Raw genomic sequence first — 72,089 nt, forward strand, 5'->3', positions numbered from 1 at the left:
GTTGGCTATAGCTCCAGTGTTATCACAAAGCAGGACTAGAGGCCTTTCCATTCTAGGAACTACACCGAGACTGGTGAAGAACTTCCTAAGCCAGACAACCTCTTTAGCTGCTTCAGCCGCAGCTATGTATTCTGCCTCCATGGTAGAATCCGAAATCGCAGTTTGTTTAGCACTTCTCCAAACCACTGCTCCACCCCCAAGAGTAAACACCATCCCAGATGTAGATTTCCTGTCTTCAAGACATCCCTGGAAATCTGAGTCTGTATAGCCTAAGGGATTTAAAGCACCACCCTTGTAGACTAATACATAATCTCTTGTACTCTTTAAGTATTTCAAAATATACTTAACAGCATTCCAATGTACCCTTCCTGGATTTGACTGATACCTGCTCACGATTCCAACTGCATAGCAGATGTCAGGTCTAGTGCATAGCATAGCATAGCATACATTAGACTTCCAACTGCAGAAGCATAAGGAATTTTTGCCATGTCTTCTATCTCTTGAGGATCAGTAGGACACTGTTCCTTAGATAGACGGATACCATGTCTAGAGGGCATGTTTGCCCCTTTGGTATTGGTCATGGAAAATCTCTCTAGAACTTTGTCAATGTAAGCTGTTTGAGAGAGAGCAAGGGATCTGTTCTTCCGGTTTCTGACAATCTGAATACCAAGAACATAGGTTGCCTCACCCAAGTCTTTCATGTCGAATTGAGTGTCAAGCCATTCCTTGATGTGAGTCATTTTCTTGACATTGTTTCCAATGATCAAAATGTCATCAACATAAAGGACCAGGAATACTACTACTTGGTTTTCCTTGAGTTGGTAAACACAAGGTTCATCTTCATTCTGATGAAAGCCGTAGGTCTTGATGATCTCATCAAACCTTTTGTTCCATGAGCGAGAAGCTTGCTTAAGCCCATATATGGACCTATTTAATTTGCAAACTTTATTCTCCTGCCCAGGAAGAACATAACCTTCTGGTTGCTCCATATAGATGGTTTCTTCAAGAAGCCCATTAAGAAAGGCTGTCTTGACATCCATTTGCCAAATTTCATAATCTAAAGCGGCAGCTATGGAGAGAAGAATTCGGATGGATTTGAGCATGGCAACAGGACTAAAAGTTTCCTCATAGTCCACACCTTCTCTTTGGGTATAACCCTTGGCGACCAGTCTAGCTTTGAAAGTTTCGACTTCGCCTCCAGCACCTCTTTTCTTCTTGTAGACCCATTTACATCCAATTGGACGAAAATCTTCAGGTGGTTCTACATATTCCCAGACTTTGTTCTTTTTCATGGAATCCATTTCTGAATCCATACCGGCTGACCATCGCTTCCGTTGCGGACTTGCCATTGCCTGTTTATAGGTCAATGGGTCGTCATCAATACCGTCACCAACGACCATATTGATTTCACCATCCAAGCCATAACGAGATGGTTTTGTAGAAACCGTCCCACTACGACGAGGAACGGTGACCTTCTGAACAGGAGCTTTAGTAGTAGTTTTCTCAGTTGCTACAACTGAGGGAGTGGGATGTTCCTCTTCTTGAGTAGAAGAAGATGGTACATTTGAAGGAACAGTATCTATGAGCATTTCCTCTAATACAATTTCACTTTTCGGTTTGTTGTCTTTCATATAGTTATCTTCAAGGAAAGTTGCATTTGTAGAAACAAATACTTTGTTATCCTTGTAACTATAGAATAGTCCACCCCTAGTCTCTTTAGAATTTCCGACAAACATGAAAACCTCAGTTCGCGATTCCAGTTTGCCTTCTTTCTTTCTTAAGACGTGAGCAGGGCACCCCCAAATCCTATAATGGCACAAACTAGGTGTGCGACCATTCCATAGTTCGACGGGTGTCTTAGGGACTGCTTTAGATGGAACAACATTTAAAATGTCGTTTGCCATTTGAATAGCATATCCCCAGAAGGACGTAGACAGAGTTGAGTAACTCAGCATAGACCTAACCATTTCTAAGAGAGTGCGATTTCTTCTTTCTGCAACTCCATTCTGCTGTGGAGTGCTTGGGGCAGTATATTGGGATTCAATTCCAAGTTCAATTAAATGATCTTTGAACTGCATATCCATATATTCTCCACCCCTATCAGTTTGCAAGATCTTTAATGTTTTACCTAATTGGTTTTGAGCAAAAGCATGAAATTCCTGAAACTTTTCAAACGTTTCAGATTTCTTTTGCATTAGGTAAAGAAAACTATATCTAGAGAAATCGTCAATGAAAGTGACGAAATACTCATAACCTCCTCTGGCTTTTACATTCAGCGGTCCGCAAACATCTGAATGTACTAGCCCTAGGGGTTCTTTGGCACGCTCTCCCTTTGCAGAGAAAGAACGTTTGGTCATTTTTCCTTCTAGGCAAGACTCGCAGACTGGCAGTTCTCCTAAGACGACATTTTTCAATGGACCGTCTTTGGTTAGCCTATTGAGTCTATCAAAGCCTATATGACCTAAACGTAAATGCCATAGATAAGTTTGATCATCATTATCAATCTCTTTTCTCTTAAGGCTTCTAGGTTTATCTACATTGAAAAGTTCAGTATTTAGTGAGATTTGAGTATCAGGTCTTAAAACATAAAGCCCTCGTTCCATGTTTGCAACACATATATGAAATCCATTACGAGAAATTGAACAATTTGAACTCGAAAAATTCAATATATAAAATTGTGTCTGTAAACATGAAACACTAATCAAGTTTCTACTAAAATTAGGAATATATAAAACATTCTCTAAAAGTAAAAACTTCTTAGAATTAAACTTGATTCGGGTTGTTCCTCTTGCTTTAACTGATACCAACTCGCCATTTCCAACTTTAAGCTTTAACTCATCTGGGTGAAGATTCTCCCAAGTTTCAAGCAGCTGTAATGAAGAACATACATGGTTAGTAGATCCAAAATCAACAATCCAGGAGGATTTATCGTTCTCTAAAACACATGATTCAAATACAAAAGCATCACCTTCGTTTGAATTGTCTAGAAGCCTGGGACATTGTTCTTCTTTATGTCCCTTTCCATTACAATTCGCACATAGAACATGATGTTTGATAATTGTACTTGAAGAAGCAGCTTTGTTAGAGCCTTCATGCTTAATCTTCTTCCTCTGATTAAAGCTTGCAATGCTAGGAGGTCTCATTGCAATCAGATCCCGCTCATGGGCCCTCAACTCAGACTCGAGTTTGTCCATGTCGGAGGAGTTAGGATTGTTCAATAAATAATATAGAACAAAACTGTTATACTCCTGAGGAAGATTATAAAGTATGAGTTTTACCCATTGTTCCTTTGATAAATCAATTCCTAGTAGATTTGCCTTTTGGAATTTCAGATTCATCAACAATAGGTGCGAGTTAATGCAACTACCAGGATGCATTTTCACACTATTGAGTTCTTTTGCAAAGATACTAACTAGGAGTAGATCAGGATGAGGGTTATTCATATTGGCACTACAACATATCAATAAACAGAAGTAAGGTTTTGGTTCTATAAATTCATACACAGGTTCAGAAAACAAATAATCACTTATGTTATAAAAATACTAAATCTAACATAGTTTATTTTCCAAGGTTTCCAACGAACTGATACAGTGTCTCGTTTAGGCGAGAGTCAAAGCATCATCCATTGAATAGAGTTGTCAATTCATCTAAAATGTCAAACATTCTAGCAACCTTTTATTCGATCAAGATTGGAATTCAGCGTTGTCCCGTTTAGGCGAGAGTCAAGGCAATTCTATCTTATGAGCTTCTACCATTGTTTTGCATTCTTATAAGTCTTACATAGTCGCCACCATTAGGGTGGTCATGAACCATATAAATAAACCTATAAGAATACTTATCTTTCGAGATTAAACGGCGCTAACTTGCTAATGAACGTTCCTCCATTAGGGAGGATTACTCACTAAAACAATAGCTATGTAAAACCAACAATGGAGATCGAATTTCCTTTGATTAAAGCTCATTATTTAAACATGTATTTTGTTTAATCATTTATATTCCATATCTCAATAATGAAATATTACAAATTAAAGTAAAAACTTTAATTAAATTTCAAAAATGGAATAATTTTGAAAAATATCTTATTTAAGTTGTTTAGAAAATCTAAATACCCAACTTAAAATATTCTTCAAACAATGACTTAATTAAATATTACCAATTAAGTAGTAACCACTTAATTTAGAAGATATTCCATTTTAAGTTCCCATATTTGGAAAATATCAACTTAAAAAATATCTAAAGAATCTTAATAACCAATTTTCAAAATTCCTCAACTTAATTTATAATAGGAAACTCAAAAAAATATTCAAATCTAAGTTGATTTGTTAGATTTAACTAAATCTCAACTTAAATAGGAACATTTAATGAAATTATAAAATTAAGATTCAGAAAGAATTTATATGGTTATAATTCCATATTTAATTAAAAACAAGAAAAATACATATAGCTTTCCAGAATATAACTATTCAAACTATGTTTTTCTTAAATTAATTTCAAGGAAGAATGAAATTAATTATGTTGCTAATCAATTTTTTATTAGGTCAAACTAATATAATTAACCTAGCACAGTTATCCAAATCAGGCAAATGGGCCTTCACAATTGGGGTTGTTCATGTGAGGGGGGCTGGGTCCAGTATGTCGCACCCACTTCTAAGGCTCCCAACTCTCACACAAGGCCCAAAAGAGAGGAATTTAACCTTAAAATGAATAACTGTTATTAATTGAATAGGCTCACAACTAAATGAGCCTAAATAAAATCTATCAGTTATGATATTTTATTTAGCAACAACCACCTATATGTATCTATAATAGAAGTTAAACATATAGGCTCACACAGGCACACACATTTGGATGGATCCTATCATGTTGCTAGGTCATACACAGATGAAAGAAGTTTGTAAAAATTACCTGTTACAAATTATTTACTTGATCTATCGTCAATTGAACCTTTGGTTAAAACTAGATCATCAGATCTATCATCAAGTTAACCAAGGCAATTTAGATCAAGCAATAATAGGTTTTAGAAAACTTACAAACAATCTAAAACACATACTCCTGCAACAAGGTTAGATTTGGATAGTTGGATGTAGGATTTATTTAATTTTAATCATTTATTTCGAAAATAAAAATAAAATTAAACCTACCATTTTGAAAAATTAGGTTTTGGGTAACCTAAATGTCATTTCAAAATAAATTGCTAACTTTCCTTTTAAATTTCATGTTATTTAATAAATTAAATAATAAAATAGAAAATGGTAAATACATACCCTTTTCTTGTTTTACAATTTAATTTAATTAAAAAATAACAAAATTTAAAAGTTAACAAAAATACCTTATTTCCTCTTTTAAAATTATCATGATTATTATGATTTTATTTTAATTAAGGTCAAGTTACCAAAAAAAATTAATATCTGACCTTAAAAAAAAATAAAATAATCAAATTTTAAAGGAAATAAGAAAAAGGTAAGCAAAACTTGATTTTTCCTATTTTCAAAATCAAATTACACTAATATCTAAAATTAATTTTAAAAAATAAAATTAATTTATTTCTGATAATTAGATTTGAAATTTGAAAAACAAAAATCAACATACAAAACTACACAAAAAATCGGAATTTAATTCCATGAAATAGCATGAAAAATCGAAAAAATTGAAAAATTGGATGAACTGTACGGATGGCATGCAGTGCATGGCCATCCGCGCGCGGATCCAGGGTGCTTGACCGAGAGATCATGGCGCAGGAAGGCTGCAAGCAGCCATTCCGCGCGCGTGATGAGTTGCTCGTCACCCGATTTTTCAAATTTTCAAAAATTCATAACTAATTCAAATTAAATCGAAATCGAGTTCTGTAAAAAGGTAAATTGCTTAGAATTTTCCAAACTATCCAACAAAAATAATTACAGAATAAGAACAGTAACCATTTTTTCCAGAATTCACAAACAACAATCAAACATCAATATGACACTCAAAGCAACATGATACCATCCAAAAAAAAAAAGCAAATCGTTTTAAGTCCAAATTTCTTGCAAGCAAATCAATTACCATGGCTCTGGTGCCAGTTGTTGGATGTTATTTTACCAGGAACTTAGATCTACTCACAAGTATGTTGATTTAACAACCTAAATATGAACTTCTAAAACGATACGAAATTAAACACATAAGAGTATCAGAAATCTTACAGTGATTGCAGCGGAATATATGTCTCCTCCCACTCAGATCTCTAACCCTTGATTCCTTTCTGTAGCAGAGTATAATCAAGATCTGAGCCCGATAGTCCTTCTTTGTTGTCTCTGAAATCTACACAGCCTTCCTCACTATGATTGAGGTATTACTTGATGTGTGTGGGCACTACTCTAGCACTCATACATTTCGAAACAGTGAAGGAAGAGAGAGAGAGAGAGGGTGGCGGCTCAGAGAGAATTTTTTGAGAGAAAATTCTTTCAGAATAATGCTGTGAAAAGCTTTTTCAGTTGTGTGCAACTCTGATGCCTTTGCCTTCTATTTATAGAAGACCACCAAGGGCTATGATTGACATTTGGAATTGAAAAAATCAAAGGGAAAAGGAAGCTAAGTGGCCGGCCTAGGCAATGTGGAAACAAGGCTTGCCACTTTTCCAACTTTCCTTTTCCTACACTGATAGTTTCCTGTTTTGTGAAAAACTGCCAATTCCATTGTTCAACCATATTAATGACAAATCTAATTATTTAATAATTAAAAATAATTATCAAATAATATATTATCATTTATTTTATTAATAATGAAACTAATTAAAGTTTCCTAATTAATAAATATGCCTTTCAAAATCTCTATTTACTGTTTTTCCCTTAGTAAGTGCTAAATTCTCAAATAGACAAGTCCATCTTGAGAATTTTTAATTGATTAATTAAAATCAATTAAATGAGTCTTACAAGTAATATCATCTCAACTAGTGAGGGGACCATGGGTCTATATATCCGAGCTTCCAATAAGCAGATCTAGAATTTACCACTTAAATTCACTGACTTATTAATTCTTCGTTGAATCCACACATAGAACTCAGAATTGCACTCTCAGTATATAGAATGCTCTATATGTTCCACCATATAGACACATTATTATTTATCCATTGTTATAATCCTAATGTGATCAATGATCCTCTATATGGATGATTTACACTGTAAAGGGACTTAAATTACCGTAACACCCTACAATGTATTTTATCCTTAAAACACTTAACCCTGTATAAATGATATTTCAACTAAGTGAAATGAGTACTCAATCATTTATCTCGTTTGGTTAAGCTCGAAGGAAATCACCCTTTGCTTACTATTCGCCAGATAGAAGCTATAGATTCCATATTTATGTTAGCGCTCCCACTCAATCGCACTACCGTGTTCCCAAAATGTATGTATTGCCCAGACTAAAGATTTAGGCTTAACTAACAAATCAAAGAACACGAATAACACTCTTGAAATTAAGCCTAACCATATCAGGATTTAGATCATGTGATCTAGGATCAACTTATGATATTGAATTTGAATAGATGCTTACGGTAAGTTTCAAAATCTAATTCAAAGTTCAATATCGGTCCATTCCAATGCATACTCCATGCATCCAACCTGAGCTTTACTTTAACCTATGTTCTGGAAAGAACATAACATTTCTCCAAATGTAAGTAAACTCTGTTGTAGATTGTCATATCAGTGAAAACCCAGTGTTCTGATAAATCTAGGAATACTTTATTCACATAGTCATGTTTATTTTCCACTGTGTTGACAACACAATAAACATGTTCAAGTATGTGAAAGGGGTTTGGATGAATTTATAAATCAAATAGACAAGCAATTGATTAAGTGAACCAAAACATACACAAGTGAATGAAAAATTACTTCTGTTACTTTATTGATATTCAATAATCTGGATTACATTGAAACAGAGTTTTATTTAGGGCATAAAACCCAACAAGCGCACCGTCTTGGCGTCTTCTTCCGTGGATGTGATGGGTTGATACATCAGCCGGGGCCTTTGAGCTGGGAGTTGAGTAACCTCCCAAACCTCATTGTGTTTCACGGCCCCCGCGTACCGTTTTAGCTCCTTGAGAGTTGTTCCTCCAATATGGGGACCTCCGGAGATCATGGCCACCCTCCCGTTAGGTCTGGGCGCGCGGCAGACTGGGGATGTGCTGGGCATCGCCCGCGGGAGCAACTGGAGTCAACGCTCCTGCTATACCCCCGGTGTTCCCTGGGGCACACCCCCTGTCGCCTGACCCGGATTGAGGTGAGGCAGCCTATTCTTGATCCACTCATAGAGGTGGCCCAATCGGATCAGGTTTTCAATCTCGTCTTTGAGATTCTTGCATTCATTGGTGCTATGACAAATGTCGTTGTGGTACTCACATCTTTTGCTCGGATCTCTCCGGGAGCTATCTTTGTACGACGGGTGCGGTCTCCGGTAGTGCGTATTTTGCCTAGTAGCAAAGTACACACGCTCTTGGGAGTCCGTCAATTTCGTGTACTGGGTGTACTGGGGAATGTACCCCCTTTTCTGGCGCTTCTCCCCCGTCCGGGTGCTGCCTTTGGAGGATCTTTTACTCCTCGAACCCTGGGAAGGGCCTGCCAGGCTAGCGGTCGGAGCGGAGTGCGAAGGAGCTTGTCCATTCATCCCGGAGGGGTTGCCAAAATGGGATGATGCTGGCGCTAAGGCTTGGCCCTGACTATACCCGGGGGTGGCAGAGAACTGTATGACGCTTATCGGTGGAGCCGCGGTCGGGGCAGTACCCGAGGGCGGTATTCCGGGCATGTACCCTGCTATCCCGGTGGGATAGTATCCTCCATAGGCCACTATTTGGGCTTCTTCGAGGTTGATATATTTTTGGACTCTCTTCTGGAAGTCCTGAAGGCTAGCAGCCCCCTCTTGTTGTAGTTCATTCCAGAAGGGTGTCCCTGTACGGATGCCTGCTTGGAGAACCGCAAGCTGTTGTCCGTCATCAACTTTCTTAGTTTTTGAGGCCTCCTCTCGGAACCTCTTTATATAGTTTTTTAAGGTCTCGGTGGGCAGTTGCTTGATGTTAGTCAAGGCACTGACCTCCAGGTTGACCTTTCTTGCGGCGACAAACTGTCTCCGGAAATTGGTCTGTAACTTGTTCCAACAGCCCACAGATCCTGGTTCTAGTTTCTTGAACCATTCCTCCGCGGACCCACTTAGAGTAAGTGGGAAGCACAGACATTTTGCGTCATTACTGACTCTCATGACCGTCATGACACGGTTGAACCGTGACAAGTGGTCGCTTGGGTCAGAGTTCCCGGTATAAGCTGCCATTTTGGGCATCTTAAAGTTCTTGGGGAGCTCCGCCTCCAGGATGTGCTTAGCACATGGCTCCCGGTCCTCGCAATCTGAGTCGGAGTCATCCCCTTTTTGCCTTCGGGAGACTCGGGCAATGTCTTTTCAAAGTATGGCGAGTTCTGCCATAATTCCTTCATTCAACGTACCCGTGGAGACCGCGGGCCCGTATCTTTTTTGGTCAAGGTGATCTCGGAGGTCACCTTGGTTCCCATTGATCTAATTTCTCAGATCAACGGGAGGACATCTCTGTCCTCTTCTTCCTCTACCTCTGGGCTCTTGGTGCACGGAAACGCTTTTTCGGTCCTCTCGATCCTGAGGGCCAAGACTCCCTTTTCGGAGCTTGCCCCTCTGCGGACCTTTCCCTTTAGGGAAATCTGAGCGGACCTTTCGCGGATCCTGCGCCTTTTTCTTTCGCCCTGGAGTAGAGGTAGGGTTTTTCGTTTGGTTCCCTTCAGCAGGATACCTTATGGGGCTAGGCTCCCTAGACTTCTGCTGTTGGGTACTAGGCGAGGATTCCTCTGGTTCCTTGCCAAGTCCAGCAGCCACTGCCTTGGGATGCACGTGAATGCCAGCCGCCTCCATGGCCTTTTGCATGGCCAGCATCACTTCTTGCATTTTTTGGTTTTGTGCTTTCTGGGCTTCGATCTCGGCTTCGTGATCGATAGCCTTCTGTCTGAGAAGCACCAACTCTGAGTAGCTACCTTCGTCGTAGGCACACTCATCGAGGTTTCCCTCGTAGTCATCATCGGGAATTCCTTCTTCTTTCTCAGAACCCTCAGCTGCTCTTGAGGCTACAGCTTCCTCATTTGGATCTTGAGCATCTTCTAGTGGGCGAGGCTTACGAGTACTTCTAGTCTCCACCATTTTTGTGAAGTCAAGTGTTCGTTTGCAGTAGCTTTCTTCAGCTCTCAATGAAAGCACCAAAATGTTGACCGAGTTTTTCGGCAACTGATAAAATATTATAAGTTTATAGAGCTGTAAGAAAATTAGAGAAGGATTTTTACGTGGTTGGGGCGTTAATGAGCCTTAGTCCACGAGTCTTTGTTATTTATGGATGTATTTAATACAGAGAATGTATTTGGTGAGTGTTTCACCCTTATAAATACAGAGAATGTTCTTGGTGAGTATTTACTCTTCTTGCTCTTATGCAGCCCAAGATCCTCGACCCCATTTAATGAGGTTTGAGGGGGTATTTATAGTGTTTTTGGTGGGGTGATCCCCAGAACTACTGTACAAATGTATCTGTAAGTATCCATAAAGTTGGACATTCCCAATGAATATACCATGAGTAATGCATGGTCAAATCCCTAAGTGTTGTAGGGCTTTTATGTGGAATGTCCTTATTGTCTTTTGACTGATGTGACTCTTCACAGTGTAGTCGTCGCTATACTTAAATGATCATTACTTTGTAGCTGCTGGTTGGAGGTTGTGCCGTCAGACTTTATTGCGTGTAGCAGTCCCAACACGCTTCCTCCCATGCGGCATTAAATGCGACTTGATTGCTCAGGAGAAACCTGACACCCCGCGGAGATGCCTTGGCGTTACTCGAGCTTTCGGGAGCATATGGGGTTCCATATGCCTTCTCCGGGAGACATGTCCCGGACGCTGCTTTATGGCATAAAGACTTAGCAAATATTTTGGATTATAAGTTGCTTGATCCACGCGTCCCTGTCTGGTTGGTCCACGTATATTGGGTAAAATCAGGGGCAACAGTTATAATTCTATATTTAATTAAATACAAGAAAATACATATACTTTAGCTTAGAATAAAAAATTCTTTAAACTATATTTTTCTTAAATTAATTTCAAAATAAATGAAATTAATTATGTTGCTAATCAATTTTATTAGGTTAAACTAGTTTAATTAACCTAGTACAGTTATTCAAATCAGGCAAATGGGCCTTCACAATTGGGGTGGTTCATGTGAGGGGGTGCTGGGTTCAGTATGTCGTACCCACTACTATGGCTCCCAACTCTCACACAAGGCCCAAAAGAGAGGAATTTAACATTAAATTGAACAACTGTTATTAATTGAATAAGCCCAAAAAACTAAATGGGCCTAAATAAAATCTATCAAGAACTATGATATTTTATTTAGCAACATTAACATATATGCATCTATAATGAAATTAAACACATAGGCTCACACAGGCACACTTTGGATGGGTCCTATCATGTTGCTAGGTCATACACAGATGAAAGAAGATTGTAAATATACCTGTTACAAATTATTTACTTGACCAAGGGAGCCATCAGATCATTAGATCTGGCAAAAAGTAACCATGGCTATTTGCAATCAAGTAATAATAGGTTTTGAAAACTTACAAACAAGCTAAACCACATACTCCTGCAACAAGGTTAGCTGGATAGTTGGATGTAGGATTTATTTAATTTTAAATTAAATAATTAATTTCAAAAATAATTACTTAAATAAAAATAATAATTTTCGATATTTTTTAAAAAAAAATTGAAAAAATTCGAAATTTAAAAAAAAAAATTAAAATTAAAATTAAACCTACAATTTTAAAAAATTAGGTTTCAACCAACCTAAATATCATTTCAAAATTTGCTAACTACTTTTAAAAAATTTAAATGTTATTTTATAAATAATAATTAAATAAAAAATTAAAAAAGGATAAATGAATATCTTTTTCAGATTTTAAATGTAATTTAAATAAATAAAATAACAAAATTTAAAAGTTAGCAAAATATCTTACATCTTTTTAAAATTATATGATTATAGTTATCTTATTTTAAATTTAAATAAGGTCAAATTATTTTAAAAAAAAAATAATTTAAAATATTTAAAATCTGCCCTTAAATTTAAAAATAAGATAAGCTATAATCAAATTTAAAAATAAGATAGATTATTAAGCAAAAAAGATAGATACTTACTATTTTTAAATTCAAATTACACTAATATCTTGAATTAAATTTAAAAAATATTAAATTAATTCATAATGATAATTAGAATTGAACTAGGAATAGTAATAGTATAAATACATAACTACACAAAAAATCGGAAGTTAATTCCATGAAAAAACATGAAAAATCGAAGAAAAACGAAAAAAATGCGAGTTGTACGGACAGTTTTCGCACGCTCATGAGAATTTCAGCACAACTCCGTTTTTTTTCGAATCTTCAAAAAATTATAACTAATTCAAATTAAATCGAAATTAAGTTCAGTAAAAAATTAACTTGCTCAATTTTTTCCATACTATCCAATAAAAATAATTCCAGAAACAGATATTCAATTATTTTTAACGAAAATTCACAAACATCAATCAATCATCAAATAACACTCAATACAACATGATACCATCCAAAACATCAAACAATCGTTTTAAAGTCCAAATTTCTTGCAAGTAAATCAATTACCATGGCTCTGAGGCCAGTTGTTAGAATTTATTTTACCAGGATCTTAGATCTACTCACAAGTATGTTGATTAACACCCTAAATATGAACTTTCTAAAACGATGAAATAAACACATATAAAGTTTAGGAAACCTTACATTGGGTGCAGCGGAATAATATGACTCCTTCCGTTCAGATATCTAACCCTTGATTCCTTTCTGTAGTAGAGCATTATCAATATCTGAACTTGGATCTCTTTCTCTGAATCTTTGATGTTGAAACTCCTTCTTGTTGAAAGTCTTTCTTCACGATCTTCCTCACTATGATTGAGGTATCACTTGCTGTGTGTGGGCACTACTCATACACTAAGAATTTCGAAATCTCAATGAGGAAGAGAGAGAGAGAGTGGGTTCGGCCAAAGATAGGAAGAGAGAAGGCTCAGTTTTTTCTGAATGAAAAAGTAGAAAATTTAAGTGTAATTTTCCTGAAGCCTTCACTATCTATTTATAGCATTCCACTAGGGTTAGGTTTGAATTATTTGGCATTAAAATAATAAAAATATCAATTTAAAAATTTAAATCAAGTGGTCGGCCATGTACAGTAATGGGCCTTACTTGGATTTTACAGTTTTCTCAATTCTGCATCTGATTTTCTCAAAAACGCCAATTTTCAAATTCAACCATTTAAATGTCAATTCTAACTATTTAATAACTATAAATTATTATTAAATAATATTGTCATTTATCATATTTATTAATTGAACCATACAAAGTATCATAATTAACAAATATGCCCCTATTAACTCTTTCTTTACAATTTCGCCCTTACTTAGTAAAAAATTCACAAATAGACATAGTCTAAATTGAGAATTATAATTGATTAATCAAAACCAATTACATGAGTCTTACAAGCAATATTATCTCAACTAGTGCGGGGACCATGGGTCTATATAACCGAGCTTCCAATAAGTAGATCAAGAATTTATTACTAAAATTCACTAACTTATTAATTCTTCGTTGAAACCACGCATAGAACTTAGAATTGCACTCTCAGTATAATAGAATGCTCTATATGTTCTACCATATAGACGCATCATTAGTTATCCATTGTTATAATCCTAATTTGATCAATGATCCTCTATATGAATGATCTACACTGTAAAGGGATTAGATTACCGTTACACCCTACAATGTATTTTATCCTTAAAACACTTGACCCCGTATAACTGATATTTCAGCTTATGTGAAATGAGTACTCCACCATTTATGTTCGTTTGGTCAAGCTCGAAGGAGATCATCCTTTGCTTACTATTCGCCAGATAGAAGCTATAGATTCCATGTTTATGCTAGCGCTCCCACTCAATTGCACTACCGTGTTCCCAAAATGTACGTATCACTCTGACCTAAAAGTAGGCTCAACTAACAAATTAAAGAACACAAATAGCCTTTCAAGATTGAGCCTAATCATAACAGGATTAAGATCATTTGATCTAGGATCAACTAGGCGATATTGACTTGAATAGATATTACGGTAAGTTTAATAAATCTAAGTCAAAGTTCAATATCGGTCCCTTCCGATGCATACTCCATGCATCCAACCTGAGCTTTACTTTAACCAATGCTCTGGAAAGAACATAGCACTTCTCCAAATGCAAGTCAACTCTGTTGTAGATTATCATATTAGTAAAACCCTATGTCTGATAAATCTAGGAAACTTTATTCACATAGTCATGTTTACTTTCCAATGTGTTGAGGGCACAATAAACAGGATCAAGTATGTGAAAAGAGTTTCAGATGAATTTATACATTATGTACATATAATCATGAAATAAATCATGTAAACCATGCAACATTAAATGTTATTTCTGATCTATATTAATAAGTAAATCTGATTATATTGAAATGAGTTTTATTTAGGGCATAAAACCCAACAAACTCCCACTTGCACTGATATAAAACAAAAAGTGCTTTTCAAATAATCTCAACACCTCGATATACAAATCAAGTGTAGTAGTAGTAAACTCCTCGTAATAGGATCTGAAAAGTTGAATTAAACGCAACCTTTTCTCCACCATTAATCTTCCTTTAATCACAAAATCATTAATAATGTGAAATTCCTCTCTATATGTCTACTCTCTTGGGATACTAGATTTTATACATACCTTTGGCAACTACTTTTGGTTAATCAGGAAATTAACACTAGTAGTTTAGGCAATTTGGAATGGTGCCAAAAATGTATAGAACTTTCCTTAGACTGAATAAGTACCTTTCCTGTAACTTTAACATTCAGTTAAGAAAACCTTACATTGATGCTGCGAAATTAATGTCTCCTTCCGCTCAGATCTCTAACCCTCGTATCCTTTCTGTAGCGGAGTATAATCAAGATCTGAGCCCGAATGTCCTTCTTCTTCAAGTTTGATCCTTCACAGTCTTCCAATCTATGATTGAGTTACTGCTTGCTGTGTGTGGGCACTTACTCTGTCACTAGGGTCGAAATTGATGAAGGCAAAAGAGAAGAGAGGGTTTCGGCCAGTATAGAAAGTGGGGAAGGCTCAGTTTTTCTGAAGAGAGAAATTTCTGTCAGAAAAGGATATTAGAAACTTGTGATTTGACTGAGTCATCACTTTCTATTTATAGGCAACTACTAGGTTTAGGTTAGGAATTATTTGGCATTAAAATAATGAAAAAATCAATTTGAAACTCCACAATAAGTGGTCGGCCAAGGTGTAGTAGTGGGCCCCACTTGATTTTGCAGTTTTATCAAATTTTATTTCTATTTTCTCAAAAACGCTAATTTTCTAATTCTAACATTTTAAATGCCAAAACTAATTATTTAATAACTAAAATAGATTATTAAATAATATTGTCATTTAATTTAATTATTAATTAGACATATAAAGTCCATTAATAAATAAATAAACCTAGAAACTCTTTTCCTTACAATTTCACCCCTGCTTAGTGAAAATTCGTAAAATTAGACATAGTCTAACTTTAGAATTATAATTGATCAATCACGAATCAATTAATGAGTCTTACAAGCAGAATGTTCTCAACTAGAATGGGGACCATGGATCTATATGCTGAGCTTCCAATAAGTGAACCAAATTTACCAAGTAAATTCCTACTTATTAATTCTTCGTTGAATCCACTCTTAGAACTTAGAATTGCATTCTCAGACTTATATAGAGCATATTATATGTTTCACGATATCAATATGCTATCTCATTTAACCATTGTTATAATCTTATTGTGATTTAAAGATCCTCTATATAGATGATCTACATCGAGATGAGATTTCTTTACCGTTCTCACCCCTCAATGTATTTTGCCCCTTAAAACACTTAGCTACCTGTAAATGGTGTTTAGTGATCTAATAATTAGTCAGTTAAACAAGAGCTCATCCATTTACTTCTATTTGCTAAGCTCGAAGGGAATCATCACTTGACTTCTATACACCAGTAGAAGCTATAGATTCCATATTTATGTTCAGCACTACCACTCAATCACACTACTACAAAACAAGCCTTTAGAGTCGCTTTTTTTAGCATAATAATTAATAACCGACGCCATAGGGTTAAAAAATTTTAGAAGGGAATTTGACGCCACTTTTGGCGTCGGTTATTTCCAAATAACCGACGCCAAAAGGGTTTATAACCCTAGCTCATCACTTCGTCTTCCTCATTCGACCAGCCAGCCCAGAAATCCCCAAATCAGAGAAACCCCAAACCCTCTCCGCCAACCACCACGAAAAATCACCCCCATTTCACCATTTTTTCACCATTTTAGCTCATTTTTGTTTCTAAATCTTCTATTTTTCATACTTAAAACTATATACCTGAAAAGATCACATTTTTCCTCATTTTTTTGGGTAAACCGAAGGTAGAGGTAGTGGTGTGGTGGTTATACCTCCGGCCACCGTTTTTAGAGGAGAAAACATTGTATCTCAACGTCTATTAAGGTATAAATCTAATTTCTACTTATTTTAGTAATTTACATTGCTTTATTTTTTATTTTATAAATTTTTTAGGGTTTTTCTATATTATTAAATATGTATTATGTTGTATTGAATATGTATTGTGTGTATATATATTGTGAATGATAAATGTATTGTGTGTATATATATTGTGAATGAAAAATGTGATATAGGAGAGTATATATGTATGTATTTTGTGTTGTATTGAATATGTATTGTGTGTATATATATTGTGAATGAGAAATGTGATATAGGAGAGTATTTTATATATTGTATATGTATATATTGAGTATTTTAAAGTTTAAACTAATAGTTTTGTTAATTAAATATTGTGATGAGAATGAGATAGGAGAGTATTAAAATAAAAGTTTAGAAATTAATTTCTATAAAATTAGTTTAGAAACAAAAATTTAGAAATTAACTATATTTTGTATTAATTTTTTTTTCTATTTTCAATTTTATTCATGTGTTTTTATTTTTTTAAGTAACTAGTAAATAGTTAGTTACAACTATTTAGCAAGTTACTAATTTTCATTCATATTCATGTATTTTTATTACTAACTAGTTACTCATAATTCATATAAGTAGTAAGTAGCTAAATAAAAAAAATTGGTAATTTTGTAGTATTTTTTTACGTTGTAGGTTGTGAGGTCAATTTGCAAGGATCCGACTTATTTGGTGTTGATCGGTTTCAAGGTAGCTCGAGGTATACATTTACTAACTTTTATTATAATAATTATGAATGCTTAGTAGAGTTTGAATATCTTAAATATTCATCCGTAGTGAAGTAGATTCTGTGAATACATATACTTAAATTCGGATGGGTGGTAAACTTTTATATTGCTAAATGTTGTTGTGATTATTTTATATTGTTTTGAATTGTGTTTTGTTGTTATTAATAGGTTTGAATTTTTTTGGAAATGTTCAATTATAACCGTTATGCTGCCGAAATTTCGGTAGAATTAGGATAATATTTGATTTTTTTTCTATTAAACTTGGTTGTTAGGATTTTATCGGAAGTCACTTTATCGGAAGTCAAGTACATAATTTTTAGTATAAGGTATGCTTTCTTTAACTTACTTTTATAAGAATGTTTTTTTTATATATATATATATTTAGATAATTCTTAAATACTTAGAGTAATTTTAGAATAATATTGATGTAATACATATGATAGATATAGTAGGCTAAAAAAAAAGATATACAAAAAATGGTCTAATGAGATTTGAACTTGTGACCAAAAAGATAAATTGATAAGTCTTTACCAATATACCAAAACACAATCTTTATATAAATTAACTACAATGATTTTATTTAAATATTAGAAGAGATATAAAAGAATTTTATTTAACATTGATTCTAATACTTAATATTAGAATTTTATTAGTTTATTTAAGTAAAATAGCAAAATAAAACACAAAAAGTTAGGTGAAAGAGGCGCATAACATGATTTTAGTATACAAAAGATCGTTTTTTGGACAAAATAGTTGGCCAAACCGCCATAGGCTGTTTGGGATGCGTAGAACGCGAAAAAATACCCAAGTTAAAAAAAAATCGTCTCAAATGGATAATCGGATCAAAAGTTATTAATATTCAAAGTTTTCAAAAAAATTCATGCAAAGTTTAGCCCTTTCTCTAATTTTTTCTATTTATTTTGGTCCTTAAATTATTGTTTTATTTTATTGGTCTTGAAAAATTTAAATATATAAAAATATTAAATTACATAAAAATTAAAAAATATTACACATTTTTTTTTTTAATATACTAATTATTATACAAAATATAACTTAAAAAAATTATAAAAAATATACTAATATACTACAAAAATACAAACACATAATGTCAAATATAAAATATTAATAAAAAGATAGCTAATATACAAACACTTAGATTAATGTAAATATGTATTTATTTAACTTTTCAATTTATTTTTTATTTATGCTTATTGTATATAATTTATACTTAATTTAATTATATTAATAATAAAATAATATATATATATAAATTATGCTAAAAGACGAAATTGTAAAGCTAGTAAATACTAAGACCCTATGGCGTCGGTTTTTTCGTAAGAACCGACGCCAAAGGGTCCCTATGGCGTCGGTTTTTCCATAATAATCGACGCCATAGGGACCCTTTGGAGTCGGTTGTTTTAAACCCTATAGCGTCACCTGGAACAGCGTCGGTAGCGAATTTTGCCAAAACCGACGCCAAAACCCCTTAAAAACCGCCTCTAAAGCCCAATTTTGTAGTAGTGTCATACTATCATGTTCCCAAAATATACGTATCACCCTGACCTAAAAGTAGGCTTAACTAATAAATCAAAGAACATGAATAGTACTCCTAATTTGAGCCTAAGAATATCAGGATTTAATTTCTTTTAATCTTAAGATCAACTATTGATATTGACTTGGAAAGATATATATAACAGTAAGTTTGTAATATCTTAACTTAGTTGCAATATCGGTCCAGTCCAATGTATACTCCATACATTCGAAACTAGTATACTTTACTAATGTCCTGGAAAGAACATAACACTTACTCCAAGTGTAAGTATACATCATCGCTGATTATCACATTAGTGTAAATCCTATAACACTGATGAAACAGGGACCAAGTCTTTTGATTCATATGATCACAATCACATTCCACTGTGTTGACGATACTATAATTGTGAATAAACATATGATCTGGATTTAATTGATTTTGTGTGTGTGAATGTAATAAACATATTAAACCATTAGCATGTAAAATTCATGCAAACATCAATCACTTCAAATTTCTTATATTGATAACTAATCAGATTGTAAAGAGTTTTATTTAGGGCATAAAACCCAACAAACTCCCACTTGCACTAACAGAAAAAAAAACTGTGCAAATAAGTCAATCTGATGTCTTGATCTTCAGATCAAGTATAGTATATTTGAATCCACCCAAACTTCTGGAAACTAGTTCATAAATACTCTTATGAAACATCCTTTACTATATGCTTTACTTATCAAGGGATACCGAATCTTTACTGTTTTAAAAAGTACATCTGAATTAACAGAAGACATATCTCTCATATTTTAAAATATGTAATTGAGATAATACAGTGCAGACTTTTCTTCAGCAATATAACTTTCTGGTATTTTCGAATTTACAAAGTTATAATTCTTCTCTGGTAGAGCTTGAATTATTATACAATAATTCCTCCACCCCCAAAGTAAACACCATCTCATGAAATCTCGAAATGAGTTGGTGAGATACCAGGACAACTGATACACAGTTCCTTAATATCTAACATATAGATCACTTTCATAAATCTTTCTTGAATATCTTCTAATGTTCCTATTTGATTACATCTCAGATAGCTCCCACTCAATAGCAGATGTCTGGTTAAATAATACTTTTAACCTCTGATAGTTTGGAGAGTTACCTAGTTGTGACTTTTGTATTAGTCTGAAGCTTTAAGTTAAGACTAAGTCATCAACATAGCAGACTAGTACTTGAAGTGAAAAATACATGCCAGAGATAAAGTAATCAAAATTAAGATACCATAAAATTTTATGAGGATTAAGAATTCTAGGTTCAAATCATTCGAATAGACTGAACTAGAGTTCTTTATCTTATTCTCATAATTCTGATAAGCTATACCTATCCATGTGAATGGTTAGATTTGCTTTTCAGTAGTGTTCTTAAGTATCTATCACAAGTATCAACCTGATGAAGATGGGTATAGAACTTTAAAATTCTCCCACTCAATTAAGGTAGTGTGAAACTTTTCCAAAGAACTTTCATAGGTATCAAACTTTTACTTACAACAGTAAAATCGAAATGGAACATACAATCAAGATCAAGAATTTATATTGATAATAGCTAACTCATTATATTACTTCCATGTTTAAAGAAAATATGTGTCACATAGGGAATTGTGGAATAGACTCCACCCCTAAGTATATACATATAGCATACTATTGGATAACCTCCACCCCTAAGTATATAGAGATTATGATCCACCCCTAAAGGTTGTAAAGATCATTATTCTCTAAGTGTGATAGAGTTTATGTGGAGTTGAATACTATCCAGAGTTCATTAGATATAAAAGATCGTTGAACTGCATAGTTTTCTTAACTTTTCTCCACCCCTATCAGATCAATAGATCCTTTTATTAAACAAATTCTTAATAATTGTAGTAGAATGAACAATTATTAATAAACATAGAAATAGTTTCTAGTGTTTATTTAATATAACTCTATGAAGAGTTGTAAATATTATAGAATTTGCATCAATAATAAAAACACTTACACATACAAACATATAAATATAATGTGGTAATAATTGATGAAGATAAATAAATGAAGCTCATTCTCATAAATTGCAATGGTTGAATTTTGAAAATTAAAAGCTTTATGAATAATAATAATAATAAAAAAAAAAATGTATTGCAACAATATGAGAAAAACAGGGATAAATATCCCTAACTACAATTTGAAATCCAAATTGTCTTTAAACTAAAACAATTAATTCAAAAATAAATTGAAGAGCTTCATCTTCATCTGGACGATTTCACCCTTCGTCCAGCTTTCTGATCCAACTCATCTGAGTTCAAGTAGCTTGGCCTATACGAAGAAGAAAACAAATAAACAAAGTTAGTCCAGAATCATAAATCCAATTGGATAATAATTCACTAAAACTCTTAAAGTTTATAGATAAAAATACCTTGTTTCTTTGCAAGAAGTTTAGGACACTGGGGTTTCCAATGACCTTTTTCATTGCAGTAGAAACACTTTCCTTTAAGTGTAGCATCACCAGAAGGAGCAGCCTTTTTAATCTTCATGGCTTTTGTTCGCTTCTTGGTGTTCTTCCACTTCTTCTTCGATTTGGGCTTCGAAGCAAAGGCAACATTTGCTTCAGGTTTGTTCGTCCCATTACCATTCCCAGGATTGTGAGGTTTACTCCCTTTCTTCTTGGGTCCTCCAATCAAATTTTCATACGTTGGAAGGTCATTGACTAATTCATGAAAGTCAATTTCCTTCTTATTCATGACATAATTTGATGTGTATGGTAGAAATGCTGGAGTCAGGCTATTCAAGATAAGACTTACTTGAGTAGCACTGTCCATTTCAGCACCACGATCCTGGGCTTCTTAGAAATAACTTGACATTAGGAGAACATGGTCACGCACGTTTTGATGAGGTTCCATCCGTGCATTAATGTACTTCTTAGTCGCGTCAAAGCGTGACTGAAGTGATGCCTTACCGAATAGCTCATTTAACTTTGTCATAACTTCAGCAGCCTTCTCGGTTTTAGAAAACCGAGTTTTGAGGGTGTCAACCATGCTAGAAAGCATAAAGTATAGAGCTTTGTCATTTGCTTTCTGCCAACACTCATACTTTTCTTTCACAGCTTTGGAAGCATTGTCCCCAAGCACTTCAGGTGACGGCTCAGTTAAAACAAACAAGGCACTTTCTCCTATGAGAGCAATATTAATGTTCTCATTCCATTTATTAAAGTTAGATCCATTCAGCTTGTTTTTCAGTCAACAGTGATAATATGAGATTCATTTTGATAATACAGGATACTACAAAAATAATAGAAATCAACAAATAGAAATTAATAATGGTTTAACACAAAATCAATTCAGAAATTATAAGCACATAGCAAGTAGGAATGATATGAGAAAATACATAAAAAATTCAATCCTAAATAATTTCCAAGGTTTTCAAAAAACTGATATCAGTGTCCCATTTAGGCGAGAGTCAAAGCTACCATCCATTGAATAGAGTTGTCAGCTCATCTAAAATGTTAAACATTCTAGCAACCTTTTATTCGATCAAGATTGGAATCCAGCGTTGTCTCGTTTAGGCGAGAGTCAAGGCTATTCTATCTTATGAGCTTCTACCATTGTTTCGCAATTTGCAAGTCAAATATGGTCGCCACCATTAGGGTGATCTATACCATATAAAACACTTACAAACTACTTATCTTTTGAGATTAAACGGTGCGAAATTGCTAATGAACGTTCCTCCATTAGGGAGGATTACTCACTAAAACAAACGCGATGTAAAACCCACAATGGAGATCGAATATCTTAATAATAATAAAGCTCATTCTTTAAAATGTATTTTCTTTATTATTCTAATAAATAAATTCTCATTAAATTCGAAATTTAGAATTGAAATTCAAAAATAAGAATTTAATATAATATTTATAAAATTATACTTAGATGGTGATTGAAATAAAATTAATTATTTCCATCTTAGTAATAATCTTAAATATAAATATTAAGGAAATTAATTTAAGTTGAATTAAATTAGATTAATTAGCAACTTAAAAATTTCCTCGAGAATATATTTATTGAGTTCGAAAATTTAAAGTATAAAAACTATACAATTTTCGGAAAAATAATGAAAATTAGAAAAGAAATACTTCAAGCAAAAATATCACCTATCTAGATTTTCTTTTTAATAGTTAATTCAATTTCTAATAATATATATATTTTAAATTCATTTATTTTAAATTAATCAATTAAATAAAAAAATCATTGATTTGAGTTGGTCCAAGAATTAATTAAAATAAATAATTAATTTACAACTCAATCTATTTTTCAAGATAAAAAAAAATCAAAAAATATTGCATAATTAAAATGCAAATTTCGAAATTTATTAATAAAATAAAGAAAAATATATATTTTGAAAATTATTTAAATTTAAGTTGAAAAATTAAATTTCAACCTAAAAATAATTTTCTATTTAATTAAGTGTCATGAAAAATAAATATTTAAGTATCATGATGAAAATCAACTTAGATATTTAAATTTTTCAATTTAATTAAATGTATTAAATTTAAGAAATAAATAATTAAGTGTAGAGAATGCTTAATTATTAATTTCTAGTTTAATACTAGAAAAAAATATACTTAAATAAAATTGTACCAAAATTAATTATTTAAATAATTAATTTCACAATGTATAAAATTTTCCTATTTAAATATTAGAAATAATAAGTAGTCTAGAAATAACTATCTAGAAAATATATCTTATTTGACTAAGTATCTTTTCAACAAAAATTTGAAAAATATCTAATTTAAGTTGTATAGAAAAAATCTAAAACTTAAATAATTTCAAATTTAGATTTAATTAAATATCAAAAATTAAGTTATAACTACTTAATTTGAAAATATTCCATTTTAAGTTAATATTCGAAAAGATATTAACTTAAAAAATATCTTAAGAATCTTTAATAACTAATGCCTAGGATTCCTCAACTTAGTTTAAAATTTAAATAAAATATTCAAATTTAAGTTAGATAAGAAAAATCAGCTGATATAACTGATTTATAACTTAAACAGAAATATTTAATTAAATAAGCTCCAGAAAGAATCTAGTTAGTTAAAATTCTATATTTAATTAAATACAAGAAAAATACAAATAGTTTGTCTAGAAATAATATCTAAACTAAAAGTGTTTTTCTTAAAATTAACTTTAAAATATTAAAATAAAAATAAATTTCATATATTTTAAAAGTTAATTATGTTGCCAATTCAATTTTATTAGGTCAAACTAATATAATTAACCTAGTACAGTTACTTAAATCAAGCAAATGGGCCTTCACAATTGGGGTAGTTCATGTGAGGGGGTGCTGGGTTCAGTATGTCCTACCCACTTCTATGGCTCCCAACTCTCACACAAGGCCCAAAAGAGAGGAATTTAACCTTAAAATAAATAACTGTTATTAATTGAATATGTCCAATAAATAAATGGACCTTAAATAAAATCTATCATAAGGTGATATTTTATTTAGCAACAACCTATATGCATCTATATAATAAAATAAACACATAGGCTCACACAGGTACACACTTGGATGGATCCTATCATGTTGCTAGGTCATACACAGATGAAAGAAGATTGTAAAATTTACCTGTTACAAATTATTAACTTGACCATGGGAGCCATGAGTTAAAATCAGATCATTGGATCTGTCAACAAGTTAACCATGGCTATTTGCAATCAAGTAATAATAGGTTTTGAAAACTTACACACAAGCTAAAACCATATACTCCTGCAACAAGGTTAGCTGGATAGTTGGAAGTAGGATTTATTTAATTTTAAATAAATAAATTTCAAAAAATAAATGAAATTTAATTTTCGAAATTTTTTTTTTAAAAAAAATTTATTTATTTTTCAAAAATAAAAAAAAAATATTATTAATTTAAATTTCGAAATTATTAAAAAAAATATTTAAAATTAAACCTACAATTTTGAAAAATTAGGTTTCAACTAACCTAAATATCATTTCAAAATTTGCTAAAATATCATTTCAAAATTTGCTAACTACTTTTAAAAATGTTATTTTATAAATAAAAATTAAATAAAAATTAGAAAAGATAAATAAAATATCTTTTTCAGATTTTAAATTTAATTTAAATAAATAAAATAACAAAATTTAAAAGTTAGCAAAATATCTTACATCTATTTAAAATTACATGATTATAGTTATCTTATTTTAAATTTAAATAAGGTCAAAATATTTAAAAAAAAAATAATTTAAAAAATTTAATATCTGACCTTAAATTTAAAAATAAGATAAGATATAATCAAATTTAAAAATAAGATAAACAATTAAGCAAAAAGATAGATATTTACTAATTTCAAATTCAAATTACACTAATATCATAAGTAAATTTTAAAAAAAAAAATTAAATTAATTCATTATGATAATTAGAGTTGAATTAGGAATAGTAAATCTATAAATACAAAACTACACAAAAAATCGGAAGTTAATTCCATGAAAAAGCATAAAAAAACGAAGAAAAACGAAAATTTTGGGAGCTGTACGGACAATATGCCAAGCATACTATCCGCGCGCGCGTCCCTCGGTGACAGCCGAGAAACCTCGGCAGAACAGGGGAGGTTGCAGCCTCTTGCGCGCGCGTAGTGAGGCTTCAGACATGAGATCCGCGCGCGCATGAAGGGTTCAGACAGCAAGCTTGTCTGAATCCGCGCGCGCATGAGTGTGCACAGCCCCCTTATCTTTTTTCGAATCTTAAAAAAATCATAACTAATTCAAATTAAATCGAAATTGAATTCTGTAAAAAAGTAACTTACTTAATTTTTTCCATACTATCCAATAAAAATAATTCCATAAACAAAATTTCAATTATTTTTCACGAAAATTCACAAACATCAATCAATCATCAAATAACACTCAATACAACACGATACCATCCAAATAACAAACAATCGTTTTAAAGTCCAAATTTCTTACAAGCAAATCAATAACCATGGCTCTGATACCAGTTGTTGGATATTATTTTACCAGGATCTTAGATCTCTTCACAAGTATGTTGATTAACACCCTAAATATGAACTTTCTAAAACGATGAAATAAACACATATAAAGTTTAGGAAACCTTACATTGGGTGCAGCGGAATATAATGACTCCTTCCGTTCAGATATCTAGCCCTTGATTCCTTTCTGTAGCAGAGCATTATCAATATCTGAACCTGGATCTCTTTGTTAATTATGATACTTTGTATGGTTCAATTAATAAATATGATAAATGACAATATTATTTAATAATTATTTATAGTTATTAAATAGTTAGAATTGGCATCTAAATGGTTGAATTAGAAAATTGGCATTTTTGAGAAAATCAGATGCAGAAAAGATAAAACTGCAAAATTGCAAAAAGTGAGGCCCAAATCCACTTGTATAGGGCCGACCACTTTTGTAGGGAATTTAAACTGATATTTTCATTATTTTAATGCCAAATAATTCAAACCTAACCCTAGTGGAATGCTATAAATAGATAGTGAAGGCTTCAAGAAATTTACACTTAAATTTCACACTTTTCTTTTGACTTTTCATTCAGAAAAAACTGAGCCTCTCTCTCTCTCCTTATCTTTAGCCGCCACCTTGCTCTCTTCCTTCCCTCTTCAATTTCAAAATTCTTAGTGTGAGAGTAGTGCCCACACACAGCAAGTGATACCTCAATCATAGTGAGGAAGATCGTGAAGAAAGACTTTCAACAAGAAGGAGTTTCAGCACTAAAGAATCAGAGAAAGAGATCCAGGTTCAGATATTGATAATGCTCTGCTACAGAAAGGAATCAAGGGCTAGATATCTGAACGGAAGGAGTCATATTATTCCGCTGCACCCAATGTAAGGTTTACTAAACTTTATATGTGTTTATTTCATCGTTTTAGAAAGTTCATATTTAGGGTATTAATCAACATACTTGTGAGTAGATCTAAGATCCTGGTAAAATAATTTCCAATAGTTCCTTCTTTGTTCGGAAGGCCTTTCTTGCCTTATCCAAGAAGCAGAGAGGGCTGATAGGATTCACGGGCTCAAGTTTGGAAAAGAGGGTATCAAATTATCCCATCTCTTCTTCGCAGATGACAGTTTCATATTTCTTGATGCAACGCCTTCGGAGGGCATAAATTTGAAAGCTATCTTAGATGAGTATTCCATGCTCTCGGGTCAGAAAATTAACTTCACTAAGTCAGAATTATGTGTTGGCAGCAAGATTAAAAAGGGAAATGGCGAGCATCTTGCGGCTGAGATTGGAGTCAAACTAGTGGAATGCCACACAAAGTACTTGGGGATGCCAGCTTCAATTGGAAAAAGAAAAAAGGAAGTATTTGAGGACATTCGTTCTAAGATTAGAGCCAAACTGCAAGGATGGAAAGCCAGTCTATTCTCTCAAGCGGGAAGGGAAATACTTCTCAAAGCAATAATCCAAGCGACCCCTTCTTATATCATGAGCTGTTTCCGTCTTCCTAAGGAATTAATAAAAGATATTCATGCAATGATGTCCAGGTTTTGGTGGGGCTCCTCGGATTCAAAACATAAAATCCATTGGGGGAAATGGCACAAATTATGCAAGCCTAAGGAGAAAGGAGGCATGGGATTCAAAAACTTGGAAAAATTTAACCAATCCTTATTGGCGAAACAAGGTTGGAAAATTTTACATAATCCTCGTTCTATGCTGGCTCGGGTGTTAAAGGCTTGCTACTTCACCAACTCTAGCTTTTTGGAGGCTAAAATAGGAGGATTTGGATCATTTGTTTGGAGAAGCATATTATGGGGTAGGAAAATCATAGAAAAAGGAATAAGATGGAGGGTTCTTTCAGGAAAAGACATTCGTATAAATGAAGACAAATGGCTTCCCCGTCCTTTAACTTTTACATTGCGTACTCCGGCAAAGGTACCTAAAGGAACCACGGTGGATACACTAAAGGAGGTGAATGGAGATTGGAATCAGGATCTAATTAAAGAGTGTTTCCACCATGATGATATTCCTATTATACTAGGAATGGCTCCTTGTAATAGAAACCTCAATGATGACTTTGTGTGGCACTTCACTCCGGATGGCTTGTATACTGTAAGTAGTGGCTACAAGATAGCTGATGCAAACAACTTCATTGCAGGCCCCTATTCAGAAGCAACAACAAAAAACTGGTGGACTGGAATTTAGAAGATCGAGGCCCCTCCTAAAATCCAAAATTTCACTTGGCGGCTGTGCAATGGCTGGCTCCCTGTGAACACTGTCTTGAAGCATCAGGGAATGAACATTAATTCCAGTTGCTGCTGGTGTGGGAAAGAGGAAGAAACCATTAAACATTACTTATGGTTTTGTCCCTCTTCTAAAAACATTTGAAAGAATTACTCAATATGGAGGATAATAAAATAGAGCAAAGGTACCATTATTGATATTCTCATTCATATTAAACAGCAGGTTTCTAAGGAGGAATTTGTTTTTTTCATTATTATGTCTTGGCTATTGTGGAACCGAAGGAATAAGAAACGACTTAACCACCATGTCCTTTCGAACGAGTCTTGGACAAAATGGGCTCAAATGGAAATAGACTACATGATGCACAATGATCTGTCTATAGACAGATGCAAGATCACCCCTTCAACTAAGCATATTGGTTGGGAACCTCCCCTTTGGAGAGCTTTTGCATTAATTGTGATGCAAGTGTGCTTTGTACTGAGGCAAGAATCGGTCTGGGAGTGGTTTTAAGGACTCATACTGGTGAGGTTGTTGCTGCAAAAACTCAGTATCAATCAGGTGCTTTTTCGGTGGAGTTGGCTGAAGCATTAGCTCTTCGAATGGGAATTTCGCTTGCTGTTCAAGTTGTAGCAATCCCTTTCATCATTCAACCAGACTGTCTTCGGGTGGTTAAGTACCTCAAGGGAGATTTCAAAGCAAAATCTGATTGGGGGCGCTGCTGGAAGAAGTTCGTGAATCTCCAGATTTCATACACTGCTTGGCCGTGACTCACATCAGCAGACAATGCAACTTGGTTGCCCATTTTTTTTGGCCAAATTGGCTAACTCTTCTAATTGTAATAAGTTGTGGTTGGGGAATTACCCTTCTTGTGCGTCTGCCTATATTTTGGCGGACTTGCCAAAACTTTTGTAGTTGTTTTTTGATTGAATATATATCTTTCAAAAAAAAAAAAAAAAACTCCAAATTTATATCACAATAAATACATTACTTTTATATTTACTTTTAATTATTTTTAATATTTTATTATTAAATTTAGTTATTACATTAAATTATAAATCTTTTACATTTAATTTTATTGTCTTATATAATAAAATTAATTGTAAAATTATCATTATTATTTTTTTTTATATTTTTGATAAAAAGATTGATTCAACACTAAATTTTATAATTGTATATTAGAACTCAAGTTAATGATTAATTCAAATATATCATAAAATTATTTTTTTTATTAAATATTACACATTTGTTACATCACCCTTTGGTAAGGGGTAAAGATTTGAGCATATATCAATTATTTTTTTTTTTTAAGAGAATGATATAACTTCTCTTAATTATTATGAATTTCATTAATTTATTATATTGAGTTTTAGAAAGTGATATTAGAAAATAATTTAATTGCTACAAGAAGATAACAAAAAACCGATAGAAATGGGTATTCAGAAATAAATTTCCATTGTGTAATTACTCATGTAGAAATCCGCACGAAGGAAAATCGAAAACCGAGGAAGGGCATAAATGTAATTGCAGACCAACCACGGAGTGCATTTACAATTGGCGGTACACAAAACAAAACAAAAATAAAAGAGAGCGAAACCATTTTAACATTTCACAGTTTGGCGCCAAAGTTATCAAATTAATAAACAAACATGTTCATTGTTAAGGTAGAAAAGAGAGATTGCGGGAAAAAAGGCTTCATTTTGAGGAAATCAAAATTCCCGCCTATTCAATCCCCCACTCCCCACCCTATACAAAACCCTTCTCTTCTCTTTCTCTCCACTCTCAAATTCTTCACTCTTCTTCTTCTTCCAGAGAGATAGAGCGAGAGAGACACTCAAACTACAAACAATGGCCGTGAAAGCACCCACCCCAGATGCGATTTCAACTATACTCGCCAATCCTTCGCCCGACACCTCCTCAGAGATGCCGGACATCGTTGTCCAAGTCCTCGATCTCAATGCCAAGGGTAACCGATACATGTGAGTTTCACCGTTTCTTATTTTAATTCCATTTCTTTTAATTTACAGATGGGTCTTCATAATTAGTACAGGCTATGGATCTTTTTCTTATTTGGGTTTTCTTTTTATTGTAAGTAATTATCTGGGTTACCTTTTGGTTGGTCCGCTCAAATGGGTTTTGTTTGGAATTTCTTGCTAACAAACCAAAACTAATAGATTACGTCTGACTTGGATCCATTCTTGTAGGTTTACTGCCAGTGATGGAAAAAAGAAGCTGAAAGGAATTCTACCATCACATATTACTCCTCAGGTTATCTCAGGAGACATTCAGAATCTGGGTCTTATTCGTATCCTTGATTATTCTCTCAATGACATTCCAAGCAAATCAGAAAAGTAAGCAAATTCCAGATCCCTTTTTGAAAGTTCTTAATTTGGTGTTTTGTTCTTGTTTTAATCTGGGCTGTGTGAGTTTTTCACCTCAGGTATGTAATTGTTACCAAGTGTGAGACAGTTTCTCCTCCACTTGAAGTAGAGATCAAGGAAGAGATCAAGAGTGAAGGAGTTGGCATTCTCTTGAAACCTAAACAAGAGGATGAGATCAAGAGTGAGGTGAAAAGAGCGGATGCTGGTGTTTTCTTGAAGCCTAAGCAGGAAATCATTTCTAAATCAGCTGCTCAAATCGTTCATGAGCAGCATGGAAAGTGAGTTTTTTTTTTTTCCCTTCTTTCCCCCGAGTACTTCACCATGTCACATTTTCTTTTGGTTTAAAACGTGTGATGCTATGTGGAAAATCTTGTTGTGGCGTGTGCTTATGATTTTTATTTTATTGTATATTTCAGTATGGCTCCAGCTGGACGGATGGCCATGACACGCAGAGTTCATCCCCTTGTTTCTTTGAATCCTTATCAAGGCAGTTGGACAATTAAGGTCCGGGTTACAAACAAGGGTAACATGCGTACATATAAAAATGCTAGAGGTGAAGGGTGTGTGTTTAATGTGGAGTTGACAGATGAAGAAGTAAGCAATCTTTTTTGTTTTGCTATATGCCCAAAATTGTGTAACTGGTCCAGTGCTTGATTTTGAATCTTATGCTAAATTTTGCAGGGAACCCAAATTCAAGCAACTATGTTTAATGAAGCTGCAAGGAAGTTTTATGATAAGTTTGAATTAGGGAAGGTTTATTATATTTCAAAGGGAACTCTTAAAGTTGCTAACAAGCAGTTTAAGACAGTGCAAAATGATTATGAGATGACTTTGAATGAGAATTCTGAAGTGGAGGAAGTAAGCAGTGAAGCAGCATTTGTTCCTGAAACAAAATTTAACTTTGTCCCCATTGACATGTTGGGTCCTTATGTTAGCGGGAAGGAGCTTGTTGGTAAGAATCCCTTCTTGACGTTGCTTTTGAATTCATGATTTCCATTAATGATTTATCTAACATGTTACTGCTGTTGCATGTTCAGATGTTGTAGGTGTTGTTCAAAGTGTGTCTCCAACAATGAGCATCAGAAGAAAGAGTAACAACGAAACTATTCCAAAGCGTGATATAACAATTGCTGATGAGAGGTAACCCTCAATACTCCTTCCTGACTGTCTATTATTGTTGCTAACAATATATTTAATTCTATTTCTGCCAAGATGCCTTACACTGCTTAATTGAATGCAGTAAAAAGACAGTTGTTGTTTCATTGTGGAATGAGCTTGCAACAACTGTGGGCCAGCAATTGTTGGATATTGCTGATCAATCTCCTGTGGTTGCTATTAAGTCTCTCAAAGTTGGAGATTTTCAAGGTACTTTTAGGTTTCACGATTGAAGACTTTCCATTTTGGCAGTCATTCAGTAATTAATGCAGGTTAGAGGTGCCTGTGCTTAGTGTCATTTGACTTCTCTTGCAGGTTTGTCTCTGTCAACATTAAGCAGAAGCATGCTAATGGTAAATCCAGATATACCAGAAGCCAAGAATTTGAAATCATGGTAGGTTACTGTTGCGTAAGTTATTGTTATATCTTTATGGCTTCTTGTATTTACTGATTAATATCCTTGATTTGTTTTCAGGTTTGATTCTGAAGGTAAAGAGGCCTCATTGGCGTCTGTTGGCAGTGGTATGAGCCCTTCAGCTAGGAATGGAGCAAGATCTATGTACAGTGACAGAGTCTCGCTGTCTCATATAACTGAAAACCCATCATTAGGCGATGACAAGGTATTATACAGTTATCATTTATTCTTTACTGCAAAACATATAATTATTTAGCTTAGGACTTGGTTAATGTTATTAAATAATGACATGGATTTGTCTCTTTGTAGCCTGTTTATTTCAGCATCAGAGCATATATTAGCTTCATCAAACCTGATCAGACAATGTGGTATCGTGCTTGCAAAACCTGTAACAAGAAAGTCACAGAAGCTATTGGTTCTGGTTACTGGTGTGAAGGATGCCAGAAGAATGATGAAGAGTGCTGCTTAAGGCATGCCTACTCATACCTGTCCTTATAGCGATATGTCAGTACAGCTTTATTGTGGTTCCTTTGACTTGCTAACAGTTATTTTTCCTTTACAGATATATTTTGGTGATAAAAGCTTCAGATGCAAGTGGTGAAGCTTATGTTTCTGCATTCAATGATGAAGCAGAAAGAATCATCGGTTGTTCAGCAGACGAGCTTAATACACTGAAACAAGAGGTATATCGTGTTCTGAAAATTTCTACTTAGTTTATAAGCCTTAATATGAAAAAGTGAGCTGATTTAATATTTCAATCTTACCATTTTAGGTGGGAGAGGACAACATGTTTGAACAAAAATTAAAACAAGCTACCTGGGTTCCTCATCTTTTCCGGGTCAGTGTTTCTCAAAACGAGTACAACAATGAGAAGAGGCAAAGGTTAACAGTCAGGGCCATAGCTCCAGTTGATTATGCTGCTGAATCAAAATTTTTGTTAGAGGAGATATCAAAGATGAGAGCTTGATGATAATGTTAATTTGGTTATCTAATGAAGACACCGGTCTTTAGGCTTTAGCTTATATACTTTCCCCGTAAGATTATGGCTCCATTTTGCACATTTAGGGGAAGTCTATTTTATCATAGGATTTTGTTGTGTACCTTTGCACAGTTTCTGTCTAATATTCAGATCAAAACAAATGGTTAGCGGGTTTGGATTCTAGTTATGTAAAAATTAATTGATTTTCTTATATTATCTATCTTTGGTAAAGATATTGCACATGAAATGATAATTTTGTTTCACCTTAGAAAATAAAGGTAGTAAAGAGATAATAATTTCTATGCGACAAATCTACTGATTTACAAATCACTTCAAGATATTACATAACATATCCGTATTTGGGAAGATATTAAAAATAGCTAACGCAATTCCGAACTATAAACTATCCTCTCTTGGAGATAATTATTTACTTATTTTTATTCAATCACAATATTAATTTTTTTATAAAAACTTGTGCTTCATTAGTTTTGTGGCGAGTACAAAGCCAACAACTTACATGGAAGGTAGATGACTATTCTAAGTTAATTCATTATCTAGTTCTAAACCTAGCTTAGCAACTTTGTGAGCCAACTCATTTGACTCCCTACCAACATGACTAATAGTTAAGTTAGGATTGAACGATAACAAGTTCTTAACACAAATTAATATATCATCAAGTGGACTACTATTTCAGCTACAAGATTTAAGTTTATCCACAATAGTTTTACAATCTTTTTTAATAACATCTATGGGAAGAAGATGAACATTTGAGCCCATGGCATAAAGAATTGCCTTTGCTTCAGCCACTGTAGGAGGAACACTTCCAACAAAGGGTCTTGAGAATCCTACTTTAACCTGGTTCAACTCATCCAAAACAATCCTAATGCTATGTTTCCTGCTTTGGAGATCAATTGCTGCATCAGTAAAAACTTGAAAAATTATCCTTAGAAGAGCATGTTAAGGGCCTGGTATGCACAGGAGTAGAAACACTTGACTGTTTGTTATGTTGTTGTGCATCCAAATACTTGAAGAAAAAGCTAACACACCAGTCAAAAACCTCATCAGCAAGCATGTCACTATGTCTATAAAAAACATTGTTTCTCTGATTCCATATAGCCCACAAAAAGCAGTATAAAATACAAACATAATCATTGTCAAGAACATCTGTAATACTCATTAAAAACATATTAATATCAAGGTGTTTATAATTATAGTAGTAAGTCACAAACCTTGAAGATTTCCAAGCTTTCCTCGATCTAGAGCATTCCAACAAAGCATGCTGAATAGTTTCAGGGCAAAGCTTGTAAAGGGGACAAATGGGAGAGTCAATAACATGTTTCTGAAAAAGGGAAGAGGCAACAAGAATATCATTTGATACAACTCTCCAGACAAAGTGTTTTATTTTTGGGGGAACTTAAGAATTCCAAATCTTACTCCAAAATATTTTAGAATCATTAAAAGATGAAGAAGAGGGGATATCTTATTTAGAGAGAGCCAAATGATAGGAAGACTTAACACTAAAAAGACTAGAACTCTCCCTAGACGAAATAAGATCATCTTTTCCATGGTGTCCAGTAACAGGTACCTCAAGGATATCATTAACAAGAGCATCATCAAAATGTCTCTTAAGTTTAGGCAGATCCCAAGATCCAGAATCATCTATGAAATAAGAAAGCATACATGAATCAGGAGAACCATTATCCTTATACAGCAGAAATTTATTATTAGGTATCCAATAATCCTCAAAAGTCCTAATCTATTCCCCATCCCCATTCTTCCAAATGATACCAGAAGCCATCAGATCTCTTCCCCAAAGAATACTTCTCCAAGAGTAGGAAGGGTTATGATCAAGAGTAGCCTCAAAAATAGAGGAATTGGGAAAGTAGCTAGCTTTAAGAACCAGACCGAGCAAAGAGTTAGGGTTTTAGCAAGCATGGCTTGGTAAATTGAATTAAAGAAAGAAAACCAAGTTCTCCCAAAAATTTGGACTGACAAAAAAATTTCTAAGATTTCCAACAAATTTTTTTAGAATCCCTAGAAGAACCCCACCAGAATCTGGCCATCGCAGCCTCAATTCCTCTGCACAGCTTGACAGACAACCTAAAACAAGCCATCACATATGCAGGTATAGCTTGTATGACAGCCTTGAGAAGAATCTTCTTACCAGCCTTGGAAAATCACTTAGCAGACCACTTCGTGAGAATAGAGAGAACTTTATCTTTAAGAAAAGAAAATGAGTGATATTTAGATCTAGAAAGACATTGAGGGAAACCTAAGTATTTACTAATGAAAGTTCTGTCTTCAAGCATGTACTTGGTTATTATACTTTCTTTCTTTCTAATAAACAGAATATCTGCTTTTTGATCCAACTATGACGACAACCTTTAGTAATTTTATCAATAAATATGTTTGATCACCTTTGCTTTGTAGAGGTCCTCATCATACATGGTGTGTTATTACTTATTAATAACAAATGGCATGTCTTTTTTCTTATGGCGATTTTGTCTCATTTAGGTTTTTATGGTTAAGATCATAGGGCAGTTAAAGTTGATCTCGATTTTAGTAATAACTGGTGTCAAGCGTTTTATGTTGCATTTGGAAAATTATGGTGTAATTGAAAGTAATTACACAATTTGATAGTTTATTTGACTATGTAAGAGAAATTTGTAGCCAAACCTCTTTAAGTTTCAATTAAATTTCAATGTTAAATGCCAACTAAGATGCCAAGTGGGATTGCTATTGTGTACATTTATTTTTTAATTGCTTCCTTATAAGTTATTTTAGAATACAGTTTAATTATTATTTTTTTTTTTTTTAGTGTAACAGTTTAATTATTTTTATTTATTGAATAACAAAATAATTTTTAGTAAACCATGAAATGTGGTTGGTATATTTAATTTTTTAGTAAAGTTTGTTTTTATTTTTTATTTTTAATGTAACTCATAGATACTATTGGGTTTCCTTACAAGTTATTTTATGAACTACTAAAATTATTATATAAAATAAGATTATTTAGAATATATATTGTAAAATCTAATGGTAGATAAGAAAATACTTTTTAATAACTTATAAGGTTTTTTTTTCTTTGAAAAGTAAACCTATAAAGTTGATTGATATATTAAATTTTGTTTAAGTTCAAAAATTAATTACTTGCTTTACTAAATATAAAAGAAATTAAAATGTTACTTTTACTTCTTGTCATTCTTTTGTGATGGCTAAAAACATATGCTTCTCACATATTAACTTGGTCACTTCAAAGTGTAGATCATAATTGTACAACTCTTGATACCAAATAATTACTAATTAAGCCAAAAATATTTCTTAAAAGGTTAAAAAATAAAGGGAAATTTGCGGCAAAAGTCCCTAAAAAGTTCACGTTGATACAGATTAGTCCCCAAGGTCCAAAAATAGCGGCAATAGTCCTCAAGGTCACACTTTTTATTTGTCCGTTGGTCTCCAAGTTAACAGAACCGTTAAACCCAATTCAAATGCCACGTGTCAAAATATTATTGGTGGATATTATTATTTTAATTTAAAAAATAAAAATAAAAATTAATAAATAATTTTAAAAAAATTTCTTTTTTTTTTCTTTTTTTTTTCTTTTTCTTTTTCTTTCTTTTCTTCTCTTCTTCTTCAACCCAACCTAATCAGCCACAAAGTGTGACCAGAGCACCACCACAACCCACAACCCCAACCACAACCACATCCCGACTGCTAACTCCGGCCAGCCCTAACCCCACTCCAGCCCCGACCCCAGGATCCCAACCACAACCCCCGACCACATAGATCTCGATGCACAAACCAAAAAGAGGGATTTGAAGGAGATTGTAGGTAGTTTTTGGTCTGTAGCTTCGATTTTCAGCAACCATTTTCCTCCACCGCACACTTCCCTATTTCACTTGGCCCCACTTTCATTATTTTTATTATTATTATTATTATTAAAAATAAATAAAAATAAAATCAGAGAACCATTGGAGTTTGGGTTCCATTCATTCCATTCCATTCCATTGGCTTTCTTCTTCGATTCCACTGAGTTTGAGTTATCAAAACTCCAATCAACATGGCTTCTTCCCCTCCCACTGATCCAACCACCGGAGCTTCGTCTTGACAAAAATGGACGCACGCCGCAGACTCGCCGTTATCTCAGCGCACATTTGTTCAACCGGGTCGAGTTTTCATCAGCCCCGACTCCAACCCGTTTCTGTTTCGGGCTCCGGCTCGGTTCCGATGCCGATCGTGGAAGTCTCTCAATGGAGCATGCGTCTTTTGTAGGATTATACGCGGTGAATCACCGGCTTTTAAGGTTTTCTTATTCATATAAATGCAAAGTTTTTTACTTAATTTTTGTTTTTTTGGGGTTATGAAATCTAAATAAGACTTGTGATTACGTTAATTGAAATTGAGAGTTGGATAATTGTTTGGTTACTGTTAATATATTTAGTATAACATGAATAAATGTTCTGAGATTCAATTTTGGTACTTGGTATATAGAATTTGCTGTGTTTATTTTTTGAATTGATATGACATGGAACAATCTTTCTTTTTAGGTAATTGATCTTCAATGTTTTATTATTTGCTGAATTTGATCTTCAATGTGGTTGTGGTTGGGGTTGTGATCTGGTCACACTTTGTGGCTGATTAGGTTGGGTTGAAGAAGAAGAAAACGAAGAAGAAAAGAAAGAAAAAGAAAAATAAAAATAAAAGAAAAAAAAAAGAAATTTTTTTAAAATTATTTATTAATTTTTATTTTTATTTTTTTAAATTAAAATAATAATATCCACCAATAATATTTCGACACATGGCATTTGAATTGGGTTTAACAGATCTGTTAACTTGGAGACCAACGGACAAATAAAAAGTGTGACCTTGAGGACTATTGCCGCTATTTTTGGACCTTGGGGACTAATCTGTATCAACGTGAACTTTTGCCGCAAATTTCCCAAAAATAAATATAAAATATAGGTAGAAAAGGGAAAAAGAGGAAGATATCTCATGCGTGGACTTTTTTTTTTTTTTTTGAAAAAGATTTCACCTTTTCTTAATTAATGAACCTCAAAAATAAATCTTATATATAAGAACTCGGAAAAAATTGATATACACGTGGACTAAATAATTTACAAACTTTCGGTAATAAATGTCAAATTTTTGTTGAGAGAGGTAATTTTTTCTAATAAAAACGCAACTAAAATTATTTAGAAATTAATGAGATGATCAATTATATCTTACCTAATATATAAAATGGCTATCTAACTTATTTTGTTGTGCACTTAACAGATTCTTGTGTATTTAACAGAATATACCAAAAATAAAGTTAACTTTAACAGACACAACTCATTCTATTTACAAACATTATTCACAATCACAGACCAAGACAACTTTTGCCATTCTCAAGACATCCATTCGTACAAGAACCCATTCATTCACAAAGTCATAAATTATAAATGAAACAAAGAGAAAATTATCTTCTCATTAGTTTAAAAAGAAATCAATAGCAAACTTTTTCTTTTCTTTGACACTACTATCACCATTACAGGCCAGTGAGCCCACCGCCAACCATTAACGGCACCGCCATCGACCACCACAAAAACAACCACAATTTACTTCAATCAATCTCAAATTCAGATTCAAACACAAACTAAAATGAAACAGAAAAACAATATCAGATACAAAACAAGACAAAAAAAAGCCCCAATCTCAAATCTCAAACAAGAACAACAAATGAAGAAAAATAGAAAAAGAAGAAAAAAAATCACTAAACCTAGATCTGAATCGCTCTCCTCTCCCGCTTCCACCAACCTGTACGACGAACTTTATCACAAATCTCCATTGATGTCGGCCACAAAACGGAGGCTACGAATGGCCGAAAACACGTCTCACACCATTTCTCTCTCACGCAATTCTTTGTCAAGACAATCGGAGTAGCACCGACTTCGCAATTCCTCTGCCAATCATCTCTGCGAGAAGAGGGAGAAAAGAAGAAGAAAGAGAGTACCGATAGAAAAATTAATTTTAAATTTAGGGTTTTTTTTTTTTTTACTCTTTCTTTATTTTATAATATGTTTTTAAAATTAATAAATTTAGTTTTGAAAATGATAATTTTAAGTAAATGCAGAATCTTATTTTTAAATTTTATAAAAATCACTTAAAGATAATTTTTTTTTTAAAAAAAAAATTAATGTTACAGAAAGATAAAATCAAACATTTCGGTTTTTAAATTATTACATAATACTGCATTTAATATTTTTAAATTATATTATTATTAAATTTTTCTATTTGTAATATTAATCTTAAAAATGATAAAATTAAACAATTTAGATGCCACAATGTGAGTGGACCATATATATGATAGACTCTTATTAACACAAAGGTAAATTATTTATTTGAATACTCAATTAAACATAAAATATTATTTATTTCATTTATTAAATTTAACTAAAATTATGTACTTACTTTACTACATCAAAATAAAATCGAAGCTACAATTTTTAAAACTTGGAAAGATATATTCATGTATTAATGGTATTACATGAGTAATGCACATGTTACTAAATCAGATGACCATTTTAAATATAAAGATTATCTATATTAATGGATAATAATCTCTACAACAAAAATATAAAAATTGATAAAAAAGGAAGATAAAAACTAACAATCGGAGTACAAAATAGTCAATTATAATGATTTGGACCCCTACATGTCTTCAAAAGAAGAAATTGGTAATTTAGTTTTAATATACTAATAATATTTTCCTTCTATTTAAATTTCTTATTAAATCTAAAATATTTTAACATTCAAAATACGGATATATTAGCGGTTGCAATATAAGTCAAGTCACCAAAAGATATGTAACAACAACATATGGAATAAAAAGAATCCAAAAAATATATCTCATTAATAAGAGGTAAGAAAAAACTTAGATAAACTAAATTTAAACTTCTATTAAAATAAATTAAATTATATTATTATATTTAAAGAATTAAAATAACAACCTTATGTAATATTTTTAAATAATTAAACATCTAATCTGAAGAAATAGAACTTAAACTTACGTAATATGTAATATAATATTTTATGTAAATATATACATAAAACTTATAAATAATATTTATATTATTATATCAAATATTTTAAATAGAAAAAATACATTCACAATTGAAATGCATCCATTTAGTACAAGAATATATACTTAAATAAATGATAATAATACTAACTTTTATAATTTATTTTTCAAAAAAAGACTAAATATATTGAAACGGTTTCCAATGAATTGTTAATAAAGTGTTAAATAATACAAACTTATGTTGATCAAGAGAAGATGAAGACTCAAAGATACAAGAATTTCAATGTATACTCTATTGAATAAGCGAAACAAGAAAAAATTATTAAATCTTCATCTTAAATTATAAATTACATATAAGTAATAATTTAAAAATTATAATAAAAATACTTATCTTATGTATTTTTTTAAATGGATAAAAGAATTGTTAAAAAAAAACTCAAAAAAAGATAAAACGTGCCTTGCACGTAGTTGCCGTCTAGTATATATATATATATATACTAGTAAAAAGCTACGTGCGAGTCATGTATACTAAATTTTATGCTAGTTTTTTCTATGTTATTTGAAAGTGATACAATTAAAAATTAAAGAAAAAATATTATTAATTATTATTATGTGTATAGGAAGAAATCACAAATTAATTAATCTTATAATCTTAACTTTAATCAAATAGAGTTATAGATATATGAACAATAAATAATCACGTAAAAATAAAAAAAATAATTATTTGAATAAAGAATTCAATATACACAGTTATATATATGAATCACATTAATCAAAAATAATTATTTAATATATGAACAATAATTTGTCACGCCTCATAGTCAAAAATAAATAATACATGTAATACATATCTTTGTAATAGAGTACCTAAAAAAATAAAACTTCAGTTACCATAATTGGAAAAGGTTTAAGTGAACTAAACAATGACTAAGAAGATCTAATTTACAAAATGAAAATAACATTTCTATATGAGTATGATTTTTTTGCTATATGAGCATGATTGATCTAAGAGAAAATAGATAAACCTATAAACATATAAATATACTTAATATTAATTTTGACAAAGAAACAATTACATTATAAACAATTCTAAATATCAGCTTGACAATTTTAACACACTAATTACTCATTAAATAACCATAATGTATTCATCATGATAATTTTATTTTATTTGATATCAAATGATAGAGATTATTGAGGTTTTCAGCCATGGAAAACACACTATGATCAAAAAGTAATGCTCATTAATTGTATATTTCAAAGAAACCCAAATTTCCATGAATGTCCCTAATAAGATGTAAACAATAAAGTTGTAAATTAAAAAAAAAAGAAAGAAAGTAGCAAAAGTTCAGTTAATATAAGAAATAGAACAAATTAAAGATTTATACAATACTAGAATTTTAACTCTTAGAGGCCATTAGCAAAGGGGCGAAACTCGTTAGATCCCCTAGTAGAACACTACCTTAATGGTTTGAACACAAAAATTGTAGAAGTCAAAATATGAATAAATTAGCATCATCAACAAAAGAAAAATTAAAGGGAAAAGAATTAATAATTACGTGACAAATAATTATTAATTGAATTAAAAAGTTAAGATTATAAGATTAATTTAAATTATTGTTCATATATTGATTAATTATTAATTTAAATTATGGTTTATTATTTCAAAAAAAAAAAATAATAATTCAATATATGAACCCTATTTGATTAAAGTGATTTAATCAAATAAGGTTCATATATTGAATTATTTTTGATTAATGTGATTTGAATTAATCTTATAATCTTAACTTTAATCAAATAAGGTTTATAAAAGAGGCATAAATAATCAAATAGGGTTAGAAATACGGTAATTAAAGAAAATCTAGAACCCTATTTTTTTTTGGATTTAATGGGATTTATTTTATTTTTATTTTACTATATATAAATAAAAAGTAACCCATGAATTTCTTATAAACCATTTTCTTTTTAATAATAAACCATTTTATTTTTAATATAAATAAAAAGTCACCCATAAATTTCTCATAAACCAAGAATTCTGTTATATAGGCACACTTTATATAGAAATAGATATATCTCTTTTGATCCTCTGATCAATTAATTAAGAATAAGAAAATCGATATAGATATGTTTAGGTCCAGTATGTATTGGATTGGATTGAATCCATCCAATCCAAGAAAAAAAGAGTAAAAATTTAATGTTAACTTTTATATATACATATGTATTTTACATATAACAATATAAAATCTAATTACTCATCCAAACTAAATGAAAATACTAATTAGTTCAATTGGATGTTGGATGTATTAGATTTTTGGACACCCCATCCAACATCCAATCCGATCCAATTGAATATTCAAAAATAAATCCAATCCGATCATAATTAGATATTCAATGTTTGGCTGTCGATTATAATTAGATCGGTTAGTTATCATTATATTGGATCGATTTATGCACACCCCTAGTAAAAAAAAATAACAATATGACCTTTTATTACTATTTTCTACAAGAAACATACAACAAAGTTAAGTTTGCGGCTTTAGCTAGAGTAGTATATAGTCTCTGGCTGAATAAGAATCTCTGTATTTTTTAACAAAAGTGTTTATTAATAGATTGTATAGAAAAAATGATTGAAGGAAGTATCAAGGTGCGATTAGTACTTGTGAATAAGGGGAGAATACAAAGAGAGATAGACTGGCTAGATTGTATATGAGTCAGCTTTGAGTGTGTTGGAGCCGGTTTTAATCAGGCTCTGTTTTGGTTGTATAGTTGTGTGTTGATTAATGATGTTTTTCTTTGATTAAAAAACTGCAAATTGTATTTATAGAAGGGGAATTTTTTTATTAATATATATACATATTTATCAAAAAATTGGCCCCACTGACATGGACATCATTTTTAACACGTGGCAAGAAGAAAAATATTCACGGAGTTATGTATTCCTAGTCAGTCAACCTCGCGATGGGTCCCTAGTCCAGTGCCCAGGTTGACATGGGGAACTCTTGACTAGGTATTCAAATCCCGCCAAGTTGTTTCTAAGTCCCCATTCTTCAATAATCTGAGTTAACAAGTCAAAAAGATTTTGAGTCGCGGAGCTGGAAGTTGAGGATGTCAATATGACATTCCCGATGCCAACTTGGTGCCTAGGGTTTCACCCAGTGCCCAAATTGACATCTGTGCCATAGGTTTTCAGTTTCAGTTCCAGTCATTTTTCAAACTTTTCAACCTTTGCACTTAGACGCATGAAAGACCTACCACAAGCATGCTAGAGGCCCCATAATCAACTTTAGAGCACTTCCCGTGTAAAGCACCTAGGCACCCGGCGTCCAGGTTCACACCACCTGATGCCTAGTTGTAAACTTGGGGCGCTTCCAATGACTATTCTGAAGATGCTTCCATGAAATTTTCTCTATCTCTGACCAAAATGAAGATACAAGTACTTTCGGGTAACAAACGAATCCATTTGGTGGCCAAAAGACCCACCCAGCCCAGGTTGACCTAGGCCTAGTGTCCAGTGCCCAGGTTGGCATATTGTCAACCTAGGGCGCTTCCAAAGACTTTTCATGAGATGTCTTTTGGGAATTTTCTCCGTTTTCATCAACAAGAAGATACAAGTGCTTTTGGGAAGCAAATGAGGTCATTTGGGGGCCAGAACACTAAGCTAGCACCCAGGTTGACATTCAACCTAATGCGCGTGGTTTTGTCACTCAAATGCCAATTCTGTTCCAAGCATTCTTCATATTTTTGTCCCAAACAGGGAGCCCTCATACCTGAATTAAAATATGATCGAAGTACCAAAACGACTCCTGAAGGGCCAGTATCAGGCACTTAGCGCCTAGGTTGACACTAAACCTAGTGCATTTTGCTTTGCTTGTCCAATTTCAGTTTTGTCTCAAGCATATGGCTATTTTTCCATCACGAATAAGATCTCTAGCTCGTGGCATGTCAAATTCATATTTTGATATTTCACCTTTTCAACAAAGTGAAATATCAGTAAATTAGTTGCAAATCGGGCAATCCCAAGTGACCTGGTTTTGCAAAAGAGCGAAACCTCTGAGAATTAGTAAGCGACTTTACTTGAATAAAGAAATTAGCTAAGTGATGGAACCATATCACTTAGACTTCATAAAAATATAATTTCGACATGATTTTTCAAATTTCAATTGTCTTTATTAAATGGTTTGCAAACAAAGTTGTGAATATTTTTGGCTAAAAGTGTTTGTTCTTCCCCATATCGTAACTATTACTACAGTGGGGGACTTGTCTATTGCGTGCTGGTATACAATCTATTTTGGTTGCTGATTTGGTTAAGTATTTATAAAAACAACATATTTCATTCAATATATATATACTAGAAGGCAACTACGTGCAAAGCACGTTGGATTTTTTTTTTTTTTTTTAATTTAGAAACTTTGATTTAATAATATGATGTTTAAACAAAAGTATTATTTATAACTTTTACTACATATTTGATAACATAAGAGGTTTAATCAATTAATTTTTTTTTTTAAAATATTAGTTATATGTAATTTATAATTTAAGATGAAGATTTAGCAACTTCCTCTTGTTTTGCTTCTTTTAATATAGTACACATTGAAATTCTTGTACTTTTGAGTCTTCATTTTCTTTTAATCAGTGTAAATTTGTATTGTCTAGTACTTAGCTTACAATAATTAATTGAAAACATTTTCAATACATTTAGTATTTTCTTGAAAAATAAATTTTAAAAGTTGATATAGCGAAGAAGGTCGAGCTATACATACTCGTATGATTTAATCAATCTTATTTTGTTTGCACAAATGCCAGAAGGTGTGAGATTCGATTGAAACCTTATATAGATTAAAATTATTTGTAGGTTATGTAGACTAAACTCTAGTGATATTGTTTTATAAATCCATGGTTTACTTACTCGGATAGATTTTATGTTACATAATGTAAATACTGTAGTGTACTGTACACCGAACAATTGTTGTGTTAAATGCTAAATCTATACAAGTGTGAAGCTATTCTCAAGTAAAAATTTAATGTGGTGTCTCACTACATATAATAATTTTAAAAAATTGATATAGCAAGAGGAGGAGGATGTAATTCTATTAATTGATTATACTTTAATAAAATCCAATGACAAAAATGTTTTTTTACTTGGGTGTTATGATGCCATCAACTCTATTTTTGTAGCAAAAGTGTTTGTTCTGTGTATTTTTGTTTGCATGTCAAAGGTGAAAAAATGAAAATAAGAATGGGCATATCTTTAATTCTGATCAGATCCCATCCCAATATGAAGCAAATAATCCCTTTACGCTACACAATTTGGAATGTACGTGAACAATTCTTTTAGACTGCGTCCATCTCAATTCTTTTGAATGGCCATGTGTGTCTTAATTCTCTGTAGAGTATCTGTTGGAATTTTACCAAAATCTACATCTTTTGTCCAACACTCTATTATGCGCCCATAATAAAAGTGATATTATTATAACTGACAAACTTTTGCAATCTTCTTTCAGGCCCAATATCTTGAGCCCAAGTCAACCTTTACTTACTCAAAGAATCGTTAAAGGTTCGGTCAGCCAAAGAGAGTCAATCAAATATCGAATCATCAAAATCCAAGCAGACCTCACCGAGAGGGCTCTCGAGCTTCTCACCTTGCCCAAAGATGGACTTCCCAGGTTGCTTCTCGACATTGGTAAAATCACCCCTTACTTCTTCTTTTCAAATAAACATTAGCATACAAATATAATGTTATGTCCTCATCATGTATTAGGGGTGTTCAATAAAATTTACAAACCGCTCAACCCGAATAAACCGCCCAAACCAAACCGAATAAACCGACAAAAAATACAACCCGAAATAATATAATGAAAATCCAACCCGCCCAATGAATATATTGGGTGGTTTACAAATTATTCTAAACCGCCCAATTAACCCGAATAAACCGAATTAAACCGATTTATATATTTTTTAATAAAAGTGTATATCTTATATTATATAAATTACATTTATTAGTTAAATTATTTTGTATTTAAAGTTTGGACATTTTAATTTTTAACTTAAAACTTAGATTTTATAGTTAATAATTTTTAATGTATTTGGATATTGAAGTTAAAGTTTAAAATCTACACTATATTATCACTTTTTTTATTATTTTATTCAATTATTTTATGTTTACTCAATTATATTTATCTTATATTAAAGTTCTTAAAATTAATTTAAACTATAGCATTATTTAACTTGAAATATAAATAATATATTTTTATTTTTTTAACTTTTTTGTTACTTGAATTCTAGAAACGAACAATAATAATTATAAAAAAAAAAATGAAGAACGGTTTGGACGGGTTAACCCGACCAAACCGACAAAATCATTGGGCGGGTTGAACTTTTTCTAAATTTTCATTGGGCGGGTTACGATTAAATTTTGCAACCCGATATTTATATTGGGTTAATAAAAATATGCTATAACCCGACTAAACCGACCGACGTACACCCCTATCATGTATAACGATTAGCAAAAGAAAATGGATATTTAATAGAAAAATTCATCACCTTCACATCGTCACCAATACGCGTATTCTTGTCAATTATAGCTCTTCTGATGTGAGAGTTCTTCCCAATACCGATTTGAACGCTACCTTTTGCAGCCAGAAACCTTCTGTCAGCATCCGTCTGGAAAAAAACGAAGCCACAAACAATAATTATCGGCATCGGATAACAACACAAGATTATTCTTAACAAAGCTACCCACCAACAACATTTACTTTAATAGAAAAATTATATATATATTTGTATATAAAAAAAATTGTGATACTAATTTCTTTGCATTTTTTTGTTTTCGCCCTTCTCTCAATTTATAGTGAAATTAATGGGATATACCTATTCAAATCAAAGGTATTGGATGTAATTTTTCAGAGTTTTATTTTTATACGATGAATGGATACAACTATTTGAATAGATGTCTGTTAAAGTTAATTTTTTTTTTTGTATATTCTGCTAATTTTTTTGGTATATTCTGTTAAGTGCACACCAAAAACTGTTAGATAGACATTTTATATATTAGGTAAGATATATATTATTTGAGATTTTCATTTTATTTTGACTTTGCTTGTAATTAACTGTCTAGTACCAAAATATGATATAGTCACGATCCAAAGCCAGTTCTATTGCATTTTGGACTCATCAATGCCATGTTATTTCTAAATTATTTTAACAGTACTATACATTAATACAGAATGAATTATACATTAATACAGAATGAATGAGACACATCCAAAACCCATATACACATATATGTATATACGTATTTTAATTACGTGATAATTTATTAAACTTATTGGTATTTAAAGAGTGAAACTGTGAAAGCAAGTGACACTATTAAGTCAAATGCACAGTGTTTTTGCTCATATTTAATACTTAAAACAATCAAGTTAATGCTTGATCTAACAAGTTAAAAAGCCTTTAGCACTTTGTACATATTTATATCACAGAACCCAATAAATTAAACAAGAAATGAATATCAATGGAGTTATCTCACATGTCAAGATAGTCATTGATGACACAAGAAATATCAATGGGAGTAATGGCTATTTTGGGTCTTAGACATTACTATTGTACTTAGAGATCATTAATGCGATTTCATGCAATAAATTAGATGCACCCTTTTTGTTGTTATCCTCCATGGATGTCCACTCCTGGAAATTGTGAAGGCTGCCTGCGAAGTCAGTGAAAAGTCCATCAACTCCAATATGATTAAGCCAGTAATTGAACTCTACATATGGGTCTTCATGAAAATTCAGGTGCAAGAACTGGTTCTCATTTCGGTATGTGTATGGATGCACCTGTATTTGCACCCGAAAAAAGGAAAAAAAAGACAAGTAAAAATCGAGAATGCATAGAAAACAAGTCTAGTTGCAGAAAGTTTTCAGATATCACCCAAATTTTACATATAGAGGATTTAAAAAGTAAAAATGCTTCTTTCCAGCTAATTTTAACTTACTGACTTTCAGAAGAAATAACATGACTACAAAAAATTAACAATGGATCTTTATCAAATACAATGGTATCATAACCATAGCAATAAATTACACTGATTGATCAAAATACAAAGTCCGGATGAAAACTGTACCTGTAGGTTATGAGCGTGCGCTCTGGCAACAAGATCGGTAGGCTCTTGTAAGTAATTATTTATCACAGGAACAACCGTGTCCTTCCAAGGTCCGATCCCCACCACATAGTTCTTAATGAAGTCTAAGTAAGGATCAGATGTAATTTCCCAAAATGACTGCATTAAAATTTCATTGATTAATAGTGAGGAAGGAAGAAGTAATGGAAATGTCAAAAACTACAAGTACACGCATCAATTCTAAAAGCAAAGAACAAGGTAATGTGGTAATTTCTGTGGAGAAGTCCATTGTCACACATTAGACATAAAATAAATGTCTAATAAACAGCTATGACTTAGCAGCGTCAGAAGATAATGAAGTTGTTTGCAGCCACAATTTATCATCAGTATACATAAGACAATCAAGAAATCATTTGAATCACAATATAAGTATCTTCAAGAATCTCTTGAGAATGTGAAAAACCAGGAAAACATTTTAAACATGAAGTATTTGTCAACAAATCCCTTGCAACCCATGCAAGGAACCAATGATAATCACTGATGCATTGACTAATTTGGTTCAAGGAAGAAAAAGGAAGCGAAAAGAGAAAGATTGCAGACCTGATTAGTGTCTTGAGTTGGAACTGTAACATCATCAATTAACAGGATCTTAGGCAAGTCTGTGAGATTAGATATATATACAAGTGAAGTTGGAGCAAATGACTGGATAAATACAGGTTGTTTCATCCAATGTTTGGACAAATATGAACCCTGGTATCCATACTTCTTAAGCGTCTCAACGAACTTGTCCTCAAATTTTTGACCACCTGGCCATTTCACCTGTTGTAATAAATACAAAAAATGAGAGGAATCAGAAAGGTTAAACAAAAGAAACTTTGCCTGTATGATGTGAAAATTGATTTATGTTTTGAGGTTTACAAATAGTAAAGTTAAACCAACAGAAGTTCTAATACACCATCAAATTTACTAATCGAATCCATCTGTTTCCTTAAAAATGGTCAAAAAAGATCATTCGTTCATAAATCGATACTAGTTGTTTGTTACCTAGCTTATAACCTACTTGACTTAAAAGTTTTATTTTAATTCACAATTAAAGGCTTAATCTGATGCTAATTGTCATTAGCATTACTACCACTTTTCACCTACACGTGTATTTCCTTTCTGTTACGTGATAACTTTTGTTTATGAGCTCATCTATATACTAGCCCCTATATTGTACTATCTGTTTCTCAAGAAATACAACATTCAGATTTCATTGCTCCATACTATTTTCATTGTCATGGTAGTTTCTATAATAGCTTGAAGAATACTTACATGTTGATTGATTAAAACCGGGTTTTTTATTTCTGGGTATATTCCAACCACTCTGGATGCATCCAGTGCTATATCAATAAACTCTTCAAAAGTAATAATAGAGAACTTTCCTGAACAAGAAAACAAAAGAACAATTTTGGTTAGATGTCATCAAACATATGTCTAGCATGTTTTATATAACAGTCTATGATCCTTCACTCAGTTGATACAAATTCATGTTAAGTCTAACAGTAAATTACAAATTTATTTGGAGGTCTGTCTCAAAGCTAAAGAACTAACCATTATATTGTTGATCACGGAATGGGTACCTCTGATTCACACGTAATGACTTCAACTCTTTTAATGTGAAATCAACTGCACAAAAGAACAATAATATCCAAAATCTCCAGTTAATTAAATTGAATGACAACACACTTATTCGTGATTAACTACAGTAGCTAACTATAATGACATGCATTTCAAATTTGTGGGGGTTTATTGTACATTACACTTACACACTCACAATGCTCAATTATGCTATAAACAAAAAAGATGTAAAAGGGTCAAATACCAGTGAAAAAGCCAGTAACATTGACCCCTTGAACTTCATAAGTCCTTTTACGAGTAGCAAAATGCTTGTGTTTAGCAACATCGGTTGTATCATCAAGTGTGACATCATGGAAGCATATGAGAACCCCATCTTTGGAAGATAAGATATCTGATTCAATAAAGTCTGCACCCTCTTCAATAGCCCTCTGCATCAAAATATGTCCACTTTTATTTTCACATTCATTCAAAATTGGCTCATTGTGAGTTCAAAACTAATGAAAATAAATCACAAAAATGTTCCCAAATTCTTCATGAATACTCTCAACTCAGAATAATAAAATAAAAAAACTATGATCGAAATTCTCACTGTATACCATATATGCAGCCGCTGTTTCTTCAGGGATCTCCCCATTGGAACCTCTATGAGCGATATTGTACGGACGAAAGGTTTGAAGAGGTTGTTTATTTTCATGGCCGGCTTTGCTGGGAAGCGGGTAGAAAGGCCTTCCAGAGCACCCAACAGTGAGAAATATCAAAAGCCCGAATGGGAAAACCCCTGTCGAATTCATAAACCAGAATCAAGTACTTCATTCAACCATTTACAAAACTAGGAAGAAAAGTGTGTATGACAATGATACTTTGAAACTCACTCCTCAGGATAGGAAACATCATAACGAAAAATGAAAAAAAAATATAAAAACGACGAATCTAATACCATGAAAATTAAGAAAGATAACTAAGATGAGAATATGGAGCTTACACTGGGGAAGAGCCATGGAGTTAGTTATGTTTAGAGATGGAAATTGGTCGGTTAATGTACGGGGAATGCAATCCCCGCCCCCATCCCCGCTACCTATTTATATCCCCATCCCCGCCCCATTCCCGTCTAATAACCAACGGATTCGGGGTAGGGGAATACCCATCGGTTATGAGAAACCCATCGGGTATCCATTAAGGTAAAATGAAAAAACAAATTAATTTAAAATAATTGAAAAAAATAAGTTAAACCAATATTCTCACAAATATTTATTATGCATTCATAATTCATAGAAGATAAAAAATAAACTTACTTAAAAAAAAGCATAACCTAATAGAAAATAAAAACTAAATATGTGTCAAAGTTTGAAAAAAAAAATAAAAAAAATATATATATCTATATCGGGGTCGGATATGGTGCGGATAGTATTATCCCCGCCCCCGCCCCATCCCCGCTTCGGGTATTAAAATTATCCCCCACCACCGCCCCATTAACCATCAAGATGGGGAATCCCCACCCCATTAGGGGCGGATCCCCGCGGTTACCCATCCCCGCGGTATAAATTTCCATCTCTAGTTATGTTTGATTGAGTTGTCTCCTGTGTTTTGGGCTCCAGACTGATCTGGTTTGTTGAATCAATTATTATATATATTAGTTGTTTTTGTTTCAAAGAGAGTAATCAATTATTAAGAATATTCTTTAAGTAGATCCTAGATTGACTATTTGGTAGAAATTACAAATTTAAGAATAATATTTGGAGTTATAGGATTTTATTTTTGTTACTTTTTTATGGTAATTTTATGTTATATTTTTGTTTAAAAAAATTAAAAATACTATATTTATATTTTTGTATTATTTTTTTATACTATATTAAATAAATTTTAAAAAAATAAAAAATAAAAGAAAAAGGGAGAGTGAGAGTGAGACCGACGGAGAGGTTAAAGACTCCGACGGAGTTCTGAGCTATGAGAAATCTGTGCGATGCCGGAGTATAGACTGGGAACACCGTGCTTCGACTACGCCCACCCCCAACGGACTCCAAGTTTGTTCCTTCCAAGTTAGAAAACTCCAATCCCCCTCTTCTCCCTCTCCCGTTATCACTCTCTCTCTATTTTCCCTTGTGCAACGACAACACAACACTAGAATCGACCTTTGTCGGGCCCAATGGTCTAGACGGACCACGAAAAGTAAGACCTCGACCCTCTCTCTCTATCTCTCGGTTTCACTCTTGCCAGAGTTGAAGCCGTACAACTTTACCCTAGCTATTGGAAATTATTTTACTAAGATTTAGATTTACTATATTTACTAACATGTATGTAAAATATAAACCTAAATATGAATTCTTAAAATAATGAAATAAACACATATAAAGTTTAGAAAACCTTACATTGATGACAACAAAATAATAATGACTCATTTCATTCAGACCTCTAGTCCTTGATTCCTTTTTATAGTAGAACATTATAAAGATTTAAACATGGATCTTCTCTTCTTCAGTTCGGTTAATCACAGTCTTCCACACTATGATTGAGTAATTGACTTGATATGAGTGGGCATGGTACTCTATCACTAAAGACTTTGGAATGATGAAGAACAATAAGAATGAATTCGAAATCACTATAAAAAGAGGCTCTCAATTTTGTAGTTGTTTGACAAAGAATAAAAACTAAGTTTTTTGGTTGGATGAGAATGAGAGCATCTTATTCCTTCCATAGTATTTCAACTAGGGTTTAAGATTAAATGGCTAAAATCCACTTCAGTGGCCGGCCACACATGTGGGCCTCACTAGTTATAATTTTACCACTTTATTTCATGATTTATCTTTTCTTTCAATAATGCCATATTTTTTAATTTCAATCATATAAATGTCAAAACTATTTATTTAATAATTATAATTAATTATCAAATAAAATTGACATTATCTTATTTATTAATTAGACCTTACAAAGTCTCTTAATTAACAAATAAACCTTAAAACCTCTTATTTTCACAATTAAGCCTTTGCTTAGTGTAAATTCATAAATAAGATATAGTCTAATTTTAGAATTATAATTGATTAATTAAAATCAATTAACTGAGTCTACAAGCAGTATTATCTCAACTAGTGTAGAGACCATGGCCTTATGTAATCAAGCTTACAATAAGTAGATTCGAAATTTACCAAATAAATTTCTTAACTTATTAATTTATCCCTACGACACTATATATATTTAGAATTGAACTCTTAATTACATAGAACACACTATTTTCAAAAATAGATGCTATTTGAATTACCTATTGTTTCAATCCAAATAGTAAAAGATCATCTATTAATGATCTACATCGAGTAGGGACAAATTAACCGTTCTACCCTTCAATATATTTTATCCTTAAAACACTTAACTACCTATAAATGATATTTCAGTAAACTACTATAATTATGAAATGAGGCCTCAATCATTTAGTATATATATTTTGGTGAATGGTATATGTATTTTTTGTTATATAGTATATCATTTTATTAAAATAATATTTAAGCTCTATTTACTATTGTATTTTTGTTCAGGGCCAACCCTAAGCATAGACGGGCTAGGCCCGCGCCTAGGGCCCACTCATTTTAGGGGTAGGGGTCCAAATAAAAACTTTTTAAAAATTATACATATATTTTTAATAATTTTTAAAAATATCATTTATCTTTTTAGTAAGTGCCCAAATTTTTTTTGCCTATGACCCATTTCAACTCAAGGCCGACCCTGTTTTTGTTGACATAACATATATTTTTTATTAGCATGCTATGTATTTTTATTCTTATTTGTTGTTATTATATATATTTTTATTGTAAGATATATATATTTTTTTTGTTATATTGTATCTAAGTTTTATTGTATAGTATATCATTTTATTTTAGACCATACATGTTTAATTTTGTAAGTATGTTATAATTATTTTATCGTTGTATATAATTTTGTTAATATAGTATATATAATATTTTTTAACAGTATTATAATATTTTATTTTATTTTTTATTGTAGGTATACATGTTTTACTATATGATTTATGATTTTTGTTGTGTATAGTATATCATTAATTTAAGATGATATTTAATTTTTATTTTATTATATATAATGATTATGTATAAATTTTTTGGTATGTATATATATATATTTTAATAGTTGTATCTATAATGTTATTAGCATGATATATATTTTTTGAGGATTAATTATTGTTATAATTTTTTTTGTGGTATATAATTTTATTATTACGGTATATTAATTTTAAGTGATAGGATATATCAAATATTGATATATATATATTTAATGATTTAATATATTTATTTATATTTGTTACAATATACTAATAAGGAATACTAAAAAAATATATAACTGAATTTTATTATTATGTTTTTTTTTTTTATCAAGAAGAAGGAAAATTAATCAACTCGCCAAATCAAACAAACTAAACTTCTCAAAGGAGAAGCAACAACCACAAAGCCTACTAATTACATATCAATCTTTGAAGTAAGTTCTTCTCCACTCTAGAACCTTTCCTATCTTTAATCAACAAGAGCTTATATTTCACATCACTTTTAACTTTGTTCACTGTACAATTGATAGAGTTAGAATAAAAAGAAAACAAGTAAGTGTTTCGGTTACTCCATAAGTGGTAAACCACGGCTGCCAACATAAGCATTGTCACTCTGTCCAAAATGTTCGGTCTTGTATTGCCCAATCAAATAGTCCAGCTATCAAAGTTCCTTGACCAACCATCAAACCCCAGCCATTTAAAAAGCAAGGACAGCACCTGTTGGGAAAAGATGCAGCTAAAAAATATGTGGTGGTGGCTCTCAGTTTCAATGTCACAAACCACACAATTTTTGTTTGGGATAGGTATGTTCAATCAGCACAATATATCCCTTGTAAGAAGTTTGGATTGAGCAGCTTGCTATAGTTGGAAAGCATGTTTTGGCACATTTATTCTGCACCATATTACACCAGCAACTGAGTACACATCCTGGTGCAGCATGCTTCGGTACAACCTGCTCACATTAAACTTTTCTCCACCTGCAACAACAATTTGAGTTTTGGTGTAAGTTGTTCGAAGCCTACAAAGCTTCCTCCAATTGCAACTTGTATCCATGCTCAACTTATAAGACCAAATATTACTCCCTTTGAGTTAAATCGAGTTAATCCACTTAACCCAAATCAAATCTTTTTTATTCATCAAGTCCCATAAAAATCTAGCTAAGGAAGCTTTGTTCCACTTTGTTCCATCCTTGAACCCAAGACCTCGAAAGGCTTTTGGGAGGCACACCCTCTCCCAACTTATCAAGTGAGTTCTAGTTCGATTATCTTTCAAACCCCAAAGAAAACTCCTACATAATTTCTCAATCTCTTTTATCACACTTTGAGGAAGAAGGAAGACTCTCATTCAATAATTCCTTAATCCAATCAATGTAGATTGGATTAATTGGACTCGACCGGCATAAGAAAGATGCTTATTAGCCCAAGAATGGAGTTTAAGTTTCATTTTTTTTTCAAATCAACCCACAATCATCAAGTCTCCATTTTGTTGGTCTTAGAGGGATCCCAAGATACTTAAGAGGGAACTCAGCGATAGAAAGATTTATCTTTTGAGCGAGAGGAATCAGTTGAGAAACCCCACCAAAATAAACTTGAGATTTAACAAAGTTGATGGAAAGACCCGAAGTCCTGCTAAACTCATCAAGCATAACCTTGATAGCACTTAAAGAGCCCTCACTCCCTTTACAAAAGATAACTAAATCATCTGCGAAACAAATATTTGTGAGTTTCATTTTTTTTTTTTGCATAAGGGATGGTACCTGAAATCTTTTTCTCTAGCTGCTTGTTGGCTCCTTCGCGAAAGATACTCCATGACAAGAACAAAGAGAAGGGGAGAGATGGGATCCCCTTGTCTTAGCCCTTGCTCTCCTTTAAAAGACCCCTGAATTTGACCATTTAGCAGTAAAGAATAAGACGTATTTCTCACACAATTCATGATCCACTTGACAAACTTAGCAGGGAAGCAATAGGCCACCAGAAGATTTTCAAGAAAGTCCCAATTAACCATATTATAAGCTTTACTGATATCAATTTTGATAGTGCATCTGGGGGAGCAATTCTTCCTTCGGTAGTTCTTCAAAATGAATAAGAATATTGTAAGCAATGGATCGACCTTGACAAAAGCTCCCTGGTTTTGACTCACTAAAGTAGGAAGCACATTAGCAAGCCGGGAACAAATCAGTTTAGAAACACAATTGTATAATGTAGTGCAGCAGGCAATGGGCCAGTAATCAATAGCTTTAGAAGGACTATCAATCTTTGGGATAAGAGAGAGAGTCATTCTATGGAGCTCTTCTGGGAACTGATTAGTATCAAAAAAATGAGTTATAGCCCAGTGGATATCCTTTCCCACCTCAGGCTAAACTGACAAAAGAAACCCCGAACCAAATCTATCAGGGCCAGGAGATTTAGTATTAGGGATACTAAACATCGCAGCTCTGACTTCTTTGAGAGAGAAAGGTTTTAAGAGATGGACCTGCTGATCGAGGGTGAGTTTGGAGCCCATGGCTATGCAATCATATTGTATCTCCATGGTGGTAGGCTTAGCTTTCCACATTATGCCTTTAAAATGGCCAAGAAAATGTTGCACAACATTAGGAAAGTGATCATTCATTTAGAACCCCTTGCTCGGTAGTAAACGAAACAATCATGTTATCTTCCTTTTGCTTCTTCAACATGGCATGAAAATAAGCTGTGTTGCTATCTCCTTTTTGAAACCAATTAACCTTGCTTCTTTGGTGGAGAAAGTTCAAGTACATTTTCCTCTATGTGAAATTGGTTAGCAGTCACTTGCTCTAATTCAAGGAAATGATTGTTGTTCGGGTTTGCTTGACATTGGAACTGAGCCTCCTTGTAATTATCCTTGGCCTTCTCATAAGCAACTCCAATGTGGAGCTTACATTGGGGAAGAGCCATGGAGTTAGTTATATTTGATTGAGTTGTCTCCTCTGTTTTGGGCTCCAGACTGATCTGGTTTGTTGAATCAATTATTATATATTAGTTGTTTTTGTTTCAAAGAGAGTAATCAATTATTAGAATATTCTTTAAGTAGATCCTAGATTGACTATTTGGTAGAAATTACAAATTTAAGAATAATATTTGCAGTTATAGGATTTTATTTTTGTTACTTTTTTATGGTAATTTTATGTTATATTTTTGTTAAAAAAATTAAAAATACTATATTTATATTTTTGTATTATTTTTTTACACTATATTAAATAAATTTTAAAAAAATAAAAGAAACAGGGAGAGTGAGAGCGAGACCGACGGAGAGGTTAAAGACTCCGACGGAGTTCTGAGCTATGAGAAATCTGTGCGATGCCGGAGTATAGACTAGGATCACCGTGCTTCGACTACGCCCACCCCCAACGGACTCCAAGTTTGTTCCTTCCAAGCTAGAAAACCCCAATCCCCCTCTTCTCCCTCTCCCGATATCGCTCTCTCTCTGTTTTCCCTTGTGCAACGACAACACAACACTAGAATCGACCTTTGTCGGGGCCAATGGTCTAGACGGACCACGAAAAGCCAGACCTCGACCCTCTCTCTCTATCTCTCGGTTTCACTCTTGCCAGAGTTGAAACTGTACAACTTTACCTAGCTATTAGAAATTATTTTACTAGGATTTAGATTTACTATATTTACTAACATGTATGTAAAATATAAATTTATAATCTAATACCCTAAATATTAATTCTTAAAATAATGAAATAAACACATATAAAGTTTAGAAAACCTTACATTGATGACAGCAAAATAGTAATGACTCCTTTTATTCAGATCTCTAGTCCTTGATTTCTTTTTATAGTAGAACATTATAAAGATTTATACCTGGATCTTCTCTCTTTCAGTTTGGTTAACCACAGTCTTCCGCACTATGATTGAGTACTTGACTTGATATGAGTGGGCATGGTACTCTATCACTAAAGACTTCGAAATGATGAAGAACAATAAGAAGGAATTCGAAATCACTATAGAAGGAGGCTCTCAATTTTGTAGTTGTTTGACAAAGAATAAAAACTAAGTTTTTTGGTTGGATGAGAATGAGAGCATCTTATTCCTTTCATAGTATTTCAACTAGGGTTTAGGATTTAATTATATGGATTTAGAAAAGATAAAATAAATGGCTAAAATCTACTTCAGTGGTCCACCACACATGTGGGCCTCACTAGTTACAATTTTACCACTTTATTTCATGATTTATCTTTTCTTTCAATAATGCCATATTTTTCAATTTCAATCATATAAATGTCAAAACTATTTATTTAATAATTATAATTAATTATCAAATAAAATTGACATTATCTTATTTATTAATTAGACCTTACAAAGTCTCTTAATTAATAAATAAACCTTAAAGGGCTTGTTTGGAATGCCGTATTAGGTCGTATTGTATTGTATTGTATTATATTGAATTGGATTATACATATATTTTTATATAATACTATGTCAAACTTTAAGTTATACTAAAATATTATATATTTAAGTGTCCATAAAAATTAATGCCACATATAGTTTTACATAAAAATATTGCATAAAATACAATTCAATATAATACAATACAATACAATACGACCTAATACAGCGTTCCAAACGAGCCCAAAACCTCTTATTTTAACAATTAAGCCTTTGCTTAGTGTAAATTCATAAATATGATATAGTCTAATTTTAGAATTATAATTGATTAATTAAAACCAATTAACTGAATCTACAAGCAGTATTATCTCAACTAGTGTGGAGACCATGACCTTATGTAATCAAGCTTACAATAAGTAGATTCGAAATTTACCAAGTAAATTTCTTAACTTATTAATTTATCCCTACGACACTATATATATATTTAGAATTGAACTCTTAATTACATAGAACACACTATTTTCAAAAATAGATGCTATTTGAATTACCTATTGTTTCAATCCAAATAGTAAAAGATCATCTATTAATGATCTACATCGAGTAGAGACAAATTTGTTGGGTTTTGAGCCCAAGATAAAACCCATTTCAATATAATAAGATTTATTAGTTAATAAAGATCAGAAATAACATTTTATGTTGCATGGTTCACATGATTTATTTTATGATTATAAATTCTATTAAGTCCAGAACATATGTATTTGTTAATGATTATAATGTTGTCAGTACAGTGGAATATAATCTTGATTATATGTTTGAAAGTTTCATTACCTGATTTGTCAGTTCACTGGATTTAGACTGGCATGATAATCAGCGATAGGTATGCTTACACCTTGGATAAGTGTTATGTCCTTTCCAAGGCATTGGCAAAGTTTACTAGTATCGGATGTATGGAGTATACATTGGAAGGGACCGATATTGAACTTTGATTAGCTATGTTAAATTTACCGTAATATCTATTCAATTCAATATCACCTAGTTGATCCTAGATCAAATGATCTTAATCCTGATATGGTTAGGTTCGATCTCAAGAGTATTATACATGTTCTTTGATTTGTTAGTTAAGCCTACTTTTGGGTCAGGGTGATACGTACATTGTGGGAACATGGTAGTACAATTGAGTAGGAGCGCTAAACATAGATATGGAATCTATAACTTCTATAGGTATTTAGAAGTGAAACGATGATTTCCTTCGAGCTTGGCTAAACAGAGATAAATGGTTGAGTACTCATTTCACTTCGCTGCAATATCATTTATACGGAGCTAAGTGTTTTAAGGATAAAATACATTGAAGGGTGTAACGGTAATTTAATCCCTATACAATGTAGAGCATCTATTAGAGGATCATTGATCAAATTAGGATTATAACAATGGATAATTAATAGCATATCTATATCGTGGAACATATAGAGCGTTCTATATGACTGAGAGTCCACTTCCAAGTTCTATGCGTGGATGCAACAAGGAACTAATAAGTCAGTGGATTTACTTGGTAAATTCTTAATCTGCTTATTGGAAGCTCGGTTATATAGGCCCATGGTCCCCATACTAGTTAAGAACATACTGCTTGTAAGACTCGGATAATTAATTTTAATTAATCAATTATAATTCTAAAATTAGACTATCTCTAGTTTATGAATTTTCACTAAGCAAAGGCAAAATTGTGAAGAAAAGAGATTATAGGTTTTATTTGTTAATTAAGAGATTTTATGTGTCTAATTAATAAATATATTAAATGACAATATTATTTAATAATTAATTTTTAGTTATTAAATAATTGGAATTGGCATTTAAATGGTTAAATTTGAAAATTGGCATTTTTGAGAAAATGAGATGAAAAAATGACAAAATAGCAAAATTGCAAAGTGGGCCCATTATCCAATCCCAGGGCCGGCCACACTAATGCAATTTACCATTTATTTTTTCATTATTTTAATGCTAATTAAATCTAACCTAAACCTAAGTGGTTACCTATAAATAGGTAGTGATGACTTCAGGAAAAAGATGATGCATCTCATTCATTTAGAGAAAAATTCTAAGCCTTCTACCTATACGCTAGCCGCCACTCTCTATCTCTCTTTTCTTCTTCAATTATTCAGCCTTGAGTGAATGAGTGAGTGCCTACACACATCAAGTGGTATCTCAATCATAGTGTGGAAGATTGTGAAGAATCCAATCAACAAGAAGGAGAATCAGCCTCAAAGAAGGAGAGAAAGAGATCCAGGTTCAGATCTTGGTGATGCTCTGCTACAGAAAGGAATTAAGGACTAGAGATCTGAACGGAAGGACTCATTATATTCCGCTGCACCCAATGTAAGGTTTTCTAAACTCTTATGTGTTTATTTCATTGTTTTAGAATTCATATTAGGATGTTAATGAAACATACTTGTTAGTAAATGTAGATCCTGGTAAAATATTTTCAACAACTGGTCTCAGAGCCATGGTAATGATTTACTTTCATGAAATATGAATTAAAACGATGATATGTGTTGATTTGGATGGTTTCATGTTGATCTGTGTGTTATATGATGATTGATTGATGCTTGTGAAATTTTATAAAAAATAATTGAATTTTTCGTTTCAAGAATTATTTTTATTGGATAGTTTGGAAAAAATTGAGCAATTCACTTTTTTACAGAACTTAATTTCGATTTTATTTGAATTAGTTATGATTTTTTTGAAGTTTTGAAAAAATCAGGGTGGTGACACACTCTTGTGCGCGCGGGTTGCTGCTGACAGCACCCTTTGTGCGCCCAAGGAGCCTCTTGCGCCCAAGAATGTTCATCTGGATGGTGTGCTTTGCATGCCATCCGTACAACTCATAATTTTTACGTTTTTTTTCTATTTTTCATGCAATTTCATGGAATTAACTTCCGATTTTTTGTATAGTTTTGTATTTTGATTTTTACTTTTCATATTTCAAATCTAATTATCAGAATTAAATTAATTGTTTTTTTTTTTAAAAAAATTAATTTAAGATATTAGTGTAATTTGAATTTGAATTAGGTAAAAATCTATCTTTTTTTTTTTTTTGCTTAATTAATTATCTTATTTTTAAAATTTGATTATTTTATCTTATTTTTAAATTTAAGGTCAGATATTATTTTTTTAAATTACTCTATTTTTTTTTAATAAATTGACCTTATTTAAATTTTAAAATAAGATTATTATAATCATGATATTTTGAATAAAGATAGGATATTTTGCTAACTTTTAAATTTTGTTATTTGAATTAAATTATAAAATTAGAAAAAGGATATTAAATTATCATTTTATTTTATTGAATATTTAATTTATAAAATAACATGAAATTTAAAAGATAGTTAGCAATTTTTTTTTGAAAAGATATTTAGGTTAGTTGAAACCTAATTTTTCAAAAAATTGTAGGTTTAATTTTAAATTTTATTTATTTATTTAAAAATCAATTTTTTTTTTATTATTATTTATTATTTTCGATTTTTTTTATAAATTAATTAATGTAAAATTAAATAAATCCTACATTCAACTATCCAAATTCATCTTGTTGCAGGAGTATGTGTTTTAGCTTGTATGTAAGTTTTATAAAACCTATTATTGCTTGATCTAAATTACCATGGTTAACTTGTTGACAGATCCAATGATTTGATTTTAACCCATGGTTCAATTGTCAATAGGCCAAGTAAATAATTTGTAACAGGTAAATTTTACATTCTTCTTTCATCAGTGTATGACCTAGTAACATGATAGGATCCATCCAAATCTGTGTGCCTGTGTGAGCCTATATGTTTACTTTATGTTTAGTTGATTATATGTAGTTCATTTAATTTTTTTTTTAATTAAGATGAACTAGGTTGCTAAATAAAATGTCACACCATGATAGATTTTATTTAGGCCCATTTAGGTTTTTGGGCCTATTCAATTAATAACAGTTGTTCATTTTAAGGTTAAATTCCTCTCTTTTGGGCCTTGTGTGAGAGTTAGGGGGCCAAAAGAAGTGGGTACGACATACTAAACCCAGCTCTCCCTCACATGAACAACCCCAACTGTGAAAGCCCATTTGCCTGATTTGGATAACTGTACTAGGTTAATGAAATTAGTTTAACCTAATAAAATTGATTAGCAACATAATTAATTTCAAAGTAAATGGAATTTATTTTTTCATTCGTATATTTTGAAATAAATTTAAGAAAAACACACTTAGTTTAATGAATTAATTTCTAGATAAACTATATGTATTTTTCTGGTATTTAATTAAATATAGAATTATAACTAACTAGATTCTTTCTGAAGCTTATTTTAATTATTTCATTAAATATTCATATTTAAGTTGTAAATTAGTTATTTCTAACTAATTTTATTTATCAACTTAAATTTGAATATCTTTTGAATTTCAAAATTAAGTTGAGAAATTCTAGGAATTGGTTATTGAAGATTCTTAAGATATTTTTTAAGTTGATATTTTTTTTAAAATATGGATAAACTTAAAATGGAATATTTTCAAATTAGGAGGTTACAACTTAATTTTGATATTTAATCCCTATACAATGTAGAGCATCTATTAGAGGATCATTGATCAAATTAGGATTATAACAATGGATAATTAATAGCATATCTATATCGTGGAACATATAGAGCGTTCTATATGACTGAGAGTGCAATTCCAAGTTCTATGCGTAGATGCAACAATGAACTAATAAGTCAGTGGATTTACTTGGTAAATTCTTGATCTGCTTATTAGAAGCTCGGTTATATAGGCCCATGGTCCCCATACTAGTTGAGACCATATTTCTTGTAAGACTCAGATAATTGATTTTAATTAATCAATTATAATTCTAAAATTAGACTATGTCTAGTTTATGAATTTTCACTAAGCAAGGGCAAAATTGTTAAGAAAAGAGATTCTAGGTTTTATTTGTTAATTAAGAGATTTTATATGTCTAATTAATAAATATATTAAATGACAATATTATTTAATAATTAATTTTTAGTTATTAAATAATTAGAATTAGCATTTAAATGGTTAAATTTGAAAATTGGCGTTTTTGAGAAAATGAGATGAAAAAAATGACAAAATGGCAAAATTGTAAAGTGGGCCCATTATCCAATCCTAGGGCCGGCCACACTAATGCAATTTACCATTTATTTTTTCATTATTTTAATGCTAATTAAATCTAACCTAAACCTAGGTGGTTACCTATAAATAGGTAGTGATGGCTTCAGGAAAAAGATGATGCATCTCATTCCTTCAGAGAAAAATTCTAAGCCTTCTACCTATACCCTAGCCGCCACTCTCTACCTCTCTTTTCTTCTTCAATTATTCAGCCTTGAGTGAATGAGTGAGTGCCCACACACATCAAGTGGTATCTCAATCATAGTGTGGAAGATTGTGAAGAATCCAATCAACAAGAAGGAGAATCAGACTCAAAGAAGGAGAGAAAGAGATCCAGGTTTAAATCTTGGTGATGCTCTGCTACAGGAAGGAATCAAGGGCTAGAGATCTGAACGAAAGGAGTCATTATATTCCGCTGCACCCAATGTAAGGTTTTCTAAACTCTTATGTGTTTATTTCATTGTTTTAGAATTCATATTAGGATGTTAATGAAGCATACTTATTAGTAAATCTAGATCCTGGTAAAATATTTCCAACAAAATTAACCGTTCTACCCTTCAATATATTTTATCCTTAAAACACTTAACTACCTATAAATGATATTTCAGTAAACTACTATAATTATGAAATGAGGCCTCAATCATTTAGTATATATATTTTAGTGAATGATATATGTATTTTTTGTTGTACTATATATCATTTTTTTAAAATAATATTTAAGCTCTATTTTCTATTGTATTTTTGTTCAGGGCCAACCCTAGGCATAGACGGGCTAGGCCCGCGCCTAGGGCCCACTCATTTTAGGAGTAGGGGTCCAAATAAAAACTTTTTAAAAATTATACATATATTTTTAATAATTTTTAAAAATATCATTTATCTTTTTAGTAAGTGCCCAAATTTTTTTTGCCTATGACCCATTTCAACTCAGGGCCGACCCTATTTTTGTTGACATAACATATATTTTTTATTAGCATGCTATGTATTTTTATTTTTATTTGTTGTTATTATATATATTTCTATTGTAAGATATATGTTTTTTTTGTTATATTGTATATAAGTTTTATTGTATAGTATATCATTTTATTTTAGACTATACATGTTTATTTTTTTTTTCTATTATATATACAGATAATATATAATTTTGTAAGTATGTTATAATTATTTTATGGCTGTATATAATTTTGTTAATATAGTATATACAATATTTTTTAACAATATTATAATATTTTATTTTATTTTTTATCGTAGGTATACATGTTTTACTGTATGATTTATGCTTTTTGTTGTGTATAGTATATCATTTATTTAAGATGATATTTAATTTTTATTTTATTATATATAATGATTATGTATAAATTTTTTGGTATGTATATATATATTTCAATAGTTGTATCCATAATGTTATTAGCTTGATATATATTTTTTTGAGGATTAACTTAGTATTGTTATAATTTTTTTGTGGTATATAATTTTATTATTACGGTATATTAATTTTAAGTGATATGATATATCAAATATTGATATATATATATCTAATGATTTAATATAATTATTTATATTTGTTACAATATACTAATAAGGAATAATAAAAAAATATATAACTAAATTTTATTATTATGTTTTTTTTATCAGGAAGAAGGAAAATTAATCAATTCTCCAAATCAAACAAACTAAACTTCTCAAAGGAGAAGCAACAACCACAAAGCCTACTAATTACATATCAATCTTTGAAGTAAGTTCTTCTCCACTTTAGAACCTTTCCTATCTTTAATCAACAAGAGCCTATATTTCACATCACTTTTAACTTTGTTCACTGTACAATTGATAGAGTTCGAATAAAAAGAAAACACGTAAGTGTTTCGGTTACTCCATAAGTGGTAAACCACGACTGTCAATATAAGCGTTGTCACTCTGTCCAAGATGTTCATCCTTGTATGGCCGAACCAAATAGTCCAGCTATCAAAGTTCCTTGACCAACCATCAAAAACCAGCCATTTAAAAAGCAAGGACAGCACCTGTTGGGAAAAGATGCAGCTGAAAAAAAATGTGGTGGTGGCTCTAGGTTTCAATGTCACAAACCACACAATTTTTGTTTGGGATAGGTATGTTCAATCGGCACAATATAACCCTTGTAAGAAGTTTGGATTGAGCAGCTTGCCATAGTTGGAAAGCATGTTTTGGCACATTTATTCTGCACCATATTACACTAGCAGCCGAGTACACATCCTGGTGCAGCATGCTTCGGTACAACCTGCTCACATTAAACTTTTCTCCACCTGCAACAACAATGTCAGTTTTGGTGTAAGTTGTTCGAAGCCTACAAAGCTTCCTCCAATTGCAACTTGTATCCATGCTCAACTTATAAGACCAAATATCACTCCCTTTGAGTTAAATTGAGTCAATCCACTTAACCCAAATCAAATCTTTTTTATTCATCAAGTCCCATAAAAATCTAGCTAAGGAAGCTTTGTTCCACTTTGTTCCATCCTTGAACCCAAGACCTCCAAAGGCTTTTGGGAGGCACACCCTCTCCCAACTTATCAAGTGAGTTCTAGTTCGATTATCTTTTAAAACCCCAAAGAAAACCCCTACATAATTTCTCAATCTCTTTTATCACACATTGAGGAAGAAGGAAGACTCTCATCCAATAATTTCTTAATTCAATCAATGTAGATTGGATTAATTAGACTCGACCGGCATAAGAAAGATGCTTATTAGCCCAAGAATGGAGTTTAAGTTTCATTTTTTTCAAAATCAACCCACAATCATCAAGTCTCCATTTTGTTGGTCTTAGAGGGATCCCAAGATACTTAAGAGGGAACTCACTGATATAAAGATTTATCTTTTGAGCGAGAGGAATCAGTTGAGAAACCCCACCAAAGTAAACTTGAGATTTAGAAAAGTTGATGGAAAGACCCGAAGTCCTGCTAAACTCATCAAGCATAACCTTGATAGCACTTAAAGAGCCCTCATTCCCTTTACAAAAGATAACTAAATCATCTGGGAAACAAATATTTGTGAGTTTCATTTTTTTGCATAAGGGATGGTACCTGAAATCTTTTTCTCTAGCTGCTTGTTGGATCCTTCGGGAAAGATACTCCATGACAAGAACAAAGAGAAGGGGAGAGATGGGATCCCCTTGTCTTAGCCCTTACTCTCCTTTAAAAGACCCCTGAATTTGACCATTTAGCAGTAAAGAATAAGACGTATTTCTCACACAATTCATGATCCACTTGACAAACTTAGCAGGGAAGCAATAGGCCACCAGAAGCTTTTTAAGAAAGTCCCAATTAACCGTATCATAAGCTTTACTGATATCAATTTTGATAGTGCATCTGGGGGAGCAATTCTTCCTTCGGTAGTTTTTCAAAATGTCCTAAAGAATAAGAATATTGTAAGCAATGGATTGGCCTTGACAAAAGCTCCTTGGTCTTGACTCACTAAAGCAAGAAGCACATTAGCAAGCCGGGAACAAATGAGTTTAGAAACACCATTGTATAATGTAGTGCAGCAGGCAATGGGCCGATAATCAATAGCTTTAGAAGGACTATCAATCTTTGGGATAAGAGAGAGAGTCGTTCTATGGAGCTCTTCTGGGAACTGATTAGTGTAAAAAAAAATGAGTTATAGCCCTATGGATATCCTTTCCCACCTCAGGCCAAACTGACATAAGAAACCCCGAACCAAATCTATCAGGGCCAGGGGATTTAGTATTTAGGATACTAAACATCGCAACTCTGACTTCTTTGAGAGAGAAAGGTTTTAAGAGATGGACCTGCTGATCGAGGGTGAGTTTGGAGCCCATGGCTATGCAATCAGATTGTATCTCCATGGTGGGAGGCTTAGCTTTCCCCATTATGCCTTTAAAATGGCCAAGAAAATGCTCCACAACATCAGGAAAGTGATCATTTAGAACCCCTTGCTCGGTAGTAAACGAAACAATCATGTTATCTTCCTTCTGCTTCTTCAACATGGCATGAAAATAAGCTGTGTTGCTATCTCCTTTTTGAATCCAATTAACCTTGCTTCTTTGGTGGAGAAAGTTCAAGTACATTTTTCCTGTATGTGAAACGGTTAGCAGTCACTTGCTCCAATTCAAGGAAATGATTATTGTTCGGGTTCGCTTGACATTGGAACTGAGCCTCCTTGTAATTATCCTTGGCCTTCTCATAAGCAACTCCAATGTTCCCAATCGAGTGCCTATTGAAATCTTTTAACTTGTGTTTGAGCCTCATGGTTTTTAAATAAATCCCCTTCTACCCACCACATCTAAGAGGCTTGCCCTAGCTATCAAACACAATGTTCTTGTAATCCTGATGATCAATCCAGAAATTATGGAACCAAAACGGTTTGCTTCCAATACATTTTGTAGCAACCGAATGAACCACACAAAGACAATGATCAGAGCAGGTCTCCCAAAAGAAATGAGCATAAGTATTCAGAAAATCATCAACCCACTCCTCATTGTGAAACACATGGTCAATACGAGAAAATATCCTATTATCCTGTTTATTGGTCCAAGTGAAAGTCGAACCGTTGCGCTTCATAGACCCCACAGAAGATTGAGCAATCCAGTTATTAGAGTCTACAACCCCTGCCCGTCATCATGATGAAAAACTGCATTAAAGTCACCAAGAATGATCCAAGCTTTAGAAACATTTATCATTGATAGGGCGGTCCAAAGATCACTCCTACCTTCTATGGTGTTAGCTCCATAGATAAAGGTAGCAAAGTAATCTTTTTTCTACCCTATCATTTTGATACGACAACATGTTGCTTGGAGTCCTCAATGATTTCAACATTAACAAAATTCTTCCTCCAGAGAAGGAGAATCCGGCCTTCCACTTTATTTCTTGAATAAAAGTCCCAACACAAGAAGTTATTTGCCATCATTTTTTTTGAATTTTTCCCCTTTAATCTTGGTCTCAACAAGGGCTCCAATGGCAACTTTATTAACTCTCCAAACTTCAGCAACTTTATCTTGCTTCTCCTTTTTATTCAAACCCCTAACGTTCCAACAACTAATATTGTAAAAATCCATTAACAACACAAGCTAAAGTCATTCTCTCCCTCTACTTCTTCATGTTGTCCCCAGGGCCGGTCCTAAGGTATATGGGGCCTAAGGCGAAATCAATTTTTGGGGCCCCTATATATAGTTTAACTATTATAAAAATTATAGTTGTAGTGCTTAGTTTAATGGTAAAACTTTTAAAAACTCTTAAGAGCTCCAAGGTTCAATCCCTCATAACTTCACATTAAATATTTTTAAGAAAAATTAAAATGTAGAGGTTGGAAATTGATCCCACGACCTCTTAGAGAGAAGTTAAACCTTTTACCACTACACCAAACAATTTTTATAATATTTTCTTCTTATTTAAAATTTTATTTATATATTAATATTTTTTTTGTGATGGTGATGGAGTTGTCTCCTGCAACTTCTGAGTCAGCAAATGCATGAGTTTCTGACATTGAGCAGCAAAATCCATCTCTCCATTAACATTTTCTTTATTGTCATTTCCTGCTGTGAAATTGGCTGTCGACTTTCATTACTGATTGCTAGATTGGTTAGGTGTTTCTCTAGGAAACCTGCCATATAAACGATGGCCAGGTGGATAACCATGGATTTTATAGCACTTAGCTATAGTGTGTCCAGGCACTCCACAATGTGAACAAATGGGTCGAGTATCAGACCTGTTATCAGATCTGTTATTGCTTTGATTTCCTTGGGTGCTTCCAGCAAACTGATTAGAATTCTCATTAGTAGACTGATTATTTTCAGCTTGAGGGATGATAATTCCTCTTTGTTTCTCTTCTTGTATTATACAAGCAAAAGCCTTATTAATATTTGGAAGAGAATCTTGAAGAAGGATTTGGGATCTAGCATTCAGATATGATTCATTAAGTCCAATTAAAAATTCAAGTACCTTATCTTCATCCTAGTACTCCTGAATTATCTTCATTGCTCCACGAGCATAGATCGGTTGTGGCCTATATTCCTGAAGTAGATCCGAAAGTCCTTTAAGCCTTTTGTAAAAAGCTGTAACATCATTGGATCCCTGAGTCAAGGTCTGCATACTTCTTTTCACTTCAAAAATTCTAGGAGCATTCTTTTGATGGAACCTTTCTTGTAATTCAAACAGAATCTGTGATGCATCTTCCATGTACTGTTGGAAAGATTTTACCAGGATCTAGATTTACTACCAAGTATGTTTGATTAACATCCTAATATGAATTCTAAAATAATAAAATAAACACATAAGAGTTTAAGAAAACCTTACATTGGGCACATCGGAATATAATGACTCCTTCCATTCAGATCTCTAGCCCTTGATTCCTTTTTGTAGCAGAGCATAATCAAGATCTGAATTTGGATCTCCTTCTCTCCTTCTTTGATGCTGATTTTCCATAGTCTTACATACTATGATTGAGGTACCACTTGATGTGTGTGGGCACTACTCTATCACTCAAGGGTTTCGAAATTTAGAGAAGAAAAGAGAGAGGAAAGTGGCGCTCAGGAATTCTCTCTGAAAAGAATGAGATGCAATTGTGTGTTGTTTCCTGAAGCCATTACTTTCTATTTATAGAATGCCCTCTAGGTTTAGGTTAGAATTGTGTGGCATTAAAATAATGGAAAAATTAAAATGGTAAACCTCTTGCATAGTGGGCGGCCCATATAAGGAAATTGGGCCTCACTTTGCAACTTTCCCATTTTGTTATTTTTCATTCCCATTTTCTCAAAAATGCCAATTTTCCAATTTAACCATTCAAATGCCAATTCTAATTATTTAATAACTTAAAAATAATTATTAAATAATATTTCCATTTAATATATTTATTAATTTAGACATATAAAGTATCTTAATTAATAAATAAACCTAGAATCTCTTTTCTTTACAATTTCGCCCTTGCTTAGTGAAAATTCATAAAGTAGACATAGTCTAACTTTAGAATTATAATTGATTAATTAAAATCAATTAACTCAGTCTTACAAGCAGTATGGTCTCAACTAGTATGGGGACCATGGGTCTATATAACCGAGCTTCCAATAAGTCGAACCGAATTTACCAAGTAAATTCCCTAACTTATCAATTCCTTATTGAATCCACTCTTAGAACTTGGAATTGCACTCTCAGTCATATAGAATGCTCTATATGTTCCATGATAAAGACACGTCATTAGTTATCCATTGTTATAATTCTAATGTGATCAATGATCCTCTATATAGATGATTTACACTGTAAAGGGATTAAATTACCGTAATACCCTACAATGTATTTTATGTTGGGTTTTATGCCCTAAATAAAACTCTTTACAATCTGATTAGTAATCAATATAAGAAATTTGAAGTGATTAATGTTTGCATAAATTTTACATGCTAATGGTTTAATATGTTTATTACATTTACACACAAAATCAGTTAAATCCAGATCATATGTTTATTCACAATTACAGTATCGTCAACACAGTGGAATGTGATTGTGATCATATGAATCAAAAGACTTAGTCCCTCTTTCATCAGTGTTTTGGATTTACACTAATGTGATAATCAGCGATGATGTGTACTTACACTTGGAGTAAGTGTTATGTTCTTTCCAGGACATTAGTAAAGTATACTAGTTTTGAATGTATGGAGTATACATTGGACTGGACCGATATTGCAACTTAGTTAAGATATTACAAACTTACCGTTATATCTTTCCAAGTCAATATCAGTAGTTGATCTTAAGATTAAAAGAATCTAAATCCTGATATGCTTAGGCTCAATTCAGGAGTGCTATTCATGTTCTTTGATTTATTAGTTAAGCCTACTTTTGGGTCAGGGTGATACGTATATTTTGGGAACATGATAGTATGATTGAGTGGGAGTGCTGAACATAAATATAGAATCTATAGCTTCTACTGGTGTATAGAAGTCAAGTGATGATTCCCTTCGAGCTTAGCAAATAGAAGTAAATGGATGAGCTCTTGTTTAAGTGACTAATTCTTAGATCACTAAACACCATTTACAGGTAGCTAAGTGTTTTAAGGGGCAAAATACATTGAGGGGTAAGAACGATAAAATTATCTCATCTCGATGTAAATCATCTATATAGAGGATCTTTGATCACAATAAGATTATAACAATGGTTAAATGAGATAGCATATCTATATCGTGGAACATATAATATGCTCTATATAAGTTTGAGAGTGCAATTCTAAGTTCTAAGAGTGGATTCAACGAAGAATTAATAAGTAGGAATTTACTTAGTAAATTCGGTTCACTTATTGGAAGCTCAGCATATAGATCTATGGTCCCCATTCTAGTTGAGAACATACAGCTTGTAAGACTCAATAATTGATTCGTGATTAGTCAATTATAATTCTAAAGTTAGACTATGTCTAATTTGTGAATTTTCACTAAGCAAGGGTGAAATTGTAAAGAAAAGAGATTCTAGGTTTATTTATTTATTAATGGACTTTATATGTCTAATTAATAATTAAATTAAATGACAATATTATTTAATAATCTATTTTAGTTATTAAATAATTAGTTTTGGCATTTAAAAGGTTAGAATTGGAAAATTGGCGTTTTTGAGAAAATAGAAATAAAATTTGTGAAAACTGCAAAACCAAGTGGGCCCATTCTATACACATTGGCCGGCCACTTTATGTGGTATTTCAAATTGATATTTTCATTATTTT

The 72,089-nt window shown here is 32.2% G+C and overlaps 4 protein-coding genes across 8 annotated transcripts; 1 reads left to right on the forward strand and 3 right to left on the reverse strand.

Moving 5' to 3' along the window:
* The first annotated feature begins 29,763 nt into the window (after positions 1-29,763).
* Positions 29,764-33,354, forward strand: LOC115710251 (replication protein A 70 kDa DNA-binding subunit B). The gene is made up of 12 exons (XM_030638606.2): positions 29,764-30,126; positions 30,352-30,498; positions 30,588-30,806; positions 30,945-31,122; positions 31,210-31,480; positions 31,566-31,668; positions 31,769-31,893; positions 31,999-32,077; positions 32,159-32,303; positions 32,408-32,568; positions 32,661-32,781; positions 32,871-33,354. Exons 1-12 carry the CDS (start codon positions 29,996-29,998, stop codon positions 33,063-33,065), a joined length of 1,875 nt encoding a protein of 624 aa, XP_030494466.2. The 5' UTR covers positions 29,764-29,995; the 3' UTR covers positions 33,066-33,354.
* A 176-nt stretch (positions 33,355-33,530) lies between these two features.
* LOC133035838 (uncharacterized) lies at positions 33,531-35,902 on the reverse strand. Of its 4 annotated transcripts, XR_009686960.1 has the most exons (3): positions 35,127-35,861; positions 34,307-34,416; positions 33,531-34,114 (listed from the first exon to the last, which is right to left on the reverse strand). XR_009686960.1 is itself a non-coding variant. In XM_061112218.1 (2 exons), exons 1-2 carry the CDS (start codon positions 34,446-34,448, stop codon positions 33,768-33,770), a joined length of 366 nt encoding a protein of 121 aa, XP_060968201.1. In that variant the 5' UTR covers positions 34,449-35,535; the 3' UTR covers positions 33,531-33,767. The 4 variants fall into 4 exon arrangements, 1 of the variants encoding a protein (XP_060968201.1); XR_009686958.1 differs by having other exon boundaries at positions 34,307-35,902; XR_009686959.1 differs by having other exon boundaries at positions 33,531-34,179; positions 34,307-35,902.
* Positions 35,903-47,482: 11,580 nt separating this feature from the next.
* Positions 47,483-51,558, reverse strand: LOC115711562 (glycerophosphodiester phosphodiesterase GDPD6). Of its 2 annotated transcripts, XM_030639915.2 has the most exons (9): positions 51,423-51,558; positions 50,853-50,873; positions 50,467-50,648; positions 50,115-50,298; positions 49,844-49,918; positions 49,565-49,674; positions 48,851-49,069; positions 48,254-48,409; positions 47,483-47,966 (listed from the first exon to the last, which is right to left on the reverse strand). In XM_030639915.2, the coding sequence occupies exons 2-9, from the start codon at positions 50,866-50,868 to the stop codon at positions 47,724-47,726; spliced, it is 1,185 nt and encodes a 394-aa protein (XP_030495775.2). In that variant the 5' UTR covers positions 50,869-50,873; positions 51,423-51,558; the 3' UTR covers positions 47,483-47,723. The 2 variants fall into 2 exon arrangements, with proteins under 2 accessions (XP_030495775.2, XP_060968202.1); XM_061112219.1 differs by lacking the exon at positions 50,853-50,873 and having other exon boundaries at positions 51,395-51,521.
* Positions 51,559-66,558: 15,000 nt separating this feature from the next.
* Positions 66,559-67,380, reverse strand: LOC133036246 (uncharacterized). Its single transcript, XM_061112769.1, has 3 exons — positions 67,060-67,380; positions 66,849-67,007; positions 66,559-66,783 (listed from the first exon to the last, which is right to left on the reverse strand). Exons 1-3 carry the CDS (start codon positions 67,378-67,380, stop codon positions 66,559-66,561), a joined length of 705 nt encoding a protein of 234 aa, XP_060968752.1.
* Between the last annotated feature and the right edge of the window lie 4,709 nt (positions 67,381-72,089).

Source organism: Cannabis sativa, chromosome 3, assembly GCF_029168945.1.
Source record: "Cannabis sativa cultivar Pink pepper isolate KNU-18-1 chromosome 3, ASM2916894v1, whole genome shotgun sequence".
Lineage (NCBI taxonomy): Eukaryota > Viridiplantae > Streptophyta > Magnoliopsida > Rosales > Cannabaceae > Cannabis > Cannabis sativa.

Bases quoted from the DNA above. Each gene is read 5' to 3' on its own strand.
- LOC115710251 (XM_030638606.2), top strand. From the start codon at position 29,996: ATGGCCGTGAAAGCACCCACCCCAGATGCGATTTCAACTATACTCGCC. The intron at 31,481-31,565 runs GTAAGAATCCCT...TTGCATGTTCAG, and splicing joins TAGCGGGAAGGAGCTTGTTG to ATGTTGTAGGTGTTGTTCAA. The intron at 31,669-31,768 runs GTAACCCTCAAT...AATTGAATGCAG, and splicing joins ATAACAATTGCTGATGAGAG to TAAAAAGACAGTTGTTGTTT.
- LOC133035838 (XM_061112218.1), bottom strand. From the start codon at position 34,448: ATGATATTCTTGTTGCCTCTTCCCTTTTTCAGAAACATGTTATTGACT. The intron at 33,992-34,306 runs GTTTGTGACTTA...TTACTGATGCAG, and splicing joins AAAGCTTGGAAATCTTCAAG to CAATTGATCTCCAAAGCAGG.
- LOC115711562 (XM_061112219.1), bottom strand. From the start codon at position 51,419: ATGGAAATTTATACCGCGGGGATGG. The intron at 50,649-51,394 runs GTAACCGCGGGG...TGAATTCGACAG, and splicing joins AATTTATACCGCGGGGATGG to GGGTTTTCCCATTCGGGCTT. The intron at 50,299-50,466 runs GTATACAGTGAG...ATTTTGATGCAG, and splicing joins AAACAGCGGCTGCATATATG to AGGGCTATTGAAGAGGGTGC.
- LOC133036246 (XM_061112769.1), bottom strand. From the start codon at position 67,380: ATGTTGAAGAAGCAGAAGGAAGATAACATGATTGTTTCGTTTACTACC. The intron at 67,008-67,059 runs GTGGGAAAGGAT...TACACTAATCAG, and splicing joins TTATGTCAGTTTGGCCTGAG to TTCCCAGAAGAGCTCCATAG. The intron at 66,784-66,848 runs GTGAGTCAAGAC...CTTATTCTTTAG, and splicing joins CTAATGTGCTTCTTGCTTTA to GACATTTTGAAAAACTACCG.